Source organism: Chenopodium album, chromosome 20 (assembly GCF_948465745.1).
Source record: "Chenopodium album chromosome 20, dcCheAlbu1.1, whole genome shotgun sequence".
NCBI classification, from domain to species: domain Eukaryota; kingdom Viridiplantae; phylum Streptophyta; class Magnoliopsida; order Caryophyllales; family Amaranthaceae; genus Chenopodium; species Chenopodium album.
In genome coordinates this window covers 25,145,598-25,217,686 of record NC_137853.1, presented here as the reverse complement: position 1 = coordinate 25,217,686, position 72,089 = coordinate 25,145,598, and the positions used below count along the sequence as shown (strand labels likewise).

At 35.0% G+C, this 72,089-nt stretch overlaps 4 protein-coding genes across 5 annotated transcripts in view; 1 reads left to right on the top strand and 3 right to left on the bottom strand.

The window, feature by feature from the left end:
- LOC145599333 (cyanidin 3-O-galactoside 2''-O-xylosyltransferase FGGT1-like) overlaps positions 1-6,780 on the top strand; it is an 11,589-nt gene extending 4,809 nt beyond the window's left edge. The window contains exon 2 of the mRNA XM_081655731.1: positions 6,089-6,780. Within this exon, the coding sequence (XP_081511857.1) occupies positions 6,089-6,582 (494 nt within the window). The 3' untranslated portion in view covers positions 6,583-6,780. The remainder of the gene's footprint in view (positions 1-6,088) is intronic.
- Positions 6,781-7,142: 362 nt separating this feature from the next.
- Positions 7,143-16,320, bottom strand: LOC145597679 (uncharacterized). The gene is made up of 14 exons (XM_081653904.1): positions 15,894-16,320; positions 15,298-15,417; positions 13,724-13,789; positions 13,545-13,646; positions 13,058-13,141; positions 12,850-12,968; positions 12,647-12,748; positions 11,989-12,105; positions 10,183-10,248; positions 9,962-10,028; positions 9,331-9,384; positions 9,128-9,217; positions 7,880-7,918; positions 7,143-7,589 (listed from the first exon to the last, which is right to left on the bottom strand). Exons 1-14 carry the CDS (start codon positions 15,936-15,938, stop codon positions 7,470-7,472), a joined length of 1,191 nt encoding a protein of 396 aa, XP_081510030.1. The 5' UTR covers positions 15,939-16,320; the 3' UTR covers positions 7,143-7,469.
- Positions 16,321-33,324: 17,004 nt separating this feature from the next.
- On the bottom strand, positions 33,325-35,906 carry LOC145598235 (uncharacterized). The gene is made up of 4 exons (XM_081654567.1): positions 35,796-35,906; positions 34,736-35,696; positions 33,583-34,432; positions 33,325-33,456 (listed from the first exon to the last, which is right to left on the bottom strand). Exons 2-3 carry the CDS (start codon positions 35,645-35,647, stop codon positions 34,121-34,123), a joined length of 1,224 nt encoding a protein of 407 aa, XP_081510693.1. The 5' UTR covers positions 35,648-35,696; positions 35,796-35,906; the 3' UTR covers positions 33,325-33,456; positions 33,583-34,120.
- A 19,662-nt stretch (positions 35,907-55,568) lies between these two features.
- On the bottom strand, positions 55,569-66,274 carry LOC145598833 (uncharacterized). 2 transcript variants are annotated; one of them, XM_081655228.1, is made up of 5 exons: positions 65,416-66,274; positions 65,231-65,325; positions 62,637-62,745; positions 60,655-60,790; positions 55,569-56,094 (listed from the first exon to the last, which is right to left on the bottom strand). In XM_081655228.1, the coding sequence occupies exons 1-5, from the start codon at positions 66,169-66,171 to the stop codon at positions 55,973-55,975; spliced, it is 1,218 nt and encodes a 405-aa protein (XP_081511354.1). In that variant the 5' UTR covers positions 66,172-66,274; the 3' UTR covers positions 55,569-55,972. The 2 variants fall into 2 exon arrangements, with proteins under 2 accessions (XP_081511354.1, XP_081511353.1); XM_081655227.1 differs by having other exon boundaries at positions 65,231-66,274.
- Between the last annotated feature and the right edge of the window lie 5,815 nt (positions 66,275-72,089).

Below are 72,089 nucleotides of genomic sequence, written 5' to 3'. Positions count from 1 at the left end.
TCTCCAATGGTTCAATTATAAGGACTTGTTTGCAATTTAAATAAAGTTCCTAGCTACTTGCTTACCATTGGAGAATAAAAAATTAAGCAACATGCTAGCAATTGTAGCCCAACCAAGCTACATGCTTGATTGAAAAAGAGACAAATAATCTCCATTCATATTGGAACATGTGTATAATTATCTATTATTTTTTTAAAACTTTATTTTTTTGCAAACTACAATATGTTGTGGCTTACCATTGAAACAAGTTGTTGCTTAAAAAGTGTTGTAGCTTAGAAATTTATGTGGAAAAGCAAGCTACAAAGCATTGTAGCTTGCCATTGAAGATGCTCTAATCCACTACTACCTTTCTACTCTTTCATTTTTCTAAGGGGTTGTTTGGTTGGATCATTTGGAAGAGAGTTAGAATCTGTTCCATCTAGGTTTTTTTTTTTTTTTTTTTTTTTGAGGTTTTTAGTAATGAAATCTAATACACAAGGTAATTTCCCCCTCCCCTATACCCACCCCTCCTCCTAAGATTCACAATCCACTCTAGCTATTAATGAAAGATATAATCCATTCCAACTACAAACCCAAACAACTTTGGATTAGTTATGGATTTTAGAATCAATACCTCTCGAGTATGAGATTCTATACTAATCTATTCCAGTTTAATAAACAACCAAACACCCCCTAAATATACTCACTTTTCGTTTTCATTCATTATTCTACGGTCTACCCACTTTCATTTTATATATTCCTTTGATAACACTTTTATTCATTTTTATCATTTGGTATGCGTATTCACAATAATTGAATCGAAAAACAGAGGGAATTTTTTGGCGAGTGTGCCAAAATTTGTTACTCCCTCTGTTGTTCACCTCATGTATCATACAGCCAGTTGTGTCCAATAAGGTATCACTAGTTGTAAATTTTTGCTCATTTGACCGAAATGAGTATGTAGAACTTGTACTAGGACTCTAGGAAGAGTTAGTGACAAAATTTTGAATTTACTGTTTGTTTGGAATTGAAAATTTGAAAGTATAATGTTCATGTTCTGTGTTTGGATTAAAGTGTAAATAAAAGAAGAGAGTTTGGGAAAAAAAAAACCCATAAATTTCACAAAAAAGGATTATAACACCATATAATCTCAAATTTTTATTATAATACCAACAAAAAAAAAAAAATGATTTCACTACCATCTAACGGAATTTTAGATGAAATTCGTAAGTGGGGCTTATTATGGACATGTGTCACTCAGCGATTTGTTAAAAGAAATAATTTAATTAAAATTAAAATTAAAAAAAAAAACCATCCGAACCCAACCCAACCCCACCACCGGAACAACCTGCCCAAGCCACCAACAACCTAAACCCAACCGTTGGAAACCCATGACATCCCGCCAGAACTCCCAGACCCCACCAAAATTGCCGAATCCACCAATTCCCCCTTCCTTCTTCCCAAAAACCACCCCAACACCCTAACCATCTCAAGCACTGCCGAAACCACCCCATAAACCACCTAGAAGTTGAAACCCAACAACCCCAGAAACCGAAATCCCTTGCTGGCGACGCGAAACCACAACCTTAAACCAACAATCTTTCCTTTTTGTCGGAGATGGTTCATGGCTTGTGTGGTTTCGACGGACATGGAAAAGGAGGTGGTGGTGGCAACCTTTCGTTTTCGCCGGTGTAGGGATCGTGGTTTCGACGGTGAATGAGGGGCTGTGGTTGGTGGGGTGATGGCCGATGATTTCGCTGGTAAAGGAAAAGGACTCCAGCGGCAGTGGGGGTCTCTAGTGCTGGAGTCACGCCGTCGATGGTGGGTTGGTGGATGGGTTAGGGTTTATGGGTTTTTTCTTTTTATTTTAACTTTTCTTTATTCATTTATTTTTTAAACCAATGACTAAATGACAAGTGTCCATCGCGAGTCCCACTAACTAATTACATCCAAAAATCCGTTAGATGGTGGTAAAATCCAATTTTTTGATTTTTTTGTGGTGTTATAATGAAAGTTTGAAAATTTGTACTCCCCCCGTCCCTAAATTACATTCCTCTTTGGAAATTTACACGGGAATTAAGGAGGGAAGAATAAGACAAATAACAATAATTAGATAATGCAATGGGAAATACAAAGATAGATTAGTTATTACTCATGACAAGCCAACAATCCATTGCAAAAAAAAGGACCAATCACATGCTCCTAATTTAAAAATTTTAACCAATCATATTCATTGTAATTTGGCACAAGGATTATGTGTGAGATTAGGTAAGGATGAGTGAGAAAGCATTAAATATAAAACAGAAAAAGAGAGTTGATTTACTAAAAAAAATTTACCAAAAATAGAAAGGAGGAATGTAATTTTGTAATATCAAAAAAGAAAGGAGGAATGTAATTTAGGGACGGAGTAGTGTTATATAATCCAATTTTTGAGAAATTTGTGGTGTTATTTCCTAATTTCCTTGGAGAAATTTACTCATTATTGTATGAAATATAACATGTGCTCATCTTCGACAAACTAGGCAAATGTAATGCCTCATTTAACAAATTACGCACAACTACAAATGGAAAAAGGAAAAAAAAAATCAAAAATTTGTGCTTGCAATATTGCTCATTGAGATATTGAATTGAATTACAATAGTGTAGATTACTAACAACAATGAAAAAGAAGAAAAGCTTAAACGATAAAGAAATGCATAAAATTAGATCAAAGTCAAACCTATATTGGAGAATTCTTATTATGCAAAAATATGGTGAATGAAGTTAAAAAGTGAGAAGGGTAAGGAAAAAAAAAAATGATTCTTCTCTTTTGTAGTTTAGAGAGTGACACAAAAGAGTCTTATGAATTTAGAAAGAATATATATATCTCTACCAGCCCTATATATATGCATGCGATGCGTGTGTCGATGTATAAAAGATTTTATATTATTTTATTTTTTGTTCTACCCGATTCACCCTTTGGGCTAATTCGGATTTTGGGATCAGTTTTGGGTGGTTAGGTTCCAGTCCCCTTCCAATTATTGTTGTGGGGGATTGAACACGGATCCTTTCAACGTACGAAGTGCAGTCCCAATCACCACTGCACCAACACTCAATTGGTGTCAATATACATAAAGGATGCTTTTATTACATCTCTGTTAGAGCAATTATAATGGCAAGTTAATTGTCAAATTAGCTTGTCATGGCACATAACTTTTAAGCTAATCATCTTTTTAGCTAGTTTTAGTCTCAATGGTAAGCTATTAATTAACTTACTATTTAAATTATTAATTCATTATAATTACTAATTTACTTTTAGCATGTTCTTTTAGCAAGTTTTATTTTTAACAAGAAAATTAGCTTGGCCAAGCTAATTGTATATTCTAGCTCCAATAGTCAAGTTAGTAGCTAGGGATTAATTAAAATTGCAAGCAAATTTCCGGCTACAGCCATGGGAGTTGCTCTTATGGTTCCGATTTTTCACACAATTATTATTACACTTTTGATGTCTTCCTTTTCATATGTGTTTTAGAGTTTTGTGCCCTCTCAATTATTTTCGATTCAAAATTTTGAGGCCATGTATGTTATTTAAAAAAACATCTTCTTAATTTCATATTTAATGAAACATAAATTATATTAGTAGTTTTTTTATTTGAGTTTATTCTCATGAACAAAAAAATTTATTTTAGGAATGATGAAAATATGGTTACTTATGTTATTATATTTAAATTTTAATATTTTGAGGTTCCCTTTATAGTTTTTTTTTAACAAATAGTTGAGAGATTTTAATTTATCCTAAAAAAAAACCTATGCTATAATAACTACTCACAAAAATAAACTATTATATTAAAAAAATTGTCCTATCATAACTACCCACAAAAAATAAAAAAATTTAATCATCCATCATCTATTTGTCCACAAATTAGATAATGTTCAAATTTGTTAACTATAAGAGTGAGAGATAGTTCAATTGGTTAGAGTTTTCCTCGATTCCAGAAAATCTTGAGACCGATTCTCATCATCCGCCCTTGTGGCTCTCTAAACACCAAAAAAAAAAAAAATGCTAATTATATATACATATGTAACAAAAAAATATTTAATATCCACAATATACATACCACGTTCTACTCTGTTTAAAAAAAATAATAAGAACTACACATCTAGCAATTTTTTTTTATGAAATAAAAAAAATCTAATACCCAAAATGTACCACGTTCTTCTCTTTAAAAAAAAAAAGAAAAGCTATACATCTACCAAAAACACTGTACATCTATCTACTTATGTATCTTGAGTAGGTGTTTACTCCATATTTTAATTAAATTTGTGCAAAAAAATTCAATTACCATATTTTAAAGGTTAGAAGAACAAGGTGTCTACTCCATATGCCCTGTTTAATTTATTCACATCCATATACTCGAAAGTGGAATGTAAACGCTTGCTCTATCCAAAATATTTCTACAACTAGTATCCGATCCATGTATGGTGTAAATTCCTTGAAAAGAATTTAATAGTTATTTTATTGTACTTATATTCATCCGATCAGGCGATCCTATTGGGCTTGTTTGATATCGTTTGTTACAAAAAACCAAAAACAGGATATAAGAAAAAAGGTGTTTTCAATTTTTTGTTGTTTGTTTTTAAAATAATCATGATTTTAATAAATTTGATAAATTTTTAATCCATTATATGACATATATCATATGATTATGAAAAAAAAAAAACCAAAAAAATAGAAAATCACGGCAATGCCAAAGAGAGAAAATAAGTACTAATAATATTTTATGTAAATATTGATTTTTGAAAAAGATATATAGTAGTATATTATGAGTAAAATAATAAATTTCTTTTTATCGTACACGTGTAGCACTATAGCGTGTGACTCTTAGCTTGTATAGCTAAGGAGCCTAAGGTAACTTAAACGTTGGAATATTTTTCACTATTCAATTATGAACACGAAATAAAAACGAATATATTTGTCATATATATCCCTACCTTATAAAAAGTGGGAGATTGTTCTTATGAATAGTGCATGGACTATTATACCCCTCAAAATGTTTTTTTTACCTTCTTACTCCCAAGTGTAATTTTGTAATTTTTCTTAACACCCATCAAATAATTAGAAATTAAATGAAGAATGGAATAATAAATTTTAAACTATTCTATATTTATTTTAATGGGGGTCATGATTTTATTACATGACAACATTAGTCACTAGACATCGAAAGGTTGTTGCCTTTGTGGGAGTTTTTTTTTTTTTTTTTTTTTTCTGTATATTGTGAAGGTCAAAATTAACGACTTATACATAATTGTGTTTAAAGAACATTGAAACTGATGAAATTAATCTGTGATTATGCCAAAGTAGATGTACTAGAAAGAAAGGAAACCAAACTGTCTACGGTGAAAAGGGGAAGAAAGCAAAACGGGATTCAAGGGAATTATGGGTTGCATAGGGTTAATTTATTGCAAAACCAAATTGTTAGAAGCATTTTGTCCGAGTTCATTTTCTGATTATCTGTTAACTTTTGTGCATTGTGAAATCATGTGTATCTTAATACTATTATGTATTAATGCCACTACTATATATGTATTGTGATGTACCATGTATTGCTATATTTTGTACCTTTTTGTTTCCAATTAGGTCAATGAGCACAAAAGATATATTAATATCATAAATTCCTATAAAAAGTGTTAGCACATTGTGTTTTTTTAGTAATTACATAAGGGTGTAGCATGTTGTATCACATTTCCGAGAATATTTTACGACATCAAAGACGAGAGCCTTTGGCAGCAGACGATAAACTCCATGTGAAGTGCAAACACAAGCCAAGAAAATTAAGGCTAAGCAATAGAGAGAAATTCCTTTATCCGTCCATTAACTCCTTGTCAAGTGCAAACATAAGCCAAAAAAAATTAAACCAAAAGGGCTGGCCACTTTGCGCGCAACGCGCGCTTTGGCTGCCCTAGTTATATAAAAGATTTGGAATGATATTATTATAGTTGTATTAAATATTTAGTATTAAGTTATTAATTGATAATTATGGATGATTAGTTCCTCGTTTAGTACAATGTGGCTACACAAACAAGATTTACTACTTGAAATATAATTGTGGTATAAATCAATATCCTGCAGGCAGGCCATTTCTAGCGGCCTTGAAACCTCCTAAGGGTTTCGAGACAGTAGAGTCAGCTTTTCCGACAGGATTTGAAGACAGAATAAGAGGAAGGGGAATTATACATGGTGGTTGGGTGCAACAACAATTGATCTTGCAGCATCCTTCCGTGGGATGTTTCATAACTCACTGTGGGATCGGGTCTCTATCCGAAGCAATGGGAAGCCAATGTCAAGTTGTGTTGATGCCTCAAGCTGTCGACCAGTTTATAAATGCGAGACAAATGAGTTTAGAGTTGAAGATAGGAGTCGAGGTCGAGCCAAGAGAGGATGATGGTTTTTTTACTAAGGAAGCTGTCCAAAAGGCGGTATCTATGGTGATGGATGAAGGAAGTGAAGTTGCTGCAGAAGTGAAGGCCAACCATGCTAAATGGAGAGAATTCATTTTAAAGGATGGTTTAGAGGACTCTTACATTAGTAGCTTCATTCAGAGTTTACAACAAATGCTTGAATGAACTTGGTACACATAGTATATTCTATTGTTTTAAGAATGTACCACGTATTACCATGTACTTTGTTTCGAGAACCTCGGTTATGGCAAACAAAAAAGAAAAACTAGTATTACATCAACTGTATTTTCCCTTACAGATAAGTTTTCCATAAAATGTTTTCCGTTAATAAAAACTGAGCTTATGTTTGAGAAATGCTGGTGATATGCTTAATAGATGAGGCTTTCTAGATCTTTGCTAGGACTCTTGGAAGTTTTGCTACTAAGTAATACGAAGTATGGTGTACCAAAGCAACCAGGTTTAATTCAATTATTCTAGCTAGTACTTATAGGAAAGGAACATTGTAAAGGTCATTGACATTATGGCGCAGGAGAGGTGTATCACTCTCAAGATCGGATGGTCATGACAAAAGCAAACGGCCCGGGAAGAGCTGGCCTTAGATGGACAGTATGTTCACCAATGCAACCAGGTGAAGAGATTATATAGTCATTGCATCGGTTATTTAGAGCTGGCCTTGGATATGAGCTGGCCCGACTTTCTCGCGCAGGTGGGAAACACGTCTGAAGTTACAGGAAAAAATCTCTCTTTCATACATGGAAAATATGATTTACATCTTTAAAATCAATAAAGAATCATAAATAAGCTTGGCTTACAAAAGGATTCCTAGATGCCCAGTGCCTAACGCCCTGTAGACCATTTAGATTCTAATATACATGGCCGATTATATGTAAGTAAGCACCGCATGACCTGAGGGAGGATGACACAATACACATATGTATAATCTTGCAATGGTAAAGGTCATGAAATTCTTGATTGTTCTGCACAACTATGCATGTACATTTGTAGATTTGTATGGCTGTCATTAGATGACCAGTATGTAACTCAAAATTGACTCATCGGTTGTTTTGTTGATCAGTTTGTTTGTAAATGTCAATCCAACACTTGGAATTCTTCACTGCATCGTTCCATCTTTGACTGAACACCTGCATTTCGATGAATGATTGTTTCCTCACCTACAATTTATGAACAATCTCTATATTACGATAGACATCAGAGAGCAATATGGGGATATTCTTTTTCTAGTTACTGTAGGAATCTGATTTAGAAAATTTTATCAAAGGAGGAGTTTTACTTTTAACAGGTTAAACAGCAAAGAATTCTAATTCAAGAAATGAAAACTACAACGACTGTTATGTTATAAGAAGATCAAAATGATGCTCGGATATAATTAGCAAATGATTTAATAGAATCCATTAAATGTACTTGACAGAATGAGATGATGAAAATACAAGACAAAACTTACAGCAGGTCTATTATCAATTCTTAGGGTCTTAGATGATTCCTGCAAATCAAAAAGAAGAATCAATTGTGAGAAGGGTGGATTTGATCAGCAAAACGAGAGCAATAACATGAAGATGCACTAGCCACTAAATATAAATAGTCGTTGCATAAAATCATGTGCTCGTCAAAGTGGTGCTAATAATCCAAAATAAAGAGAGTATTTAAATAAATTAAGGAGAACAATGCCTTAGCTATCTCTCACTTGATTTTTGAGCATGCAGTCATTGCAATGTTAATCAATTCAAGCAGAGATTTATCAGAGTATGAGTCAAGAATGTCTATGTTATCCAAAACTACAACTGGGCAAGAAAATAGGCATGCGAATGCATTTAAACTTATATAAGGAATACATACTTATTTCAATAAAATCTTGAAAAGATCTTTAAACAGTGGAGCAGTTTTGGGTTTCTTACACATGCAATCTTATATTTTTAGTGATAGGTTTCGTTGGCCTAACAATAAAAAAATAAAATGATTCATACAATCATTGAAGTAGTTCTACAAATACAGAAATGTAGAGGCACAAATTAATGTAACATAAAAGTGACTTTGGTTGAACAATTCATGGTAAATTTGAATCAGGTGCATTTGGTCAATGCAAGATGAAGAGAAAGATCCATGACAAAGTGACCAATGTTATGCCATTTACTTTAGTAACTGAAAAAAGTAAAGCATAAACATACCATAGTAATCTCATTACTCAAAAATGAAGACAAACTGCATTTTTGAAGCAGCAAAATAGTCTACTGTTGCTTCATATATGTAATAAATTTGAGCATCTTTCAATAATAATACTCCCTCCGTCCCCTTTTGATAGTCCCTTATGGGCAAATTTTAGTCCCAAAATGTTCACCCCATTTGCTTTTTCCAACAACCATTAATATTATTTTTTTACCAAAATTCCCTCCAATTTGCAACAATATTTGTGCAAATTTAACTTTCCCATGTATATTTTGTTTTTTCATGTACTTTTATTACTTTCTCTCTCTACTTTTTTGCATACCCAATGTCAATTTACTTTTTCAATGTACTTTTACTATTCTTATTTGTGTTTATTAATTCCCGTAATTAATGCCCATAAGGGACTATCTAAAGGGGACGGAGATAATAGTAGTAGTAGTAGTAGTAGTAGAAGATAACAAAATAAAATAAAATAATAATACTAACAAATAGAGCATTAACTGCAAACAACAATACTCAGGGTACGCACCTTGGTTTGGTCCAAGATACCAAGTGTGGGAAGTCCAAGATGAACAATGTACTCGGAATCCACAACACCAACTTTCTTGGTTCTATCACCCTGAAATTTGTACCCAATATAAACAGCAAGCAAGCGACAGTGAAGATTAAGCAAAACTTTAAAGAAAACTGCCTAATGGGAGGAGGTATGGGTTGATGGAGAAAATCGGTTACCTGTGCACAATAACCAAGCTGTCTATCCAAGCCCCAAGCATGTATCAGATCATTCTGCATGGTATAAAAGTTACATTTTAGTGCCTACTAAAGATTTAATCACCTCATTTTTATGTTGTAAATCACGAATTTAGTTGTTACATATGAAACAATATTCTGTTTAAAAGTAAAATTAGAAAATCTCCAACGATAAGCTACAAGCTATTGATTATTGAAACTTGGGTTGATGATCATTTTCAAGCTACAACAATTAGAAACTAGCAAAATTAAAATATATTAAGAAAAAAATTAAACATTGTAGTGCATGTGTTAAATTTCAAATGAAGCTTGTAATTAATATTATTTCAATCATGTCGGCAGCTTATTTAAGATAAAACAGTTTGCAAACTACTAGCCTGTTTAGCTCTCCAATGGCAAACTAGTACCTATATAAATATTTTATTATGATGCAAGAAAGTGCTATCACAATTCATCTAAAAGCACTCATGATATAATATCTTTTACCATCTTGATCTAGATGTCCTCATTAAACATTTTGTTAAATAACTATAATCTTAATTTGTATATTAAATTAAGCATACATTTGCTAATTCCCCCAAAAAGAAATTTGCTATACCAGCAGAAAGCCTACCTGGACCATATACCATACACATTGCCAAGCTGCTCTTGAGAAGGCTGGTGCCATCATTTCCACCCAGCTGCATCAGCAATTTTAAACATAATAAACTTAATAAAAAATTCTCGGCACTTCCTCATCAATGTGCAACAGCAATGCTTTTTCCATATAACACTACAAATTAATACCAATAGTTTCATTCATACTAGCCAAATTGCATGATCCAGTATACTTACCCTGTGCATGGCGGAGCTGTGCTGTTATCGTCACACCTTCCACCTCCTTTTGATTTGTAATATCTCCTGCTCACAAAGGAAACAATTTAGACTCAATGGCTTGAAATTCATATGCGCCCACAAAGAAAGGGTGGAGGATGTCCAATCTAAGCATGATGTACATCATCCTCAATTTACACTTGACCTATGAGGCAAACTGGTATAAACATTAGCACCCATTTGCTACATGGGTGTAAAAGTTGGCAACATGTTAAACAATTACAACCCAAAAAAAAAAAAAAAAAAAAAAAAAAAGCTACTTTTTCGCCTCACTTTTACCTCCCTTCTATTATTTTGCCAACAATTTTTATTTTTTTTGTTTTTTTGGTGTTGCATAGCTTACTATTTCTACTTATTTCTATCACATTTGCTGCAGAATGCAAACTTCATTATGCTATACAATTCCCACTAATATTAACTGTATAGATGTTGGGTCCGGGGGATGTTACAGAAGTGAAGGCAGAGAGGATTGGTATGGGTGATTGAGATGGTAGTGTTGTAGCGCAGAGAAAGCTTGTTCCATCCCATCGATAAACCAAACTTTCAGGAATTGTTGTGAGTCTTGTGACTTTAAAGAAACACAAATGCAGTACGACTACTCTTATAAATCAAACCGGTACTTTATACACTTTCTAATCAAAGGGAAATGGCATTCATTTCACAATATTCTTCAACAAAACAAATGGTATCTATTCTAATGTGGACTATCCCAAAAGGCCAAAACATCAGTATGAACCCAGTTACAAGAAGGCAAATCTGTGAAAGTTGAAATCGATTTGGAGATGCCAAAAGGAAACAAGATGAAACCATCTATGAAATGAAGAGATAATTGAAATGCACCATGATACAACTGATAGGCCCCTGCAGTGGAAGAAACCCATTTCTCACATACTTTTTTTAATGGAAGAGAAATTTCATTTTAGGCCTTTGGATGATGAGAGATCACCTTAGAAATGGTAAGCATAGCCCGTAGATAACATATCCAACTACCTCGCCACAAAGTCTATTACAGGTCTCCTTTATTGTGGAGCTCAACCTCTAGAAATTAATTTCGACAAATTGAAAAAGGTTTTTTCAGCTTAGGTAATTGTATTAACTATTACAGGTCTCCTTTATTGTGGAGCTCAAACTTTGTAGATTTGAAAGGTATTACACTTGTTGCAAATACTCTAAAAATGATAGCACTACTCAAAATAGAGGCTTAATTTTTGAAAATTATAGGGAATTTAATAGTCATTTTGGGACTAAGGCTTTGTTGTTGTTGTTGTTATTGTTGTTGTATAAGAAACATAATATACGCTTTGTATGTGGGATAGGAGGGAAACAAGAGCTTTTGGATATATATATGGCATAAAAGCAAATGAAATAGGTCGAAATTAGATCAAAACAGCAATGAATAGCATGTGCATACAGTCCAGTAAAAATATAGGTTCTAGTGTTGCAATTTATAATTATTTACTGAGCTGTTGACAAGAATGATAACATTTACACTGAAGTGGCAAATGGATCCTCACTTTAATACCAATGTGGCTCATTGGCCTCTTACAATTTGAACTAAACTTGCACACACAAGCTAAGATACAATCCAAAGCTTACAGCTTTATGACTATACAGATGTAAATTGTTTAACAAGATGTGTTGATCTAAAAATGCAGAGACTTTAATAAAAAATATTAGAATATTCATGACAGTAGTAATGATTAAAGCTTTTGACGGATCAGATTAATGAGAATGAGAACTTTTCTATAAACATGCTACATAACCTACCTGTGCAACCTTTCATTCTTCCTGCGAGCAGTGATAGATTGATGAACCACTGATTTAACAGGATCAAGTGCTGGTTGTGATATCTCCAGTCCTTCACTTTTTATAATGTTGATGTACCTGCAATAAATTTGCAAACATTATTTACCTAATTAAACTTGGTCCAACATCTCAGTAACTAGAATTAAGATCAGCCATTTGTCAGAAAAAGATCAAACTGCAATAGGTATACAGCAGCTACTCGCTGATAAAACTCTCTTTTCTGCTGCTGCAATCCCCCCCAGTACCCCTCCCCACCTCCTCCCTCTCTTGTCAAGCTCCCCAAACATTTGGAAGAATGAAGGGAAATTTTGATCGAAATTTCATCTCATAGATGTCTCACCGCCTTATGGTGGCTATGCTCAGCTTCGTGTGAGAACTGGCTAAAACAACTTCACAATTTCTACTATCACTTTCTTGCGTATATAGCCTGCTTGGTCGCTTGGATCCTACATAAATATTCTAATAAAAAAGACTACTATGTCCTACACGCTTTCTTTCAGAAAAAAGATACCAACCAACAAAACTTAAATGGAGTATGATTTAGAGATATCAGTTCAAAAGGAAATCATATGTTCTGCAATAGAACAAAAGCAGGATACATAAAAAGGTATAAGATTACCTTTGTGGATTGAAATTAGCTACATCAAGGTCCTCATCCCAAAGAAAAATATAGTCATACTCTGCCACAATATCTGGATGCAAAAAACGCTTGGCAAACCACCTACAGCACAACAATACATGCATATAGAGGCCCGTCTCAAACTTTCTGAACATAGCATACACCAGCGAAACAAAATTTATATACCAATTACCAAAAGTTACCATTTTGTTTGGTTCTTAGCAGAAACATGTATCACTTGATTATTCCACTTAAAATCACTCCATTGATCCACAATGCCATCATAATGAAAGAGCATTATGACAAAGCCGCTGGAAAGAAACTGGACGAGTATAATAAGCATTAAAGAGGAGCACGACAAACTGCAAGTAGCAGAGAGCATAGACTTAGGCCAGAGGCATAAGCATTTACCTTCTCAACTATTTTATTTACTATCTCCTTTTGCTTTGCTCCCACTGCAATTGCCAACAAGTTCAAAGAAGGCTTCATCTTCTCCTGAAATAAAGGTATCATTCAGTTTAGCACACTAACTTGAAACATCAAATAGTATACGATGATAGCTTTTAGTTCAATAAGATATTGTCTTAAGGTCAGTTCAAACACTTTGACAGTATGCCAGTATGGGACTCAAGTTAGCAAATAATAACTAAGGGCCTGTTCTGATTAACTTAACATAACTGAGAGCTCAGCGCAACTGAATTGAATTGTTTATGAGAGAAGGAAATTAGTAACTGAACTGAATTGAAATGAAATTAAGCTGAAGAGAACATGCCCTAAATGACCATGTCTGTCTTTCTTAGGTCAAACTGATAGTTATTAGACCTAGATTAAAATAAATCAGAGGAAACTATACAAGCACCATATTTAGAGCCCAAGACACGTAACTGAAACTGCATACCTTGACTAAGTTGGAATCCCATAACGGTCGCAATTCCAAGTTGGATGTTTGGACAACAATTCCCTCAGGTAATGCCTCACTTCCCGAAGGCCTACATCGATTCTAAGAAAACGAACTACGTCAATAACATTAACTTTAAATATTCAACTAGCTAAAAGTTAAATTATCAATCATCTAACCCTGCAGAAACTAGATTTTGGACTATGTGCAGTGCCCATCACTTCCATTGGCCATTTTGATATTCTCTGCAATGAGTGATTTAACCATTACAAGTTTAAACACATAGGCTATAAGTAAATATAAAAATATGCACCTTCAATCTATAGCATTTAACAATTCAATCAATAACTAAAGCTGATATACATCAATTATAAAAGGCTAATCATGGACTACAAGTCTAGAACCATTAACATAAATTTCATATTTGGTAGTTGTTAAAATATTATAGAGTACTGGAGTAGTATATTTCATTGACTAGGTAAATTTTTGTAAGAAGGATCACGAATTCACGATACAGGGTCGTCTACTTGTCTAATAACATTTGCCACAAAAATATACTCCGACTCAAGTAAGATAACGACCTGTCTTCCACTCTAAGGACGATAATTGTGACTATTAGTGTTAAATTTCGAAACAATGTGAAATGGGCCTGGGCAACCCGAACAAGGAGGAGGAGAGTTTAGCCCACAAACAAGGCTTTGGAGCTTCCATACTAAAACCAATTGGTAATAGTAGGAGGTACTCCTCTACCTTATAAAGTGAAACCTTCTCTCCTCTTTCTCCAATGTGGGACACTCATAAGTGGGCTACAATGGGATTCAACACTCCCCCTCACTTATGAGTGTCCTTAGAACTTCAGAGCTAACTGGATAAGGCCAGATCAATAATCCTCTTAGGGGCTGGACATCCTGTCGAGGTAAATCCTTATCCAGTAGCGATTAAATACCCAGTTTAGAAGAGACCCGCAACCCGAGCTCTGATACCATGTTAAATTTCAAAACAATGTGAAATGGGCCTGGGCAACCCGAACAAGGAGGAGGAGAGTTTAGCCCACAAACAAGGCTTTGGAGCTTCCAAGAGGAGAGTTTGGGCCACAAACAAGGCTTTGGAGCTTCCATACTAAAACCAATTGGCAATAGTAGGAAGTACTCCTCTACCTTATAAAGTGAAACCTTCTCTCCTCTTTCTCCAATGTGGGACACTCATAAGTGAGCTATAATGGGATTCAACAATTAGTATATTCACTTGCTGCCAATACTAATCAAAAAAAATGAAATGAGATATTCTAATCAGAAGCTTAATGATTAAAGTTTCACAACATTTGTCTTTGAGCATAGTCATTGTATCAAACAATTAACCATAAGTCCATAAGTCCATAAGTCCATTTCAATTAATCATACAACTAAACAACTACAGTACCTTTTAAAACAGTTTTCACACTAATATTTCAAACAACTCGCAAGTCCCAAGTCCCAAATCCAAAGTCCAAGCATAATTGGTCTAGCCTAGGAGTCATGATCATCAAAATTCCGGTTTTCAATCCGGTCCGGTGTACACTACACCGGGATCGTACAACTTATGAAACCATCATAGACTTTATGGTATATACTTAACTTCAACAAGTATACAAAATTACACATTTCCTTAAAGTAAAAAAAGTTAATAACTTTGATCACTTCATGACAAATTGCTAATTGCTAATACATTGAATGCAAATATGAAATCAACTATTCGTGGTAAAGAAGATACTTACTTCTCTGTAATCCTCTGCAATTAAAGCACTTCCAGTGAAGTAAGTTAAACATATCAGAGACAATCCTATGATGACTTTGTACAAATATAATCTGTTCTTTGTGTCTGAGAATGCAGAAATCTGAAATTAAAAATAAAAAATTATTACATTAACAACCATTAAATGATTTAAACAATAATTTTATTGGAAATACGAGCTGAATTTTTTTTTTTTTTTGAAGGAAATACGAGATGAATTTCATTGTGCTACAAACAAAATTCTGAAAAAAAAAAAAAAAAAAAAAACTTTAAAATGATAAATTATAGTAATGGTACAATAATTAAAAAAAATAGTTAAAACAAAAAAATTCTTGTTAAAAAACAAGAAATAGTGAGCAGAATAATCAAAAATTGAGGAATTTTTTTGTTAAGAAATTCTGAGCTCACTTATGCAATTTAAAAAAAAAAAGCAGCGGTTTAACTTGGAACATACAGTTATTTTAGAAATCGCCAACAAGTTAAAAAATAATAAAGCAAAAAAAACTAAAATTCAGTTAAAAAAAAGTAGAGAAAGCAAGAATTAGAATATTCAGAGAGAGAGAGAGAAGAGAAACTTACAGAAAAGGGGGAATTCATGGTAGAAGAAGATAAGAACATGTACATGAAAGTCCCTTTTTATGGCACACTTTATTGGATTACAATTTTAGTTAAGGGAATTGAATAGAGAAAGGCAGGCCAGAAAAGTAAAGTAAAGAATATTCAAAAGTAGTAGGATAATTCAATTGAATTGAATTGATTTGGATAACTAATTATGCTTCTTTTTCTTGTTTGTCTGTACGAATAAGCAAAAACAAGGAATAATTTGGTGCTAAATTATTCTTGTAATTTCATTTCTGTGAGCAGCGGTGGCTTGAAGGTGGTGCTGGTTGATGTTTGAATGATTGATTATGATATGATGATGGTTGAGGTGGGATTGCGTCGTGGGTATGAACACAGAGAAAATGGGAGTTATGTTGTGTTAATGGGAGTTATTATGAGTATGACTGTTTTCAACTTACTGTTCTAAATTGGATTGTTTGTGACTTGTTATTTATGGTAAAATTATATTTTGTGAGTTTCACGAGAGATAATGTTTTGACTCTTTGGATTTTTAGTGATTTATTAGCTTTGAATAAAATTAATGTGGCGGTTTGAAAAAAAAATTATTCAAAATGTGGTAATTTATGACATTTTTACCCTTTTTTTCTTCTTTCTACAATATAATCAGCTTGTATAACGAGAAAATACAAATATCTCAACATGAGATACATATCATATATCTCATTGTTTGAAGCGTGTCTACCTAACCATGTTGTGAATATGGTTGACAATCATTAAAAGTGAGAATTGATATTATACGATTAGGGACAAGAAAAGTAGGGAGCCGCTAACAAGTTTTAAGGAACTTGTATACCGTTCACGAATCATTTAAGGCAACCACCCGTGAAGGCTACAGTGCTACATTTCATTTATAATCCATGTTATTACTAACTTCATATGGTTCGGAACCACGAAATGAGAATCGAGGACGATGGTACGAAGTAAGTCATGGAGTCACATTCGCCCGTATTGGCCTCTACTCGATAATGTATGTGAAAAATAACTCCTGTGATCTCAAAGGTATACAAACAAAGATTCAATTTGCTTCAAACTAATATTAGGCTAAATTGGTTGAATGTTAATGCACACATAATTCTAAAATATTTGTGATCACTTCAATTAAACAACAAGATTAAAAAGGAACCTAAACCAGTCGTCCAAATTATCTTCTTAGGCGTAATGTTCAATTACATAATCCCTTTAAACATGCAATATGGTGATCACAATAAACAATAGAATAAACATAAATATTGGAAGCAATTTAACCATAATTAATAACGATTAGTATATGCAAAACATAACAAAACCGTTAGAAATATAACGAGAACAAAAGGAACAGTACATGACTCTTTAATTTGATTGTGTTTTCTTACAACTGTAAAACAATAAAACGCGTTATTAACTTCAAGGGAAATAATAAACAACAATGAAAATTAAATTAACTTAAAGTAGAGTTGATTTGGGGCCAAACCCTCAAACAATTCTACCTTTCACACCTTGGTTTAACTGTGGAACTTCGGGTAAAGTACAGACTCCGGAGAGTGCTTAAGGGGCATATGATTAATAATAGGGAAGGCTAGTGATTAGGCTACAACATAAGAGAGAGAGAGAGAGAGAGAGAGAGAGAGAGAGAGAGAGAGAGAGAGAGAGAGTTATTTAGTGCCCCGAAACTGAGAAATAAGCCTTTTATTTATAGAGGAAATGAACATGGTGATGCACAAAAACTAGAAATGAGACGTGCCACAGATAAACCCTTAAAAATTGCCACGTCACGACAGAAATTGTTGTGACACGGTAGAGATTGTCGTGCCAAGACTTTACTCTTTTCCAGAATTCCGTCCACATTCATTTTTATCTTTTTGTTAAGCATTAATTAAGCACGTGATAAATTAGGGGTCGTTTCAATGTTACGGACTAATTTTAGGCTTAAGGTTTTTAATATTTAATAATTGGACTTAATTAATAAACATAACGAAATGGATTAAAAAGGTTTGGGCTAAAATGATGGTTGGACTATGCATGCTTTGGCTAAACAATTGGACTGATCTGTGGACTGAATATATTTGAATTAATATGGATTTTATGCACTCCTGACATTAAATACTCGACCCAACCAATAATGGCGGTGAAAGGTTGTTCATCATTGAGTTTGGTTTTGGGAAGACAGATTTAGATATCTACATGTATATTTGTCATTTTAGCTAGTAAGATGTGGTTAAAATTGTAAAGTTGTCTAAGATATCATTGTATTCAAGCAAAATCAGAACAACACTAATGGAGGAACGGAAAATCAAAACAACATCAATGGAGGAACAAAGAGCTTCAATGGTGAAATGGAACTCTACAATCGGCTTCAATGGAGGAAATTAACATTCATACCCTTTGGGTTAACCATGCGCTTAATTTCTCTATTTTTCTTAGGGTTTTCGTTTAATTTGGCGGCGAAATTGCTGGAATTGTGACGGTAAACGTTTGTGGTTTACGAAATGAAGCAAGATTATTGGGAAGTGTAGGGAATATTTAAAGCATCCCAAACTTGAGCCCCACTATGATCATACACTTAAGCATGGTGGCGTCCAAAAGCTAGAGTAAAGAGTCGCCAACAAGTTTTAGGAACTTGTAAACCATTCACAGGGTGAAGGTGTAAGACTTTAGATACTCTAAGCGGAATTTCATGAATCATATTAATAAGCATCTAATAACCAAGATCATTGCATAACACATAAAGAACAAGTAATTATAGGGGAGTGCTAAACGCAACCCCACTTTACTTAGCGCAACCTTTTTTCCCTTCATTTTCTTATAAAAAAAATCATAATAATATGCATTGTACTTGTTTCTCTTTTCCTTACCTTCTATAAAAGTAATTACTCCGTAACAAATTTAGAGAAAAGTATTGTTTTTGTGATAAGTGTATTATAATCAAACTAAGGGCTTCCCGTATATGATGATTCTGACTTCGAACACTATGTAAGTTTGTCATTTTTTTCCCCGGATTTATCCCATGTAATATGTATGAAACATATACTTTTATTTCCCACAAATCAAATACAATAGTATAAACCATTTCACGCAAATTGAACAAAATATGTAAAGCTATTTCATACATATTGAACAAATTACTTTAAATTACTTCACAAAAATTGAACAAAGTAATTCAAACTTCAAACTATTTCGAACCAGCGACAAAAAATGAAAGGAAGAACCATCATTTGTCAACTGCTCCTAAATAAGAGGCCCAACCAAAAGCTATCAAATACGGAGTAACAATTAGAAATACTGGATATAGTTGTTGGTTATTGAAAGCTAGAATGATAGACGAACGAGTGTTTAATTTCAATGGCAAAGCTACATGTTTTTTTTTCATTATTTTAGAACTTGAGAAATCTCAATTAATAATTCAACATGTTTTAATTGTTGAAGAAATCTCAAGTTCTAAATAAAATATCAATTCATTCACCTCGGCACTAGTAATATACACCATAGCAAACACGCACTATATACCCCACTTTTAAGAAATTAGTAATTCTTATAATCTATAAGTTTTGATTGTGTATATAAAATTATAAATATTGCTCTAATTCTTCGAATATCCATCCATTTTACAGATTTAAATTTCGCAACAATTGAATAGGGAACAGTACAGAAGCAAAGGGGAGAACAGAAAATAAGCATGAATGGGAAATGAAATAGGAAGGGGTAATTTGGGTATTCCGGGGGGGTATGTTAAGTAAGTAAGGGTTACGTTTAGCAACCATGTAATTATACCTTTGAAGCGTGATTACACGTGCGATCGAGCAAGAACAATGGGAGATAAAGAACCCCAAGCGTGATTCCTCTACTTGGTCCACAGGCACAAGTTAAACCTCTACTAATGCTAGTTAGTCGTGATTGACACTGCAATCAACCTTCAACGAAGAAGAGAGAGACAAATTAACCATGAACCACCTAGACAAACACCACGAGGGGGAGCCGAACATACGGACGTGAGGGGAGAGGGAGGGTCGTGTTTAGGGTTTTGGGACTTGGTTGCTTGTTTCACAATCTACTGTATACATGTTGATTGTTATATTCAACCTTAGGCATGTATCTTATTTATAGATCACATCTCTAAATAAGAGTCCATGTCAAGCCCAAACACCTTATCCTAAACAAACTACTCTAGCCCAACACTCTACATGGTATGTCATAATCTCATGAGGCCCATTAATGGGCCTCTTACTTGTTTAACCCAATACCTTTGTTGTGTGACCTCATAGGATCCATTCTGTTGGGCTTTAGACTATTTAACTAGCCCAAAGATCATTTGTCATATCTAGCACCAAACAAATGACGACGTAACATAACAAACTTATTATCTCCATAATAGTGATCCTTGATATCTAGTAATTGCACTTATCGAAGACATAATTCCTTCAATCTCTCACTTGTCTGAGACAAGTGCACAATATTCAAATTCCTTAAGTCAATGTAGGTCGATTTGATAATATGATTGCATCTCATGTCGTGATCATATTAATCTTTACAAATCTTTTCTTGAAATTTGAGTTAGAATTACAAGACAAATGATTACTATGTAATCTATTTGAGCACGGCCATGCATTTTCTGAATTTTTCCTCTTCAAGGGGCCAAGACACATTCCTAATTAAATAGGTAGACTCAATCCAATCTTGTGGCAACCAAAACTCCCACTCAAATCCTGAAATGGCCGAGAAACATCCTTTGTAATCTCCAGTTACGGGAAGACGTTTGAATGTACCACAACCAAATCATTTATTGAATGGAAATGGTATTCCACTCATGTCAAAGAAATCCACTAATATATTCGAAAGCTCTATACTTGAACTTCAAAGTAGGTCTATAGTTCGATCATGCATCATTCATGCATATCCATGTGATTAACCGAGCATCACTACGCTCCTATAGCCCATAAAACCGCGCTATCCAATCAATCTTAACATGCTAGTCCATTAATTGAAATCATTTATGTTCACTTTAATGATTTCGAACTAGGAACTCAAATAATATATGAATTTGGTTCACCCGGGGGATTTCATTCACCAGGTCATCAACCTAATGAGCCCATCAATTCATAATTATTTTGGACATTTTATTCACTAGTAGAAAATACTAAATGGCAAGCGGTTCAAACCCCCTAATGGCAAGCGATTTTGAACCGCATGCTCTTAGGGGGCTTGTCATTAGCCTTTTAAATGGCAAGCAGTTCAGAACCGCTTTCCATTTGTAGAGAAAGGGAAGCGGTTTTGGCGCCAAACCGCTTCCTATTATGCCATAAAAAAAAAAATTATTGTTTTTTTTACTTAAATTGATACGGATACATCAAACATATGTATAATTGTAAATATTTTCATTAATCAACTGTTGTAATATTACATTTCCATAAAAAAAATTAACATTAATAATAAAATCAGTACTTCGTAAAACTAGCTTGCGCTACTTCCATGCGTTCCACCACCATCCTCCACCCACGCGCACCACTAGCTACATGCATGCATCCACCAAATACCAACACTCACCACCAATTAAACAACCTGCGCAAACCATTCAAATTAGATCTAAATTAAGTTTAAAAAAACAAAAAAAATCTGAAATTTAACATTTGCCAACACGCACAAATTTAAGAAAATAAATTAAAGGAAAATTTGTCAGGGACAACCTTTTATAAAACGTTTTTTGTCTGGGACAACCTTATAAAATTTTTTTGGCAAAGTCAGACCACTTTAAAAAAAAAAAATTTGTAAAGGGAGACCAACCCCCTCTTTTAGGTCATTGACCACCGGATTCCGGCGTTGACTCCCACGTGACTTGCACGTGCTACCATATTCTTCTAATTACACCCCTTTTCCCTCCAATTTTCGCACATAAAGCCCCTTTTCCCATGAGAGAGAGAATGAATGGGGTTTTATGTGCGAAAATTGGAGGGAAAAGGGGTGTAATTAGAAGAATATGGGAGCACGTGCAAGTCACGTGGGAGTCAACGCCGGAATCCGATGGTCAATGGCTTGAAAGTGGGGTTTGGTCTCCCTTTACAAATTTTTTTTTTAAAGTGGTTTGACTTTGCCAAAAAAATTTTATAAGGTTGTCCTAGACAAAAAACGTTTTATAAAAGGTTGTCCCTGACAAATTTTCCTAAATTAAAAGTAACTAAAATCTGAAATTCGAAAAATAAAAAAAACTAGAACTAAAATTCTTACCTTAATTAAAATTAGATCTCGGTGGTTGTGGGTATTATTGTTGGTGTTGTGATGTTGGTGTTGGTGCTGCGTTGTGGTCGGTGTTGGTGTTGCGATGTTGCTGTTGGTGTTGCGTTGTGGTCGTTGTTGGTGTTGCGATGTTGTTGGTGTTGCTCGGTGTGTTGTTGTGGGTGAATTAAAATCGGTGGTTGTTGTGGGTGTTGCCCTCGGTGGTGGTGGTTTTTGTAGGTGTTGCTCTCGGTGGTTGTTGTGGGTGTTGCTCCCGGTGGTGATGGTTGTGGCCAGTGATAATATGAGAAAGGTGAGAAATGGAGTTAGATGGGTGCGTGAGAAATGGAGAAGGAAAGAGGAGAGAGAGAAAAGAGGAGTTAGATGGGTGAGAAATAATGGAGAGAGGAGAGAGATGGAGTGATAAGGGCTTCAGATTGAAAATGAAGAGGAGAGAGAAGGGGAGAAAAGAGGCGTGAGAATCATGAGGGGTGTAGGGTTTCTTTTTTTCCTTTTAAGAATGGCAAGCGATTTAATGTTTTAACCGCTTCCCATTTACATTTTTGGGAGTGGTTCAACCCAAACTGCTTGCCATTACATTTGAGTTTTTTTTTTCCTTCTGGGTTTTTCGAAGCGGATTTTAAAAATCGCTTGCCATTTGGGGCTTGCCATTAAGCTTTTTCTAATAGTGATTTAATTTCAAAAACCACAATTAAATAAATTGAAACTTTGTTTCAATTGATAAACATAATTCTGCAAGTTAATGTATTACTTATGTAATATGTTTTCTCAAAACATACACAACTTAAATTACATAACTTGCTTCAATCAAAGAACCTTAGTATGACTCTCATACCTTGGTCATGGAAGGGGTTTAGTAAGTAGAGTTCATGAGACATTCTCATAAACATGAATTTTGCAACTTCTAAATTTTATAATCATATTCATCTCCATACACTAAGAATTTTTTCTTCTTCCTTTCACAGGAAATTTTCTAATTTGTATTCCAACGTTACATTAGATTGCGATTGAAATCTATCATCACTTGTTATTAAAACACGTGAATCAAATGGACGAGTATAGTCCATGACATGCATGATGCATCCTTTGCAAACTGCATAGGGAGCATCACTCAAAACATTAATTTCATCAACCTTTCTCAAAGCATTGAATCTTTAAGCTATGTGCCATGTTATATGAAATTGAAACTCCTTTCAATATAATGTTGAACCTTATAAGAATCTTATCAATATAAGGTTCTTAACTAAGCTCAAACATACTTCAAAACCTATCTCTATAGATCTTGAATCCAAACTGTACTCATCTTCCTCTTCTAAGTTTTTCATACAAAATGCATTGACCATCACTTGACCCTTCAAACAATGAATAATTTGCTCTTTATACTAGACCAAGAAGACTTTATAGCTCCCACTAAACATCTTGTACACATAAGACCTTTTCTTCATTTTACGAGAACATCAAACGATTTGATTTACTCACAAAATTAAGAACACTAACTTCATGATGCTATGCATCCCTAGGATTATTGGATCTTTAAACTTTTGATTGTTTCATATACAAATCTTTTTTCCATAAACAATTTCAAGTAGCATTTTGAAATCCATCTACCAAATCTTATAAGGTAGAAATCACTAAAATATCTTTAATAGATCTTTGCAACATGACTAATGTAAAGGTTTCATCGTAATCATAGTCATACTATGAATTAGTTGAATCCTTTTACAAGTCTTTGCTTTAGTTAGAAATTTTTTTTCTTTCTTGTTTGTTTTGCTTATAATGGGTCTCACCAATTAGGCAAATTATTCAAGTGTCATACACTTGTTTACAGACTTAGAATCTATTTCAGATTTTTTGGTTTTAAACCACTTGGAGTCATAACTTGTCAAATCATTTTTATTATTTGCATAATCATCATGTTCCAAAATGAATATTTTAGAACTCTTAGTCAATATGAAATCATATTTCTTTGTCTAAGTTTTACGTATGTCAGTCTTCATTGTGGGTTTTTATGCAACAATTGAAACTCATACAACAACTTTGTTTTGTTTTCAATGAGAAACGACAATAGAGGAATTGCACTTGGAATGTACTACCTTCGACACATGGTTATTATTCCCATTACACTTAACGAGACCACGCGTTGCCATTTGTAACATGAGGATCATGCTCATATTGTTGCTTTTGTTTTGTGTGTTTTTTTCCCTCGGAAGAGTTACAGCTCGAAGACTGGTCCGACTGGATCTGTACCTGCAAATATAACGGAGACTCCGGATGGGTGGAGCTCCGCCTCCAACGATCAAGTTAGTAACTTGAAGAAAGGTAAAAAGTGCGGAAATTTAGGTGGGGATCTGCTTGGATTCCAAGCTCGGATTTTCTCTGATGTGAGAGAAATGGGGTGTAATAAATGAATGTGAATGTCCCCAAAATGGGGGCATATCTCCCTATTTATAGGGTCATTGGGAAAAGTGCCCTCCCCTATGTCATTCGGACCTAGGACAGGTGGGCTGCGTCACAAAAGAGCGGATTTGGGGAATTGGGCCCTTGAAGGCCGCAATTCGGAAAAGGTATCTGACATTGCCACGTGTCAGTTGGGGGATTGGTCAGAGGTGACTTGCCAACCTCTAACACGTGGCATGCCCTCATTGGTCCAAGTATCAGGGGTAAAAATACCCCAAACAGCTTTTATTCGATTATTTCTCAAATTACTTCAAGATTTTCGAATTCACTTTTCTTGAACTTTTCAAGGTTCTCAAACTCTTCAAGATTCTTATACTCCCACTTGCCTTTTGAGGAGGTACATTAGCATAGGGTGAACCAACCATGGATTGAACCATGTTTGTTTGTTGCTTTTCTCGAACTCTTTTGAGATTTATACTACTCCCACTTGACCTTTTGGAACACTTTATCATAAGGGCACCTACTTGAGCAATTAACATTTTGTGCTAAGTATGGTTTGTGTAGTAGTACCCAGTGCTTTATATAGGAATCTAACGTGCATTAAATGATTTAATACATCTTTTATTCCTTAGTTTGTAGAAAGACTTTATAAGAACTTTTCTTATCCATATCACATATGAAGCCTTTGCTGCATTTCATTTCACGTATGTAGTTTTGTTTAGTTTTGTAGTTTATCTTAAAATTATATCCCTTGAACAATGGTTGGAAGATAGGTAATTTTCATCCATTATCAAAATATATCTCATATAGATTGATAGCTCTTATAAATATTTCATAAGGTTTTCTTTCGGAGTTTGTTGTAAAACGATTTCACAACTCTTGGATGTTTATCAAGGTCTTGGCTTAAATTCTCATTATTACGATCATATCGCAATACTTTGAATGTGTTGCCAAGTACATGTTCTGACTTAAATTTTCAAAATTACAATCATATTGTAATGTTATCATTATCTTGTCAAGTTGATACGGAACTTCAAACTGAACATTTTGGACTTCTCAAAATTTTCATACTTTATTGATACTGAACTTCATACTGAACATTTTGGACTTTTCAAAATTTTCATACTTTAGCTTCAACTAAGCACAAGTAGTGATCATATCGCGAATGAAGTTTCATTGTTCGTCTCCAGCTTTTGAACTTTTGTTTTCTTACATCGATACGTATTCGGCCTCGAGTTCGCATAATCATTTCTCTAAATGGTGACTTTGTCAAAACTTTTCAAATTAGAATGATAATTACATATATCAACGGATTCATAATCCAATGATATTAAAAGTCCATCCTTTTAGATCTTCCGCATGCAATGTTCATTTTTCATTTAAATTGATTGATATCTTAGAGACAATATATATGAGGGTTTAATTATTTCTATCATATAGAACTTTAAACCTATTTAGCAATTCAAGATACATTGTGACTCAATGAAGCATAGAATAACATTTATTCCACGTTTTTGAATCTTCAATGCTCAAGCATTACTACCATTGATTAGTATTTCGATAATGGCAAGAATAAATAACATTTTTTTTAATTCTAGCCAATTACTAGGTAAGGTGAAATACAGGCTCTACTTGTAAAGTTGAAACTTTTGCTTCCAGACTTGTAGATTCTACTTGTGAAGTAGCAACATTTGCTTCTAAACTTGTAGATTTATTTCTCCTTCACTACTACAAAAATTGGCAAAGAGACCCGTTGTAATATGCTTGACAGACCGCCTCAGAACGGGTCTCTATCTCAGGGGTCTCTTTGATAAAGAGACCCGTTCATTGAAAGGGGTCTGTTTTTTAGGACAACAAGACCTGTTGTCAGTGATACGGGGTCTGTTATATGTGTTTTGAGATTAATAGTTTTGAAGGGAAAGAAACCCGTTGTTTGAGAAATGGGGTATGTTTAGTGGGTATCAAACAGACCTGTCATGTCAGTTACCGGGTCTCTTCGCTCTCAATTTTTTTAAAAAAAAATAAATTGGTTTTTTTAAATTTTGAATTTTTTCGTATTCTACGCTTTATACGAAATACGAAATGGCAGAAAATTCATTCTACTAGAAGTATATTGTAAGTTACACTTATTTTCGTTTTTTTTTGTAAGTTACACTTCAAGAACACTGGAATAATAATGGGCTAAATAAAAATTGATTTGATACAAAAATAAATTAATTAATTAAAAAAAAACAACATAAAATCCCAGCAAATTTAAAAAAAAAAAAAAAAAAAAAAAAAAAAAAAAAAAGTTACTAAATTTTTACAATTGTAATTACATCAAGGCTTGAGTATTCCATTCTCTCCCTTCGTTTGATAATTTTGTGAGATGAAATCAAGCAATCTGACAAAACAAAATAATGAACCATTATAATTTACAAAAACAAAGAAAATAGGAGATGCACTAAAAATTATTATAAAAAATCATCACTTTACAAGCAACTAGAGGCCACTGCACAATAAATCCAATTTATAAAAGCATACAATTGTTGCAACCATGAAATCAGTACTCTGCATGTATGTTCATCGCAATTAACATCCAATCAATCAAAGAAATTTGCAATAAAACATCGAAAATAACAATGAAGAACTAATTGTATACGTATTTACTCGGTACTATGACAAAGACAATGGATAAAATTTGTCTCAAAAAAAATTAGGATGAATAATTTTTCAAAGTCTTGAAGATCCCTTGAAGATCTAATAGTATAAATTATTCCATAAGAATAATACCTCACCAATTAAAAAATAGCGAAACAAAATCTTATTTACCAGAAAAAATGGAGGTATTCGCCATTGAAATGGATGAGTGCCGGTAGTATTTATATTTCTTCATATGGCTTGTTTACCACATCTTCATATAATTAACTTGGCATTTTTTTTGAAACCTGAGAAAATTGAGAGGAGAAAGAGCAAGCAGGAAGCTAAGGAAGAGAGAGTGACGGCGGAACAGGCTCAAAGAGAGGATGAGGGTTTTAGTTTAGAGTTAGGGTTTGAAGAGAGAGAATGACTTAAATAAAAAGAGGCATTATATTGCATTCAAGATTCAGGATTAAAGGTAAAAGACCCGTCAGATTTAACAACGGGTCTCTTATATCTATGGTTTTTTTTCTAATACATATAAGAGACCCATTATAATTAACAACTCCATTTGCATGTACCCGGTGTACAGTATTTTTACTGTACATCGGGTTTTTCTCACGTGCAACTTCTTTATTGTTTTTTTTTTTTTTTTTAAAATAGCTTAATTTAAAATCACGGAATTTTATCCCTAATTAAAAAAAACGCAGAACAATGGAGGAGAGAGAAAGTGAGAAAACGCAGAACAATGGAGGAGAGAGAAAGTGAGAAATCGCAAAAATTGCAAAAAACGATCATCAATCGAGGAGAAAAAAGGTTAGAAAACGCAAAAATTGCAGAAATCGATCATCAATAAAGGAGAAAAAAGGTGAGAAAACGCACAAATAGAAGAATTCGATCATCAATCGAGGAGAAAAAAGGTGAGAAAACTTACAAATTGCAGAAATCGATCATCAATGGAGAATTCGACTTTCGATACAACAAAATGCAGCAATCTCATTCACGAATTGCTACAAAAACAGAGGCAAGTTGAGACTGAATTTGAAATCGATTTAAATCGATCGATTATAGAAGAAGAAGAAACTTATTGTTTTGGAGATGAATTCGTACCAATATTCAACCATCCAGACAATGCAGAAGCAATTGATAATGCAGAAGACGCAATACACAATGCTGAAAATCAAGTGGTTCCTGATAAATCAATTGATTCAAATTCAGAACAAACAACCAAAACAAATGCAACTGAAGGTAATTTCTATAAATTTTTGAGATTGTATGCTAAAAAGAACCCTTTGAATACATAATTGTTACCCTTTTTATGCATAAACGTGACCCTATTTATGCCTAAATGTTACCCTCAGATTGAATGCAGAACTTTTGAGATTGCATGCAAAAAGTAACCCTTTGATTGCCTAAATGTTACCCTTTTCATGCTTAAAAGTGACCCTATTTATGCACAAATGTTACACTCAGATTGTATGCAAAAAGTAACCCTTTGAATGTCTAAATGTTACCCTTTTCATGCTTAAAAGTGACCCTATTTATGCACAAATGTTACACTCAAATTGTATGCTGAAAATTCAAGTTGTATGCAGAAAGTATCCCTTTGAATACCTAAATGTTACCTTTTTCATGCATAAAAGTTACCCTATTTTCACACGAATGTTACCCTTTTTTATGCTGGCTGTGGTTATTATCTGATTTGTTTGTATTAAATAACAGATACAAATCCAATTGATGCTTCTGGTTTAGATCTTAGAGGATCATTTGTTGGTGTGGTAAGAGAAACTTTTGAAGAAATTTTGGAATTGTATGAAAAACATGCTGCTATACTGGGATTTTCAATAAGAAAACATACAACTAGATTCAAACAACACACAAAAATAGTAACTGAGAAAAACTATGTGTGTTCTGCTGAGGGAAAGAGACATTCAGGTCAGAAGAAAACAAAGTTAGTTGAAATGGTTGATGAAGAGGATGTAAATGTAAAAGCAAGAAAGCCAAGACAAGTAGCCATTACAAGATCAAATTGCAAGGCATGCATAAGAGCAAAAGTGAATAAAGAAGGACAGTTTGAGGTGGTGTCTCATGTTATTCAGCATAACCACGAGCTAACAAAGCCACAGTGGCATTATTTGCATCGTTCTGAAAGAAAAATGACAAAGGAAAAAACTGAAGCAATCAAAACAATGAAATCTTCAGGTTTAACTACAATGGACACTTACTATTACATGGCTACAGAGGCTGGAGGAGAACAGAATGTAGGCCATAGTGTTGTAGATCACCTGAATTTCTGCTCAAGGTTAAGAATGGAACAAATTGAGGCTGGAGATGCTCAAACTTTAGTGAACATTTTAAGTCAAGAACAATCAGAGGATCCAAACTTCTTTTTTAGAGTGAAGTTTGACAAAGAAGGAAGAATTTGCAATATCTTTTGGAGAGATTCAATGATGCTAGAAGACTATAGGATATATGGAGATGTTCTTGTCTTTGATACAACATACAGAACCAACAGATATAATCTTATATGTGCTCCATTTGTTGGCATAAATAACCACTGGCATAATTGTATGTTTGCATGTGCTTTTATTGGGGATGAAACAACAGATTCATTTGTGTGGTTATTACAAACCTTCTTCAAAGCTATGGAGGATAGAAAACCAACTTCAATATTCACTGACCAGGACCAAGCAATGGCAAATGCAATTCTGGAGGTAAAAGATTTATATTGACATCTTACAGATTTGAGATCTGACAATAAAGTTTTTCTTTTCACATAAAAGTTACCCTTTTATCTGCATAAAGTTATCCTTTTTAGTGCATAAAGTAACCCTTTTAACAGCATAAAGTGACCCCTTTATTTTCAATGCAGGTGATTCCAAATACAAGGCATAGACTTTGTATATGGCATTTGGAGCAAAATGCCATAACCAGATTTGGAGCTCTTAAAAAAGACAAAGAATTCAAATTTGCATTCAACCAGTGCTTAAAGATGTGTGTGACAGAACAAGAATTCGAAGAAAAGTGGCAGGCAATGTTGCAGAAATATGAGTTGACAGAACACTCTTGGTACAAAAGAGTGTATGAGTTGAAAGACAAATGGTGTCCTGCCCTTAGTAGAGATTTCTTTTCAGCAGGAATCTTATCGTCACAAAGGAGTGAAAGCACTAATCATGCTATAGGATTCAGAGCAAGTAAAACAACTACTTTGACAGAATTTTATACCATATTTAAGAAGACAACCAATCGTTGGAGAAGCACAGAGAAATATGATGAGTTTACCTGTATCAAGTCAATAGCATTCACTTCATTGCCTCTCTCTGGAATGCTAAAGCATGCTGCACAGGTAAAAAGTTAACTGACAACTACATAAATTACACCTAATATATGGCAATTTAAATGAACCTACATGATTTTGATGTACAGGTTTTCACTTTATCACTCTTTAGAGATTTTGAAGAGGAGTTTGGATACTCTATGGCAACAACTGTTCAGATGTTAGGCAGTAATGAAGAATGCCTACTTTATCAAGTAACACTAGAAGACAAGCCATGGTCTGCACATCAAGTAAACTATATACATGAGAGCCAAACTGTATGGTGCACTTGCAAAAATTTTGAAGCATCTGGATGGTTATGTTATCATTGCATCAGAATTCTACATTTGCATTCAGTAACAAGAATACCAGATAAGTATGTTTCAAAAAGATGGACTAAGTTTGCAAAAACAGAGACATGGGATAGGTTGAAGAATCAGGATCCTAAACAGCGATATATTCCATGGAGGCAAACAATGATGAGGAAATACTACAATCTAATCTTAAAAAGTCAAGAAAATGAAGACACAAGAGCATTTATGGAAGAAAGCTTCAGAAACAGTCTTAAAATGGTGGAAGACTTACTTGCTATTGCTGCTCAGAAAGAAAGTGCAGAAGTTGCTTCTAACATTCCTGATGTGGCAGACAGCACTCAAAGCAATACTGACGTTTCTTCAGCATCGAGTACAAGCACAAGTGTACCACAAATACTTGATCCTAAAACGGCTGTAACAAAAGGAAGAAGCAAGAGAGCAAAAGGAGGACTTGAAAAAAGCAAGAGAAAAAGAAAACCAGCATTGCCACCTTCAAATTCAGAATTTGGATCAAAAACACCTAACTTACGACTCTTTTAAGATCTTTTTTTGAACATTTTTTTTTTCGAAATTAATATACCTTGTATTGTTAAGCTTCAGAAACAGTCTTAAAATGGTGGAAGACTTACTTGCTATTGCTGCTTAGAAAGAAAGTACAGAAGCTGCTTCTAACATTCCTGATGTGGCAGACAGCACTCAAAGCAATACTGACGTTTCTTCAGCATCGAGTACAAGCACAAGTGTACCACAAATACTTGATCCTAAAACGGCTGTAACAAAAGGAAGAAGCAAGAGAGCAAAAGGAGGACTTGAAAAAAGCAAGAGAAAAAGAAAACCAGCACTGCCACCTCCAAATTCAGAATTTGGATCAAAAACACCTAACTTACGACTCTTTTAAGATCTTTTTTTGAACATTTTTTTTTTTGAAATTAATATACCTTGTATTGTTAAACTATTTTTCTTTTGTTTTTTTACTCTATGACAAGTTTAATGAAAATGTGATTGACACTTTTATTAGCAGATATTTAATTCTTGGAAACATCAACTTATGTTAACCTTTTCATGAATTAAAGTAACCCTTTTCATGCATAAACGTTATCCTTTATATCCACTAAAAGTTACGCTTTCTGGTAATAAAAGTTACCCCTTTTGTCAATAAAAGTTACCCTTTTCACGCATAAAAGTTACCCTATCTATCCAAAAAAAGTATACCTTATCCTTTCTATCCACTAAATTAACCTTCTCTTTGTTAATAGTTACCCTTTCAAGTAATAAAAGTTACCCCTTTTGTCAATAAAAGTTACCCTTTTCATGCATAAAAGTTACCCTATCTACCCAAAAAAGTATACCTTATCAAATATAAAAAGTAACCCTTTTTATGCCACAAAGTAACCCTTTTTATGCACAAAAGTGACCCCAAAAAACATACACAAGAACCTTTCAAATTACTTAATGTATGCACATACATCAGTATTCCAAAAGAACAAAAAACTAACCACTAAGTTTAATTACATCATTTAACTTGATGTATATGCACAAACATTAAGTTTTTTCATTGTTCAAAAAATGCTCCTAGACCTAATCAACCTTTGCTTCTAACAGTCATTTCACCCTTTAGAAGGAGTGTACTTGTCTGTCTTCTTTTTTGCCCTTTTTCCTTTGGGATTCTCTTCGTCTGCCTCTGCCTTTGCTTCTACTTCAGCTGCCATTATTCTTTCTTCATTATCTTTCTTCTTCTTTGCAGCAATTGCATCCTTTCTTCTCATTTCAATTTCTTGGCAATAAGCAGGATCTTTCTTCTTCTCATTGAACTTCTCTAATTCTGACAACACATCATTCCTAGATTCATTCAAATCACACAGCACCAGTGTCGTACAAATCTCACCTCGCAGAAATTTTCTCCCAATAATCTCACAACAGAAAAAAAAAAAATACTTATCAATATGTAATTAATAAAAGCATTAGAAAGGGAAAAACTACATACAAAATAGATAAATAATTACTGTTTTGAGTTCATTTAATTTGAACGATTCGCCAACAAAATGGAGCATGTGATACATAACAAACACCCCACAGTCCAAATTGTCAACTTTTTCTTTTCTCCATTCCAACTCAACAATTTGAAACCTATAAGAAGGTAGCTGAACACTCTTTGGATGATTTCTTTTTCCGAGAAAAACACCCATTTGATCACACTGACATAAAATATAAAAGTTTAGAATAAAATAAAACAAGAAAAAAGAAAAAAAAAATTAAATGGAAACAATAAGTAAACAGAAACATAACAATGAAATCAACATAAACATACCAAGTGTGAAGACAATTCTTTGGTATATTCAAGAGCATCATCACGCCAGATGATATTGTCAAGATAATATACCACCTCTTTTGTATGATCAATAACAAACAAAATGTAGTGATTCTCAATAAGAACAGGAAAATATATCTGAAACAGAAAAAATTAAAACACTGATTTAGACAGATTAACACAAAACAGAACTTTTTTAAAGTTTTGACAGTAATTTATCATGAAATATACCAGTTCAGCATCCATAATATCACATTCAGGATTCTCATAGCTCACCCAACCTTCCCATAAACCGTGCAAATCATTAACAGCTTGTGAAACTTCACCTTTGCCAATGTTTTCACAAACATGCAAGAATGCAAACTATTAAAAGTATGAGAACTTGTTTATATAAAAAGATAATAACTTTAGTGCACATAAAGGGTAACTTTAGTGCACATAAAGGGTAACTTTAGTGCATATATAAAAAAAAAAAATCAAATTACTTACACTTTGCCTCACACCAAAGAAGAATTTTCGAGGACCAGAATCAAAACATGCCTTCTCGTTCAAATACAGACAGTAGCAATCAATGATGCACCATCTAATTCTAAGTGGAGCTACCAGGGATACCATGTCTTCTCTTGGAATTAAAAAATTCATCCCAATAGTAACCAGATTCTCACTGCAACAATAAAAAATAAGATAAGCATTAAACAAAAAAATAAAGGAAAAAAAACATATAAAATATAATTATTATAAAAAATGACATTTAACTTCCTCATCATTGAATCATCCTTCAGTAAACAATAATCAAGAATTTCCTGATGTAACTTGGGCAATTTCTTGAAAATCCGAGCATTAGACCTCAAAAACAGAGTAAGAAAAGGAACATCCACACCTACTAGCCCACAGTCGAGTGAGCAAAAAGATTTATTGCCTCTGACGATACGTCTAGAAGCATTTGCTACAGAAGGCCCAGCATCATCCTCAGACCTATTCATCAAAACACTTTTTCCTTTACCATTGACATCATCCTCAGACCTATTCAATTCAAATCTTCTGCAGATTCATTATTAGGATCATCATTGTTATGACCTTCAGGTTCATAAAAATCACGAAACATTTCATGAATAGACTTCATCTTGTTACACTCCTCAATTAAACCATCTAAAAGCTTCAGGTAATGAGGATCAGAAAGTAACTGTTGTGTTTGAGAAAATACAACAGGATCATCAGAGGATAATGATTCAGTTCTACGAGAAGCAATCATATCACTCAAGGTTTGAAAACCCTGTGACTGAACCAACAATAATACATCCATATTTCTTTTGACCAAAAGAAATGTTTCATGAACAGCCTGCAAACATATGAACCAATAAGAAACTATACAAATGTAAAAAATAAAAATAAAAAACAAATGAAAATTCATGATATATGCATAAAGTTACCCTTTTAAATGCATAAAGTTACCCTTTATTATGCATAAAGTTACCCTTTAAAATGCATAAAGTAACCCTTATAACTGAATATTTAGGGTAACTTTAGTGCACAAAAAGGGTAACTTTAGTGCACAAAAAGGGTAACTTTAGTGCACAAAAAGGGTAACTTTAGTGCATATAAAGAGATAATAATTAAATAAAAAAAAAAAAAGAGCACTTACATCAGTTGAAATTTCTTTAATTTCATCATCAGTCATCACACTTTCTGGAAGATCAAATGCAAGAATGCGGCCACTTCTACCACTTGTAGAAGCCCCTTGACCACAAGTTTGCTTAACAACAGGAGTTATAGGATCCCTAACTTCAGGCTGTGAAACAGGATATGTAAGGGTATCTAATGGTCCCTGCCCAAAATCACCAGCTTTAATCTCCAAATTGATCCGCTTCTTAATCTTCGCATCAGTCCAATGTTGAATCAAAGGAAGGGTACTACTTTCCTTTTCTCCTTGGAAATTTAATCGATGAAAATACATAATTTGCAAAGCTAGCAAACAACCACTTACATTTTGAGCATTTTCATCATTCTTATAATTCACAACAGCCTTCTTTAATTTTTTCAAAACATATGAACACCAATCAAATGTTTTGATTTCATCAACATTTTCCACAGCCTTCAGCAACTTCAATGAAACAGTCCTATTAGTAGTAGGAGCTAAGAAGCTAGACATAGCATGTAGCACAAAACATCTCTTGAATTCTTCACCACCATCATCCAAATCAACCATCCTAGACTCCACTTTTGACAAATGTAGAGGTTGCTTCTCAGTAAGACCATAATCATGTCTCCATGACTGAATGATACGTTTATCTACACTACCTTCTTCAGGATTCTTCTGAAGTTCAGGAACAGCAATCTCACTCATAGGCAAGCCAAAGACATCACATATATCATTTTTAGTAACTACAAACTCTTTACCAGCAGCAATAGTGAACATGCAGCTACCTCCATTAAAGTGTTCAACCAGCCAATGTAGCATTTGACGATTCAAAGTTTTCAATTTCAGATGTAATAAACCACCAAAACCTATTTCTTCAACAGCTTTTTGTTGATTAGGACTAAAAGTACTCATCATTAATTCCAATGTGTGTGGTCTGCACCTTGCAATCAAGGGTCTTTTTTCCCTAAATAATAATAATATAAGTAAAACAATATCAGAATCAGAATCAGAATCATGATATATATGATTAAAAAAATACAAAACAAAAAACATTTATACTTACACAACAGTATCAGAATCAGAATCAGAAACTACTTGCAATTCAGCATCTGCTTTGGCCTTCTTAGATACAATTTTAGACTTCTTAGGAGATGCTTTAACCTTCTGAGACTCTGCTTTGACCTTCTTAGGAACAGTTTTAGCCTTCACAGTTTTAGCCTTCACAATGTTAGACTTCCCAGTTTTAGACTCTGTTTTGTCCTTCTCAGGAGCTGTCTTGTTCTTTTTAGCAGGCTCTTTACCCATTCCTTTTCCCCTTGAAGGCGATTTATAACGATATCCACCTATTGAACCACCTATATCTAATTAATACAGAGGATAACCATAAATTACAAATTCACAAATTACTCAGGGGAAAATTTAGAATATATGCAAAAAAATCCTTTTAAATGCAAAAAGTGACCCTTTTAAAAGAATAAAGTGACCCTTTTTACTGCATAAAGTCACCCTTAAAATACAACAAGTAACCCTTTTAAATAAAAAAGTAACCCTTTAACAAGCATAAAGTGACCCTTTTAACTATATAAAGTGACCCTTTTCACTGCATAAAGTCACCCTTTAAACTACAACAAGTAACCCTTTTAAATACAAACGTGACCCTTTTGACAGAATAAAGTGACCCTTTTCACAGCATAAAGTGACCCTTTTCAAAGAATAAAATAACCTTTGGCATGCATATAAATAACATATGTATATATTACTCACACACAATGCACAATGCACAATGCACAATGCACATATTACTGGTACTCAAACACATATACACAAACACAATGCAGATATGCATACTTTTTTCATAATCTAACTAAAACCTAACATCAAAATTTGAAGAATAATGAATAAAACTTCTGAAAACAAACATGCAAAATTTGTTTAACATGTAACAACACCACAACACATATATATCAAATTTTGAACCAATTATCACAATGAACAATAAAATAAAGCAAAATTAAACATAATAACTTCAAAATTGAAATTCAATTATCATAATATGCATAATAAATCAACAGAAAACAATAAAAAATAACATGCACTACTAATTCGACATATATAAGCGAAAATTCAATTGAAAATTCGAAAAAATGATGAAAAATTAAATAAACACACCTTCTTCAGCATCTACAGCCTTCTTTGTAATCTTCTTCTTCACCATTGCTGAAACTAACAGTACAAAAAACGAAAACAAAATCAAAATCAAAAAACCTAAAAATCGAAGAACCAAAACAATTTAAACTAACAAAAATCTCAAAAAAATAAGTAAACTAACCACAATTAAGCGATAAACAACTTCACAAGTGAAAGAAAAGTGAGAAAAAGCTCGAAAAATCTCGAAAAGCAACAATGGAGGAGAGAGAAATCGCAGTTAACTGGTTTTTAGAGAGAGAAAAACGAGGAGAGAGAAAGCGTAAATGAGTGAATGAGAGAGAAAGTTCTTTTTCTTTAATTTTGGAAATCACGTGCCAGGACAGTTTTTTTGTCCATTAAATCCGCCATTCAATATCATTATTGAACACCCGCTTTTTTTAAAAATTTATGTGATCTTTTATACCAAACAAACCCGTTATTTGAATAACGGGTCTTTTATTAGGGGTCACTTTTTCAAGTTTTGTAGTAGTGCTTTAGCCATATTTCTTCATTTAGTTCAACCACATTCTCAATGAGAGAGAACTAAACATGACATCATATGTCCAAGAAGTAGTAATATGGTAAATCAATTTCTATAATATGCTTCTTAAGTTGGAACGTTTTCATTCTTAGCAAAATTGGAATATAGGTTTATGCATGTAAGTAGTTCTAGGTTTGAGAAGTAGCAACTTGTTTGCATTTCTTGGCCTATAACATCTTAATGCAATCCTCACATATTCCTAAACCTTTCCCTTCGAGCCATTTAGAACATTTCTCTTAGGTTCAAAATGACACTTTGCTTAGCTACTTTAAACATATTTTATGAATTTGCTAAGTCTATTCAATCATTATTCATATAAGAGTTAATCAGTTATTTAACTCTTATATAAAATGGATGAAGAATAACGTCATTGATCAACTTTTGATCATAGAGATTTCTAATCACTTTCTTATATCCAATCATATTGAAGATAAGAGTTTTTATTGGTTTCTATACTTGTCTTTTAGAGGGTTTGTACCTCCCACCTCATTATATTTCTTGAAACACTTTTCAAAATGAAGATGTGTTGGCATTTTACTCAAACATTTTGAATAAAACCAACCTTAGAAATGTGACATGGGTGTCTAAAACTTGCCTTTTAAAACCATCTTAGCAAAATTGGAATATAAGTTTATGGATTATCTTTTAACCTTTTGAGAATGTTTCTCAACTTTATTTTCAATTGGAGGAGATTATATATAGTAATAAAATCAAAACAACATGTTACTTATAAGTAAACGCAAAATTCAATTATGTTTAATATAAGTTTAAAGTGCCATAAATAGGCAACTTTAAAACATTTTATTCAATATTAATTGATCCCAATTGAATTAAATGATTCCAAGATCCTTTATTTGTGCAATAATTGACCGGATTTTGGCCCTGCCATCAACAATTACATTTTCAAGGTGAATAAACTCTTTACTGATTACAATTCTTGTAACTCTTGGCTGAATTATTAACCATCACATGTTTAGTTATTACCCTTTGCTTCAAGGTTCTAAACTCTTTAGGCCTTATTGAGTATAACCAATTAAAATTGTAAAACTTGATTTACCCCAACTCTCCCAAGATATAATATGACACCCAGCTTTGGCATGACCCATCATAAATAACAAAGGTTTATCGGGTTTTTAATTGGAAAAGCAACCTCAATATTATCGGGACCTAGATTTATTATGTTGTGATTATTTAGTGAGCTCTAGCGCATCATCACAAAACATCAATAAAATTTAACATGCATAATATACTGAATGCATAAACAAAACATAGCATGGCCCCTACTCCTAAGAAAACTAATAAAGCAAATGCTCCTACTTGAACCTTCATGAATCTCATCCACCTCGCTCCTTTGGGTCTTCACTTCATGGGCTTCTTAGATTAACTGCAACCTGTAATTTTACTCTATTCTATCTACTACTTCAATAAAAAGAAATAAAATTATGACAATACTTTATCGGTACATAGACCGTACTTAGATTACAAAAATACATCACGATGCGTTGATCGTATTTAGCAATCTAGTGGGCCATACTAGTCATTATATAGCAATAAACAACATCATATATTATAAAATTGCTACACAATAAATCACTCATCATGCTTTCCTAAACTACAACATCGAATGTTACAATTAAGGAAACATGACACCTAAATATCTCATATTTTAATTAATACAATTAGATAATATCATATATTATTCATGACTGTTTCGAGGTATTTTTCACCCCTTTTCATAGACAAATGAGAGGCCAACAAGTGGCCCAATTATAAGCCGACACGTGGCATTCTGCTCAGCTAAATAAAGGCCAATAAGAGCATGACACGTGGCCTAAAGAGAGTTATCAGAAAATGAAGGGCTCAAAGCCCATTAAGGAAACATGCCTAGCATGAAGGAAACCCTAATACACATGTCAACCACGTATAGGGCAGCCAATCTTCCTAGGTTATGAAACCCTAGGAGCATGATGTCCCACTTCCCTATAAATACTCCATCATTTCATAATGGAAGGGAACAAAACACAATTCCCAAAGGCACAATGCCCAAAATATGCTCTCACTTCTCTCTACTTTCTCTCTCTAAAATTCAGTTTTCCGGTCACTACCTTGATCGTCGGAGGCGGATCTCCGGTAAACCGGAGTTCCACTGTTTTGCAAGTGTTCATGCCGTACGAGTGTAGTGTTCCAGATGTGTCTCCCGCGGGAATCCATACCCCCCTTTCGGGTTATCCAAAAAATCCCTGAAATAATGACCATCAATAAAATATCGTATATTTTAAATTAGGCATGAGATAGAAGCAAATCTTATTTTAATCTTAAAAGATAAATCATATGTATCCTCAAAGATTATCCTAACAAAATTAGGAGATTCTATCCTAATTACTAGCCACTCACAAGATTTTAAATCAATTATATCCTAAAATAATTATAGGATAATCACATTATCTAAATCAATCTTTATTGGAATATTCTCAAAATATTCTAACAAATCCTATCCAAAATTAACAACTTTAATTTAGGATAACTATCAAAAACCAATTTTTGAAATTTGAGTTTATCCCTAAAATAAAATCAAATTTTGTTTTGAAAAAGTTTTAAAACAAAATAATTTTAATAAAACACTTTTTTTTTTTAATTGTAAGTTTGCTACATCGTCAGCCAGGAAGAACCCAGCCAACGCAACAACAGAACAAACCGCACGTCAATCAGGGAAAAACACAACCAACGTGCAAACGCATCCCGCAACAGCAGCCAACAACAAAATAGTCACGGCACACCAGCAGCCCTGACCGAAAAATTTCCAGCCTATTACTTAGTGGGCTCCAACTACCGAAGCCACCTTTTCCTTCGCCTGAATCTGTCGGCGTCATCTAAAGGTTGTCGTAGCAGCTAGGCCAAAGCCCAGCCACCTGCTGCTGTTGGTTGCAGCAGGCGACAATGGAACAGTCCCACTACGCTGCTGCCGCCTGACCACCGCCTGCGCCCTCCCTGCTGCAACCTTTTCAACCACGCACCTGGGCAGCTGCCATGGCCACCTAACGGTGGTTCGTCCACCCAGCCACGGCTGCCTCCCCAAAATTAAATATTTTCCCTTTTTTTAGAGAGATTTAATCTAATCAAACAACTTTTGCAAAATTAAATTAAATTAGGTCTTTTGAATTAAAACACAACATTTATGCCTAATTCAATTTTTGAAATCAAATTCACAATTCAATTTCAAATTTAGGGTTCTTCATAAATTAATTCAAATTTAATCTAACTCTTAAATCAAATTATTGATTATACAAAAAATCATATTTTATATATCAAATCAATCCAACTAAATTTATGAAGCATAACATATTCAAAAATAATCAAAAGTACAAAATCAAACTTTTTTGCTTTAATCTTCAATAAAATTTTCAAAAACTAAGGTTTAATTCGGATTTTGCTAGAACAATTGAGTAATTGAAATTATATTTAAACAATTCCAAAAATTAAATCTCCATTTAATATAAAGATTGAACCATAATTAAATTATTCTCCCTCCTAATTAAATTAAAATCGTGGACTATCAAAGAATTAAAATGTAATATGCGTAAATGCAATAGGCTAACTGATACCACTATAAGACTTTAGATACTCTAAGCGGAATTTCATGAATCATATTCATAAGCATCTAATAACCAGGATCATTGCATAACACATAAAGAACCATTAATTATACCTTTGAAGCGTGATTCCACGTGCGATCGAGCAAGAACAATGGGAGATAAAGAACCCCAAACGTGATTCCTCTACTTGGTCCACGGGCACAAGTTAAACCTCTACTAATGCTAGTTAGTCGTGATTGAACGCTTCAATCAACCTTCAACGGAGAAGAGAGAGACAAATTAACCATGAACCACCAAGACAAACACCATGAGCCACCACGAGGGGGCGCCGAACGTAGGGACGTGAGGGGAGAGGGGAGATGGGAAGGCCGTGAGGTGAGGAGAGTTTTAGGGTTTTGGGACTTGGTTGCTTGTTTCACAATCTACTGTATATATGTTGATTGTTATATTCAACCCTAGGCATGGATCTTATTTATTGATCACATCTCTAAATAAGAGTCCATGTCAATCCCAAACACCTTATTCTAAACAAACTACTCTAGCCCAACACTTTACATGGTATGTCATAATCTCATGAGACTTATTAATGGGCCTCTTACTTGTTTAACCCAATACCTTTGTTGTGTGACCTCATAGGATCCCATATATTGGGCTTTGGACTATTTAACTAGCCCAAAGATCATTTGTCTTATCTAGTACCAAACAAATGACCACCGAAAAGAACAAACTTATTATCTCCATAATAGTGATCCTTGATATATCTAGTAATTGCACTTATCGAAGACATAATTCCTTTAGAAGGTTATACCTTTAGAAGGTTATACCCCTTCATGATCCTAGAAATCGCTAACTCCATAGTGGTCTGGAACCATGACTAGATATTCGGGGATCGATGAAGGTACAAATCCAACCTAAAAGAGATTGTACCCGCCTTAAAATAGGCCTCCTTTTCATTCTTCTCATATTCATGTGCGCTTTCCGACCAACTTACAATCATTAAGTTAAGTCTTAAACCTGTTTAATCTATGTTGGTTGATTATTAATACACAAATAAATCATATTAGCCTAAACCAAATTATTAATTATCATTCCCTTTAAACCCGCAGAAAAAGCGTGATCAAACAATAACAATAATATATATCAAGCAACATAATAAAAATGACACAACAAATCATCATTATAATAACTTTGTTTCCTCGTATCTCTTTTTATTACAAGAATACACACGTTATTAAACTTCAATAAAATATTAAATCAAACAATCAAATTAAATAATTGAAATAGGGATCTGTAGGGAATATTTCAAGCATTATCCCAAACTTGAACCTCACCGTGATCATACACTTAAGTATGGTAGCGTCCAAAGAGAAGGAAGCAAGTGCAAAAGAGTCACTAATAAGTTTTTAGGAACTCGTAAACCGTTCACAGGGTGAAGGTTACACCCTTCACGATCCTAGAGATCGCTAACTCCATAGTGGTCTGGAACCATGACTGGATATTCGAGGATGAAGGTACGAATCCAACCTAAAAGAGATTGAACCCGCCGTAAAAATAGGCCTCTACTTAATTCTTCTCATATTTATGTGCGCTTTCTAACTAACATACAATCATTAGGTTAATCCTAAACCTATTTAATCTATGTTGATTGAATATTAATGCACAAACAAATTAAATCTATTATTGGCGATCGCTTGAATTAAAATCATATTAGCCTAAACTAAATTATTAATTATCTTATTAGGCTTGATTTCAAGTACAAATTCCTTAAGCCTGTATAAAAGGTGTGATCATATCAAGCAATAACAATAATATAATCAAGCAACATAATAATAATAATCATATCAATAGCAAGATCCTAGGCATGATACTAAAAAGATTAATTACAAACCCTAGCATGTCACTAAACAATAATGATCAAAGCTTTAAACCTAACATGGTACTAACATGATATAAGAAAGCATGGGAAGCACCCAAAACATGATACTAGAAAGCAATAAAAACATCCTAACATGATACAAGGAATTAATAAAATCTAAGCATGCTTTCTACAAGAATAGAGTAATGAAATTACTCACTTTGATACCTCATACCTCTTTCTAATAACAAAATACACGCGTTAGTAAACTTCAATAAAATATTAAATCAAACAATTAAATTAAATAATTGACAGAAGGATTTAAAAAGTTTAGACTGAATTCGGGACCAAACCTTTAGAATGTATCAACTTTCACGTCTGGGGCGAAGGCAACTTCGAACTTGGCTAGGTTAGAGTTGTCAATTCGGGTAAACGGGTCGGGTTTGAGTCGGGTTAGTGTGAGTCAGGTCATCTCGGGTCGGGACAATACGGGTTAATGTCATAACATATGCGGGTCGGGTTCGGGTTGGGTCATGCTTGAGTCGGGTCACGTCGGGTCATACATCTTATCGGGTTTGGGTAGGGTTTAGGTCAGTTAGTAAAAGGTCGGGTGAAAAATTGGTCGGGTTAAATTTGAGTCTTTACGGGTTTAAACGAGTTAGGGTCGTTCTCGGGTTAGAGTCGGTTCGGTTCAAGTAAATTATTTACGGGTTATAATCAGGTCAGGTCATTCTCGGGTTCAAGTCGGGTTCGGTTCAAGTCAATAATTTGCGGGTTATAATTAAGTTGGGCCATTTCCAAGTCGGGTCATTCTCGGGTTCAAATCAGGTTCGGTTCAAGTCAAGAATTTGCGGGTTATAATCAAGTTGGGTCATTTTTAAGTCGGGTCATTCTCGGGTTCGAGTCGGGATCGGTTCAACTCAATAATTTGCGAAAAACATGTTTCGTCCCTGAAATTCGTGCCTAAAAACATGTTGTGAAACTAACCTCTTAAAATTCAAAGTGAAATATTGAAGGAATAGAGTTAGGATTCAATTTCCGTTCCAATACCAACATAAGATAACGACCTCCACATATTGATTCAATAACAAGTCGGGTTGAATTTGGGTCAGGTCAATAACAAGTCGGGTTGATTTGGGTTGGGTTTGTAACATGTCGGGTTGAAATTCGAGTCGGGTTTGTAGCAGGTCGGGTTAGGAACAGGTCGGGTTGAATTCGGGTTGGGTTAGGAACAAGTCGGGTTGAATTCGGGTTTTGACGGGTTAAAATGGGTTTGGGTCAATTTTGGTTCAGGTCAATAATTTACGGGTTACATTCGGCTCGGGTCGTCTCTAGGTCGGTTAATATTCGGGTTCGGGTCTCAAATACTCGGGTAAACTCGGGTCTAGGATTGGTTTCAGGTCGGGTTCGGGTCACCATTTTTTCGGGTTCAGACTGGTCGGTTAATAGCTCGTATTAGGGTCGGTATTTCGGGTCGAGTCAGCTTTTGACAGCTTTAGGCTAGGTGTGTCTAGATGTCGTGAGTGCGGAATTGTGTATTTCGAGAAAGCTAGTGTAGAAAGCTAGAAGGAGAAAGAATAAGCTATTGCTTAAGAGAGAGAATTATGAAGGTTGTGGATGATTAAGCCTGTTGAAGATTAAAAAAGGGGAGATATGACCTCTATTTATAGAGAAAAAAAGAGGATCAAAGAATAAGAAAAGAATCCGAATTTGAATCGAAATAAAGCTCGATGGACAGCAGTTTTTGCGGATTTTGTATTTATCATATCTTTTGATCCAGATTTCCGAATAAAGCATATAATATGTAGTTGGAAAGCTCTTGAAGTCCACTTTTCAACCAAATTTGAATCAGATTAAAACATTTTCTAGATAAAAAAGATATGGCCGAAATAGTGGGACGGTTTAAGTTTTGGATAGAGTTTCGTATTCCTTTCATATCTTTTTCGTTGTAGCTCAGAATTAATATTATAATATATCATTGGAAAGATAATTTAAATATCTATCCAACCATATATAATTTGGATAAATATTATGAGGCACGAAAATAATATCTGACTGTCTTTGAACATCTTTAAATTCGAATAGAATTAGGACTTAAAAAAGGAAAGTTTTTATTTGATTAATTCAAATTCTATACTCTTACCTTTTCAAAAATGGATAATTAAGATCTTTTAGAAACTTATAAAAGCTTTTAATTAATCCTAATTAGTTTAGGAATAGGATTAAACCTTTGGCCGGGCCTAGTTTAGTATTTTGGCCATTATTTCCTCATTATTCATCGGAATTGCGGTTATAATATATTGTTGGAAAGGTCTTTTCAAACCCCTTCCAAATACAGTATTATTGGACCCATATCACGGACTAAACTCAATAGGACTGGGCATTTTTATAAATAGAGCAGGTTTTCGAAAATAGAAAGAAAGAATTTTAATAAAAACCATCGCAACACTAGACTTTTCACACTTTCACTTCGTTGATTATCATTCGACGTGAAAGATATTCATCACTGGGTTTGGTTTTGGGGAGACACAATTGGGTGTCTACAGGATCTGGGACCAAACCCTCAGAAAGTATCAACCTTTCATGTCTAGGGCGAAGGCAACTTCGAACTTGACCCGACCCGAATGACCCGACCCATGACCCGAAATCGACCCGAAACCAGTGACCCGAAATTGAGCCAAAACCCGAATCAACCCAACTCGGCCCATACCCAACCCGAATTGGAACTGACCCGACCTTGACCCGAAACCCGAAATGACCCGACCCGAAACAACCCGACCCGAGATGACCCGACCCGAAGTTTACCCGAGACCCGAAACGACCCAACCTAAAGTTGACCCCCGAGATCCAAATTTGACCCGATCCGTAGTTGACCCAACCTTTAACTTTAATTAATTGACCCAAATAGACTCGAAACCCAAAGTGACCCCCGGACCAAAATTATCTTACACCTGAAATGACCATAATCTATTTAAGCTAAAGACTTGACCTTAGCAAACCGAAATAGAAAAACAACCGCAATCAAATTACCTTATTACAACAGTGAAAATGATAATAAGAGTATCAAAAGTTTAAAACTAAGATCAATAAGAGAGTGAAGTATAACTCAATCAGTTAGAGCATCCCTCTCTAGTTTCAGACTTTCAGGAGATATTGAAATTGATTCTCAATCTAAACAATTACTTCCTCCGTTTTCTTTTAGATGCAACACACCCTTTAACACGGTAATTAAGAAAAGTGGGGTTTACATGATATAATAAACTATAAAATAGGATGAGTGGTTGTTAGGAGTATAATTTAGTGGGACATGTGCTTTAAATAAGGGATATAGTATAGTATTTCCCTAAAGTAACTTTCCTTTTATAGTGTGTTGCAAGTATTGTGACATTTCATTTTTAGGGAAGTGTTGCAAGTAAAAGAAAACGAAGGAAGTACTATACTCCATAAAAATAAGTAGCCTTAATAAATTTAGTGAGTTTTTCGTCAAAAAAAAAAAAATATATATATATATATATATACATATATATATATATATATATATATATATATATATATATATATATATATATATATATATATATATATATATACAGAGTTGAATATATATACAGAGTAACCTAATGCATCGACCAGAATATGACCCGACTCGAAGTTGACCCGAAAATTGACCCGACCTGAACGGACCCAACCCAAACTTGACTAGACTCGAAATCGACTCGAAGTGTTGACCCGATACGCGACCCGACCCGATTATCAATCGACCCGAAATCAACCCGAAACCCAAAACCCGAAACCCAAAATGACCCGACCCGACCCGAACTTGACCCGATAACCTTTTGACCCGAACTTGACCCGACCCGAAATGACCCGACCCATACCCGACCCGAATGACCCATTTGCCAGTTCTAGGTGTGTCTAAGACTCGTGAATACGGTATTGTGTTAAGAAAAAGGTTAGGCTAGAAAGCATGAGAGAGAAAAAATAAGCTTCGCTTAAGAGAGAGAAAGAAAAGAGTTGTTAGTAAATTGAAAACGGGGAATAACTCCCCTATTTATAGAGAAAACTGTCCGGAAACGATAGAAAAGAGTTTGAAATCGACTTGGAGTAAAACTGCTCCCATCGCGATGCGACAAAGCTACTGCGATGCGATGGCCCTATCGTGATGCGATAGGCTCCTCGCAGTGTGATGGCGCTATTATGATAAAAACTTTGTACGGATTCCTTTTCCTAATATAATTAGGCAATTAGACTCCGTAATTCTCATTAATTAAAATCAGTTTTATCAATAAAATAATTGTTTTATTCCAAATTAAATTCAGTATCTTTTCTAAATAAAATAAAAGTATAATTATTAATTCTAATTCCACTAGAACTTAAAAGAACCTTCTAGATTATTCTAGAAAATTAAGTTCAATCCTATTGACTTTAGGAATAATAATTAATGGGCACTCCACTTGATCATTAGGCCATATATAAAACTCATTTTGGGCCCAGTTTAGTATTTTGTCCATACTTTCCTCATTATTTATCGGAATTGAGCTTATAATACATCGTTGGAGAGATCTTTTCGAGCCCTATCCAAATACATCATTATTGGACCCATATCATGGACCAAACTAAGGACTGAACATTTTCATAAACACACAGCTATTGATCATTGGGTCGAGGTGCTTATCATGGATACCTTGGTATTTGTCTTGAGCCTCGACCAGGACAGCCCTTTGAATACCGTCCCGGACAGCCTTGCGTTCGGCCCCGGTCAAGGAAGACCCAGGCGCAGGAACGTCCAAATTCTTAGAAGTTTCTACAAAATGGAAAGCAAAGTTAGAATTATGAAGAAAGTTGAAAATTTTAGAAAATAACAAACAAAGCTGTACGAGTACCTTCTGAGAGATTGGCAAAACGGGGATGCCCCATAGGAAGAGGCGTCACTTGCTGCTCGTCCGCCTTTGGCTGAGACGGCAGCTCTCCTTCAGTTTGGGAACTCCGAGGTTGAGTTCCCAAATACTCAACATGCGGAGTTGAGTCTTGGTCGGCCGTGTTGTCCAGGGACGGCATTCCCTCCCCGTCCTTGCGGACGGGCTCGTTCTAGGCCACCTCGGACGAAGGTGGCTTTGAGGGCTTGGAGCCCCCACTTGGTGTCAGCTGGGGTTGTTCTCCTTTGGGTTACGCCGAAACAACCCACGACCTTGCCCTGGCCACCGTAGTCTTGCGAGACTTGGACGATCCGTCGTCCTTCGAAGCGGATGCCGATCGCTTCCTCGCAGGCTTAGGGGTAGCTGTCTGAAAAATCAAAAGAAAATCAGATTAGAAAACTCCGTTCGAGTTGCATTAAAGCAAGAAACATTGAATTGAAATTCACTCGACAAAAGATGCCAACCCCTGTCTGAGTAGTGTTATAGGAAAGAACCTATATTTCAGTCCCACTCGGTCAAGAGTAACGTCCGAGTAAAACAGAAAACTATGATGCTCAAAGTACGGCAGATCGAACACAAAAAAAAATAAATAAATGTATAAGGAAAAGTGATAAAGGAAGAAGTTGTCCGTACCCCCTTCGCCGACTCGTACTGCTCCCTCAACAGCCGGTACCTCTCCATATCAAACTCGTTCATGTCCATCTCTCCCTTTTGATATGGGTTGAGCTTAGCCGCGGCTTCCACTGAAAATAGCAAAACAATGGGAGTTAGAAAAATTCTCAAAGTTAGAAAAGAAAAACAAGGCATACAACAAAGTCAACCTGGGGACACTAGACGAAAATATGAATTGGCCACCGGTTCAAAACCCCCCTATACCACCGGTTTTGAACCAGTGGCCATTTGGGGGGTGGCAATAATCTAATTAAAAAGCCACCGGTTCAAAACCGGTGGCAAAAACAAATATTGCCACCGGTTAACCGGTGGCAATAATGCTTCCCGCAATTTTTTTTTAATCGTATTAACAAGAATTGCCACCGGTTAACCGGTGGAAATAATGCCCATAAAAAACAAAAAAAATTTTTTTTTTTTTTTTTGCATTTATTTCACTTAATTATAGCAGAAACTATACATATATATGTAAAATACACAAAAACACATATATATTCATCAGTATCTAGTAATTGTACACTTTTTAAGAGTGAAAAAACTAAATTAATAACTACAACTAAATTACTCATACAACAATTCCAATTTAAAAGAACTAAATTAATCAAATTATACAAAACTAAAATTCCAACATTAAAATCAAAAAAAAAATTACAACATTAAAATTAAAAAACAACCAATATAACACCTAAATCAATAATCCTGCATCTTTATTCTTTGATTTAAGATCTACATCTAAATCAATATACCTGCACCAAACAAAAAAAAATCGATTAATAAAAAAAAAGCTGCGAAAAAAAATAAAAACCAGAACAATATGCATGGTACCCATAAATCGATTAAATAAACCCACAAAAAACACACAAAAATATAAAAAATAACCCAGAAAACTTATACCCAGAAAAAAAAAATTAAACAAAATTCCCAGAAATGAATTAAATCGAACTAAAAAAATTGAATTGATTTTCAAAACGAGAATTAAAAACAAAATGAGAATTAAATCGAACTCAAAAAAACAAATTGATTTTCACGAATCCAAAAAAAAATATAAAATAATAAAATAATAAAAAAAAAACCAGAATTAAATCGAATATGACCCAGAAGGAGATCGACTTAGAATTGATTAAAATCAATTAAAAGTCGATGAAAACACTCAAAAATACAAAATCGACTAATTAACCCGAATTAATTGATTAAAATCGAGTAAAAAACAAATTAAAATCGATTAAGAACTCAAACAATTCCAAAAACGATTAATTAAACCCAGAAAATCAATCAATTAAACCCAAAAAAATTTGACTAATTAACCAAGAAAAATCGATTAATTAAACACAAACCTCGTGCCGCTCTTCGTGGTGCATGTCTTCGTGGTGGTCTTCGTGATGATGGAAATGAAAGAGAAGAGAAGAGGGAAAAGGAGACGAAGGAGATGAGAAGGAGGAGATCGAAACAGAAAGAAGGAGATGGAGATGAGAAGATCGAAAGGGGTGAGAAGGAGACGAAGGAGATGAGAAGGAGGAGATCGAAAGGGGTGAGAAGGAGGAGATCGAAACAGAAAGAAGGAGATGGAGATGAGAAGATCGAAAGAGAAAGAAGAGAAAGAGGAGAGGGAGAAGGAGGAGATTGAAAGAATGAAGGAGATGGAGATGAGAAGGAGAGAGAAAGAGGAGAGGGGAGAGCAGGAGAGAGAGCGGCTGATCTGAGGGGTAGCTAGGGTTTGGGGTTTACAAGGGGGGCGGTTTTTTTTTTAATTGATTATTGCCAGATTTGCCACGGGTTCAAACCGGTGGCCATTACCATTTATGCCACCGGTTCGGTTTGAACCGGTGGCAATGTGAATTAGCCTATCCCGCCCATTTTTTAAGCCACCGGTTTTTGAAAACCGGTGGCCATAAGGCGGTGCCTTTTTGTATTTTTCTACTAGTGGGAGTAATTCTTGAGTAAGCCGAAGGAGGACATAAAGATGAGGTCCCTTAGCCAGATCACTAAGGGAATCCACTTAGGAATGATCGGTACTCGGCGCCCGCCCCTGATTTCCCGCCTGACCGAGAAATAGTCAAGTTGAGCGGCATGGTCCGGGTGGATTGAAGGGGTGGGTTGGCCGATGATCCTCTCGTCCGAGTTGGAGGGGAGAGGAGTTAAATCTGTTCATCTTTTTGTTGAACCCCCTGTCCCTCGTTTCAACGAGGTAGAACCTCTACTTCCAGTCGCGCCACTTGGACGGCTTCAGCAGAGTCACCATATACTCCGGCCGGGTGCTCAGAACAAACCACCCATCCGAGTTCGACTCCATCCTGGTCATGTTGTGCATGGCACAGAAGACGGGAAAATTAGGGGTGAAACCCATCCAAAGACAGGTCACCAAGTAACCAAAAATGTTGACCCAGTTTGGCGATAGCTGAACCAAGGAGATCTGATATTCGTCCAGCAGCTCCTTGACGAATGGATAAAGAGGAAATCAGAGGCCGACCTCGAAGGTCGCCCTATATACATTGAATCCTCAGCGGATCTTCCTACGATCCTCCGAGATGGCGACCGAGCCGAAGTTCGGGGGTAGAAATTGTAAAACCTTCTCCCAGCATAAGGAATGCCTCTCATTCCTCAAACTTACTATTGAGAAACGCCAAGGCTACGTCCCCAATCATGCAGTAATCAGGGCTTCTAAAGTCATTCTCTTCCTCGGCCTCGGCCTTAGGGTTTTCATCTTCCTGTTTGGCCGGCTGAGGTTCAGTTTCCCTAACCGCACCAAAGTCGCTGGACAGCACTTTGTCCAGCTCATCTTCTTAAGCAGAGCAGCCTCCAGCCGAGCCCTGCAGTTGATCGGCCATCACTGGCTCTTCAGGCACTAAGGGGGCCTTTCCCTTTTGATCCTTACCGACCCCAAGACTGCGATTTGCAAATGGAGCGAGTCGGGGGCAGTCACTAGGTTCGGCAATCACTATTCCTATCCTAGGTCGTGCCGATCTAAGAGCTTGAGAAAAGGGGGGAGCAAGAGCATGACCTGCGAACACAGAAGGGCCAGCGGCCATGTAAGACTATGGCCGACTTTGGCCAGATTGAATAGCAACCGCAGTAGGAGACTGTAGCTGATTTTAGACAGATTGAGCTGTCCTAGCTCGAGGTGAAGGAGGGGGCAATGAAGCCGGTAGCTCGTCCATTCCAAAGACCAAGCTGGTAAAAAGGGCCCGGGTTACGTTCGGCTCCCGTCCAGAAGAGCAGCCGGACGGACTAGTATAGTGAGTGCCCTTTGGTTTTGGCGCTCCTCAAAAGAAGCGTTCACCTCGACCACTGAGCAAGCACTGCCACTCTCAATGGCCGAGGTATTAATGGTGGTGTTTGTGGTGGTGTTTGTGTTGTTTATGGTGGTGTTCTCAAGATCCGTGTTGTTTCGATCATAGGGGACTAAAGGATTCACCATATTATCATCTAGATTGCGCTCATCATGCTTCTTGTACGTTTGCCTCATACGCGCCATGTTTGCCTGTAAGGACAAAGAAGCTAGGATAGGTGGGGGTGAGATGGTACGTACTAGAAATGGAACCACTCCACAAAGACAAAGACTCGTCCCTGTCCACTCTAGACTCCTCAGTCACAAGCGAACATACACCCTCATAAGGAGAAACGGACATGACGTAGAAGGTTACCTGTGTACGAGTAGAAGGTTGAAAAGCTTCGAAGGTCTTGGATGAAGAAGGGCCGGAAAACTCTAAAACTTTGACCGGAAACCTCAAATAGACGGCGGAGCTCTTGAAGATTAAGGGCGGAAGTAACTTTCTCTCTCTAGAAGCTCTGACTTCTCTCTAGGATGGTGAAAATGCAAAGTAAAAAATGTGAAGTCAACAGCCTTCTATTTATAGGCAAAATTTTAGGGGGTTAAAACGGTATAAATCCGTTCCCGCCTAAAGAAGAAGAAACGGTGAACATTCAAAATGAATCTAACCGTAAATTCGAACGGTGTTCACCCATTCCGCCTCTTTTGACGGAATCTGCACTTATATTCAGATATTTATGACGGAAGTCGAACGGGCGTCTTAATTACCCGTTAAGCGTGAAAATTGTCTCGAAAATTGATCCATTTCCTCGAGAAATGGATAACAACTGGTGTGCAACCAATGGCCCTTCGGCCTAGGCCGCTTGGCCCAACTCGTCCGACCAATCGGGCCAAAAACCCTGAAGATGTCAGACAAAATCAGCTAAGGCACCTAGCCCAAGTTAATGATGAGTGACATTTATGGCACTCATTTGATCTCTTTTTGGATGAATTTCATTTCATTTTATACCTCTTTACTTTAGTTTTCTTTAGTTTTATTCTTAATTTCTTCATTTTGTGCTTTTCTTAGTTAGTTTCTCTATTTTGTGCATTTTCTAGTTTACTTGTTATTTTTCCCTTTTATTTGCTTTTTCTCCTTTGTTCGTAGGTTGTGATTGATTGTCCAAGAATTCCCGAGTTTCCTCTCCATGGTTTTTCATTGCTTTTCATGCCTTATGCTTGTGCAAAGAGTTTCAAGTCAAGGGGGATCCGAGGAGCAAGCTTCAAGACCTTGGTTATGCTCTTTTCATGGCTTATGTTCTTCAAGAATACCAAGGAAGTTGCTGCCTACCTTGTCCTCCATCACCATCATCTAGGACGAAGAGAAGAGAGGAGACTTACCCAGTTTGGTGCGGGCGCACACGGGGAGTGTGCGGCCGCACATATGTCGAGTGCGGCCGCACATCAGGTGCGTGCGGGCGCACCTTTCTGGGTGTTTCCCGTGCGCGCCTTTCTCTCTCTTACGTGCGACCGCACCGGCGTGGGTCTATTTTTAGGCGACATTTCCGACCTCTCCTTTGTTTATATAGCTATTTCCTTCTATTTTTGTAGTAAGAAGTTTCATAATAGAATTAGATCATATTCTTAGCTTAGTTGAGAGCTTCTCTCTCTAGATCTAGGGGTTAGTTTTAGGAGTAGATTTTAGAGAGAGAAAGTGAAGAATTTCAATGGTGATTGAGAGATTGAAGATTCAATGGTGACAATTGTATTGGAGATCTACTCTATTATCAATGAGCATTTCAAAACTCTATCTCATTTATTGTTTTGTTTAGTATTCATGTTTAGATTGTTTGATTTTGATTGGATTTTGATGATTGATGATAGATCTTTGACATTCATATTTGTTTGGTTCTATATTGATATTTGATCTTTTATTAGTGGATTTGTTCTTCTTTTATTGTTGATTGTTGATTACTTTAGTTGTTTGTTGAATTGATGATGTTGCTAGAGTAGTTGTTTGGTTAGGGATTTGGTGAAGCTTGTATTATGTAATGGATTGATGTAGATTGGGGATTTTGATGGAGTTGATGATGTGATTAAATTGGTTAATTGATTATGTGCATGTGTGTGTTTAATTTAGACTTGATCACCCTAGTTATTCACACTAGATTGCATTGTAAGTTCACATTGATACGGACCATTGATTTGTGGCTTGCATTTACACGATTGAGGTGTCTTGTGATGTTTCCTAGTTAGAGTTTATCGTAGTTGACGCTAGTTAGACCTCTAGGAGAATAGCTTGATATGCTCTTTTGGTTGCATAATTGATCTTCCCTCACATTGCTTGACTTAGTCAACTTCCTAAACCAATTTGCATTGTTCATTGCCATTATAAGTGAATCCTAATCCCTAGCATTTTACTTGTTTGGTTTCTTTGTCTTAGTAGTTGTTAGTGTCTTCTTTTACCCTTAGTCTTCGACCTAGCTTAGGCACATAATTGGAAGCATTTAGACATTACCGTTCCTTTGGGTTCGACCCTTGACTTACCTCTATATTTGTATTTAGGTTTGTTGAGTGTTTATAAATTTTGTTTGGCTTAGGAGGATTAGTCCAACGACCTAATTTTCCCACGTCAGTTAAAAGCCATTCGGCCAATTCTGTCCAAATGGCGATCCGATTAAAATCCTTAAAAAGGTATCAGGATATTCGGACGAGGCGTTAAGCCCAAATAGGCAGACAAGCGGTCTCGTCCGGCTCTGTTAGCAATATCAAAAATGTTTCAAATGAGCCCAAGGTACTCGAACGGGTAAAGATCAGAGGAGGTGGCCCAGTTGGGACGAGCCACCCCCTCTGAGGGGCAAATGTTTAGGGTAAAAATTACCCCTCATACGTGTTCCAATCCCACGAGGACACGTGGCCCAATAAATGGGTGACACGTGTCCCAATAGGATGATGACACGCATAAGCAACAAGAGAGCACCTGAAAATTAAGGAATGACATAAAAGGAAAAAGGCCTCCTAACATCAAGGAGGGCCAAACTCCTAGGAATGCCGCAAAACGGCACCCCCAGAGGACACATGTCCTCCACTGATTGCGCAGCCAATTAATGGCCCTAAAATCTAGGTCACTTACCCTGAGGGTCACAATTCCCCACCCCTATAATACCCCAATCATTGATGATGGGAGGAGTGGATTGTGACATATCCTTACAAAGAGCACTAAAAGCTCCAACTTCTCTCTACTTTCTCTCTCTAAATTTATTCCGTTTTCGATAACTAACTTGATCGTCGGAGGCGAATCTCCGCCGGAGATTCGTTGTTTTGCATGTGTCCGAGTCCCGTTGCTAGTCAGAGCGTGACCAGTATCCCGAGGGATTTCAAAAAACCCCGAAACAACAGGTATGTTCTTTTTCAAACACTAGCATGTTCTTTTTTTTTTGCCCATGTTCTTTGAAATATGTCTAATATTATTTGCGGGCGCACCATGCACCATGCGCATACCTAAATGAAATGGGTCAAGTAATAAATTAATAGGGGAAGTAGTAGTTAGCCTCCACCGATGAACTTGCATAGTTTGTTCTTCCTGATCAACTGCTTTGCTGTCTTTTGGAAAGTAATGTAAATTGGTGATATATAAATAAAGAATGAGAAATCTTCCTTGGGCTGACAGCACCAAATTATTACGCCTCCCTTTCTATTTTACTTTTGTTCTTGTTGATGAGATATTATAGAAAGCTTTAAGCTCTTCTACACATACCTTACTTTATAAAAAAAAAAATAAAAAAAAAAAAAAAAAAAAAAAAAAAAAAAAAAAAAAAGGAATCCAAATGAAATTTCAAGCAAGATAAGCTCTAGCTCTGAGTTACTTGCAACAGTGAGGATTTAATGGGATCAGCTATTTTACAAATGGCCTGGCATTTATTTCAACTGACTAATACAGTCAAAGGAATATAGAGGTAAAAATATGTTATGCACAATCCTCTTTCCTCTATATACTAATGCAGGGATGCCATTTCCAGCAGAAGGTGAAGTATCAGTGGTCCGAAGCATGTATCATGCAGAAGAGTAAACCACAGGAACATAAAAAATGCACTGCTCCATGTCCAACCTATTGGCAATTTCATCACTCAGCTCGTTTAAATTGCCAACAGCACTAATACTTGTGCATGACTTGAGAGTATACTGTTAACCAGATCCTGTTATAACCCAAGAACAGTTTTTGCATTCTTCAGTTATGCATTCACAGATCCTAATTCAACCAAAGCAACCACACGCTCAGCAATCTCAGCACCAGCATTTGGCTTTGCGGCTTGTAAAGCTCTATCAGACATTGCTGCCATGAGAACATCATTATCTGCAATGAAATTCCAGATTACAAACTTTCTTTACAACCGATAAGCAGAATTCAGGAAACACGAGAATAATGACAAGGATTTTTATTAGTATTTCCTAAATTCATAATTTTGAATATTAACAGAATAAAATTGATTTCCACCACCATCAAGATAAATGAAAGAACTCATAAAAAGCTAAAACAGAAAGCAAGAGAATTACTGAAGGAAAATTATAATATTTGAAAGGAAAAGAAACTATGACTATAATTCCAAGTAATTGATCATATAAACTTTCTTTTGAACCCATGTAATCCAACAGATTGTGTGGTATTCACATATTCGAAGCAAAGCTGAAACAATGGGCTTACTCTCACCCCTGGCTGTGGCAGAAATGCAGAACATCTTAAGAGTTATTGTTCAAGAAATCAAGACTACTGACATGATACCAAACTGTCATGAAATTCATAATCACATTGCCAGTAGAAGTTAAAATAAGTTTAATCTCAATTAAAAGAACCAATATAGTTTTTCAAATTCTACAAGGTCTTTGTTATCAAATTCTGCTGTAAAAATCAAAATTTGGGCATTTATTTAACTTGTATAGCATACCAAATTGTGTAAATAGATGACCGTCATTTAAAAGTAATCTAGCATCTTAAAATACCTAGGGTTCTTTGTTTCAGTTTTTAGTTTGTTGTTAAGCATTATGATTAACACACTGATATACTTCTGTTGTACTATGCATTTAAATGATTTAATGATTTCCAATAAAATGTTAACCTGTTTTTTTTTAAAAAAAAAAATAACAGGTCATTTTTCTCATATTGTAGACACCATGATGACAGTCTGTTCCAAAATTGCATCCTCATTATGTAAATCTTGCTCCAACAAGCACATTAAAAGCCGTACAGAAACAATCTAGCCCTGCTTTCTACCTATTTCTATCTTCTTCTTTTCTCCCTATAACCTTTCTGCCGTTCTGCTGACGTGCTGAAAAGGAGGCAGTACATCTTATGTTTTCACCGCAGAAAATTTGGTATTTGAGGTTAACTACTCACTGGGTACACTGTCAGTTTGTAACTAAATTCATGAGAAAACTATTTCAGATGATCAAGTGAGGCAGCTACAAAGAATAGTAGTCTTCAACATGGCCATGAGAATAGTAACTGAAGAATAGTAGTCTTCACCCGGGACAAGTAAAATGTCTGATATTGGTCTTACTATCCAGTACCCGTATCTTAACTAGAAAAAATGAAAAATTCTTCCCTCTACACCTGTAAATGGGTAATTACTTATCTCATGCAGTTAAACAGCATAGTTTTATTACAATTTAAAAACCACCTTGATGTTTAAAAATCATTCACATCCTTGTCCTAAGGCCGGACAACAGGATCCTAACTTGGTTTTAGGGGTGGAGGAGGCCTTCACAATAAATAAAAAAACATAGAAAGTTTAATGAGTACCCCTAAAAAAATGTTAAATCTTTGGCTTTAACTTAAAATTACTAGATGTTTTCCCATCTTTCATTCAACATAGAAAAGTTTGACCATATGATGAAACAAAGTTGATATCATACTATTGTGGAGTGGAGTGTGCATGCGGCCTGACAACGTAGGTGACTTGGGCCCAACAGTAGTCAATACAATCTCAAGTGCATGATTAAAATGCACCTGCTTGCTGCTTGGAGGAGGCATTTGCAATAAATGGTTGTACTGATGCTGGGATATATACAACCAAAAAACACACAGCCACATTTTCTAAACACCTAGCCTTACAGACCTCACAGTTGCACAAGATGGTGGCTCCTAAAGTCCATCTCTGTCGGATTAAGAGAAAAATTGGCTAATTTTTGTACTTCCTGTTTGTCAAGATAATTTGTGTCTTGTTCAAAAATTTGCAATATTAATGCAGGCCATAACTAAGATGCAGAGGTTCTAGGTGATATTCATTGGATGCATTGAATCATAAATATAGAACAGATCTTATTCTCTAACTTTTGTTTTCTCAATGCTGTAATGCTTATCTCAAGGGTTACCTGTGAAAATCAAGCCTCCTTGAGAATGCAAGCTATTGTTGGCAAGCTTGAATTATGCAAAAATCCTGAAGCTGATACTAAAAAAAAAAGTTTAAAAAAAAGGTAAAAATGCTTTTCCAGACACTCTTTTGATACAACAGTAGACTATTGATTCTTAATTCCTCACTTTCATTATCTGGTAGAAGATCCAAAATATCTCCCAGAATTTATCTCTGAACAAGTTGAAAGGTGCTATGTAGGAAAAACATAGGTAGAATAATAGGATGAAACAACTCACGAACTATTCGAGCTAAACTAGGTCAAATTTAGACCAAAGATTGTTGTTATTTAGTCAAGGGGTGATAATGAGAGAGTACTAGACACAAACTACCAGAGTTCAACTTGATCAAAACTCAAGTAGTGATATTATAACAAGTTGAGTTGAGCAACTCATAGCTAGAATAAATCACATAAGATTCAAAATTTCAAATGAATAGCGTGTTTAACTTACTATTGAAGGAGCTTATTCACTATAAACTACTTCCTCCGCTTTTTAAATTGTACCATTTGTCATTTCACGCTTAACAATGCAGTACTTTGGTCACTAATGTCTTTAATTATAATTAGGAAAATTTGTCAGTAAAGAACATTTCAAGCAACTTTATTGTCAGGACAAACCTTACAAATTTTTTTTGGCAACTTAAAACTTGATTGTAAAATTATTTTGTTGAAGACAACTTAGACCTCTAATTCACTCAATTAACCTCTAATTTCCCATATTTCCTCTAATTACTCATAATTCTCACTTAACTAATTAACAAATAAATTAATTTATAAATTAAGAAAAGAAAAAAAACCATCACCCCCACCACCAGCCAGCCACCCCTCCTTTTCCCCCACCCGTGGCAGCAGCCCCCCTCCCCCATCCGAGCCACTGCCTAGAACCCCCCCATCCCCAGCGACCCACCTCCACCGCCGAGCCTACCCCCTCCCTTTCCCATATATACTCTTGTATACTCATCAATATAATTACGCTTTCTCAAAACTTTATCAATAACCAATTTGGTTTATAAGTTAACAGCCCTTTTGGTTTAAAAATATAACAATTGTGAATTTGTGACATATAAGAGTATTATGTGCCAAGTGAGTGGAAAAATTAGCTTTGTTAGACATTTAACCCTTATTTCTTATTAGAGGGGGCACATAAAGTAGATTTTAATTGTTATTTTACCTCTATTATTTGTCGCCTCACTATTATAATACTATAACAAGTGTTTAGGCCCGGGCGATGCCCCGAGTAGTTTCATAGGATTAATTATTAATATACGTTTTGAATTATGACTCAATTTTTTTGTAATTAAAGTTTTAGTTCATATTATCATTCGCTATATTAATATTTTGTAATATAAAGATAACATCAAAGTATTGTATAGCTTGGTGGTAAGACATAAGGTTGCGGGAGTATAAGGTTGCGTGTTCGAATATTGGTTAGAACATTTTTTTAATTATAAGTGTATGGTTGTGGCAAGTGGGCAATGTGGCATAATGAGAATGTGATTAGCTGACATGGCGCTGATGTGGCATATTGAGAATTTGATTGGATGACGTGGCGTAATAAAGGGGACAACGTGGCACATAAACTTTCTTAGGAACGCTTTTTAATATATAAAGTATAGATTTTACTTAATTTCTTTTAATATTCACTTAATTAATAATGATAATTAAAAATAAATGGAGTATAATGAAAATTTATTTTCTTGACAAATGAAGTTACAACTACTTAAGCAATTGGGTGCTAGGAATTAGCATGGTTTACAGCACTAAAAATGGCAGAAATTAAGAAGGATGATGATGATTATAGTATTAAGATGAGAATTACACTAGTTTGAATGATAATTCCAAGAGGTGGATTCTCTCTCAACCCTCAAGTATGAGCTTTTGAGAGGCTCACTCTCTCCCAATAAGAAACCTCACAATATTCAACATATCCTTATTCCTCCTAATGAGGCCTATTTATAGAAAATCTCTTCTAACAAACCTCTAACTTATTGCCAAAGTCACTATTAGAAGACTATGATAAACATGCCCACCCCTTAATATTGATTCCTTGCATTGCGATTAATTTCACCTCAAGATTTTTAGTAATTGTTTATGTTTAAGAAAAAGTTAAGTGATATATGAGCAATTATTGTTTGTACATAAAGTAATCAATGTTTGAGAAAGAACAAAGGAAAGGAAATAGAACAAGAGAGGTGGAAGAATTTTCCCTATTTAGGTAACTGATTAAATTTCTTAAGTTTACAAACTTAACTACTTTACTCTTGGAAATAAATCATCTATATTGGTCAAAACAGGAGAAAAAACATGAGTGCACAACAAACAATTGTATACCTATAACGAGTGCACAACAAACAATGTATTTTTCCTCCTGCATAAATGGTATACCTATAATGTCCTATAACACCAAACAGAATATCAATTCTTTCTAGGATGCAGTAATTAATTACGAAGTGCGTATCTTACTGTTTCTTGAATATTTACGAAGCTTAAAGAAAATGTGGTATACCTATAATGTCCTTGATCGCATTTCGTAGAGTTGTTGAATCAAGTTCATCTTCGGTTAAAATTCTTGAACCAGCTAAATCTGCCATTAAAGATGCATTTTGGAATTGATGTCCTTCTGCATCATTTGGAGAAGGAATCTGCAGATCGTTTGATAAGAGTACTTCAAGATAGACTTATACAAAGATTGATGACAATAATGGTAGCCAAAACACTAAAATTAAAACAAGACACTCAAATGCAAACAGCAAATTGGCAATGAATGACATTCATCTTCACATAAGTAAGCATGCACCGAGGAACATTTTTTAATTTTTCACAATTTCACCAGGATAAGGATGCAAGATTCTAAAGATACCTGCAGGATAACAGAATATTGTAAAATAAAAGAAACTATAGTTTAAGCTATTCAACCAATTGGAGTGGTAGATTGGATCTAAAATGATACATTTCCTTCCAACTATTTATAAGACATAGCTGAAAAAGGCAAGTGAACAATCTGAGCAGTCTCTTTTGTAAACATTGACTTGAGAGTTGAGACTGTTTCCTACTTTATAATTTTCGTGCAAGTCAGCAGCAATAAGCAATCGAAGTTGATGCCTATTATGATTAAAAATGTGTCTATTGCTTTGCTTAGTTTTAAGGCATGATTATAGTTCATTAAGTACAGCATGAACTACATAAAGAAAGTTAAAGGGCGTTTACTAAAGAATATGATGTTTGGGAAGATGGTAAAATTTAATAATTTATTTATCCAGGAGCTGATTATTTCTGCTTTTAAGAAGATAAACCCCCCATGGTAATCTCAGCTCATTTCCCAGTTTCTCAGCTTCACATACCAAGGCACACTCATGTCACTTTTATTATCTGGGATGTCCAATTCGGGTACATTGTTCGATCTACTTTAACATTGTGTCATGGTGGTTCCTTTCAAGGTTAATTACACCAAGTGCAGGACAGGGTACCAATCTTCTCCATCACAAAGAACTGACAAGTTCAGGTATGATGATTTTGCAAGAGTGGGCTTCTAAAGGTCAGTCTAATACTGTTGTAATTAAGCCTTAAGCCACCGCCAGTAGCTGGCCCATCTAGAGCATGAACGTCATGTAAGTTTTAGTCCATTATTTATGCATCCACAATCACTCATACAACTATAATAAAATCTGCAATGCAAAAGGCCGAAATCACTTCCTTACATGAACCAAGCCTATTCGGTGCTTTGAACTCACCTACGCCCAAACATAGTGTTTTTCTTGTATGGGAAGCACATGTAAGCCTTATAACTACACTATAACACGAAGAAGATAGGGAAGATATGAAGGATAAAAAACCTTTAATTAATGAATCCCATGCCATCCTATGCTTTCACTCCATCACATCAATTAGTTAACATTTCAGACTATCCAGTACTGCAATCCAACACTAAACACACATGTTATACTTCTCTTCTCTTTTCCCTACTTAAACATTCAAAGACTAGATTATGAACCTCATTCTGCCCTCCGGTTCCATTCTTTATCCAAGTTACTAATATGAAGTGTGGAGTTTTGCTATTACTCCCAACATTTTAACTTCTTAAATGTACTACCTTTACATTTGCTGGTGCATGACCTTAGTCATTAAAATCTCTATTTTGTTTTAGTAACTAAAATAAAAAGTTGATGATTTGAATAAACACATTTAGACTTATCCAATTATATTTTACATGATAACATTCACTATTATGTATTAGTAGAAAAATATGGTCAAAGTTTATGTGACGGTGAAAAAGTCATTATGTAATATTGAAATATCAAAAAAGTGGAAGGAGTATTTCTATCTTGCGACAAGTTGCAGCATTAATCTAGATTTGTCATACCAGATGTCATTACAACAAAATTTGATCAAATTTCTTGTAAAAAATGATCAAAACCAAATACAAACCACCTGACATGATCATAACAATTTAAAGGATCAAAAAACCTAAAACGAAACTAAGATTGTTACCAGGATGGCAGGTTTCCCTGTAACCAGTAGTTCAGTACAAGTCAGCGCTCCAGCCCTAGAAACAACAAGATTTGCTGCTGTATATGCCATGTCCATAGAACGCAAAAACCTTATACAGAAAAATAATAAAATTTATGTTCAGATCATGTACAAAAACAAGAGGGGGGCGGTGGATGGGCAATTAGATGGACTCATGGACTCAAAAGATGCAAATTAAAGCTTTACACAAGTACAAAATACGAACAAAATAGGTCTATGAATAATATTCTGGGACTAACACAAACAAAAAAGCCTAGATTCAAAATTGACAACGGATGCAGTTCTGTAAACCGGAAAAAGGATACAGATCAGCAATGTTGACTTCCAGGCCAGCAATAGAACTGAGTACTGAAGAGAATATTAAACATATATAAACCCTATGTTCATCAAATGCTTTAACCAAACATAACAAGGCCATATCATATACGGTGAAAATAGGATGATTCTGTTATAATATTGTCAAAACATTTTATCTGGGGAATCAAAATCTGATGCAGCTGGCATACAAACTTGTCATGTAACTGTTGACCTTAAGATTTCGATGATGACACAACTTAACTTATCCACAAACTAATAGATTGTTTAAGTGTGTGATCAGTTGCAATTACTAGGAGAATTGAGTGTCTTGCGAAGATTCCACGAGGAACAACATAGCCAGGAAGAAATCAATCCAAAAAGAGAAGAGTTCCCTCATAGGAACTAGTGCTTCAGAAATGAAGACTTGAAAAGCAAAAGTTCCCTTCAAGGAACAGAAGCTTCATAGTATGAAGCTTCACCAAAGAAGAGAAGTTCCTTCCAAAGAACATCGGATTATAAGCTTCATCTGAGAGACATGAAGACTAATATATTTTTATATTTAAAGATTTATGTAAGTATAAGGATAATATTACACTTGAATTAGCTATGTGGAATTGGTTTTAAATGATTTAGTTGTTCCCGTCAAAGGAAAAAAAAATTGAATTGTGCATGCTTAATCTTAGGAAAACGGTTGGCTTTAAAATATTATCTCCTTATTTTTATAAAAAAGGATTTTATTTATTATTTTTTTCGAAAATCAGTTAAACAATCTGTTTTGTTTTCCAAAACTTGCGGCCTACTCCTTATGATTTTTCTCAAGTCATGGTCTTGCACATTAAGGAGTTCGTGTCCTTAATTTTAGGGCATGTTCTTCTTAGTGGGTAGAGTAGTGGCGACATGGATATGCAGCACAAAGAAGTTTTTCCACAGTGATTTTGGTCTATGAATAGTCAGCTGATTTCACTTGGTAAAACTCACCCTTGCTCAAATAGATTTCATCTTTTGTTTTCCTTAATTGAGTCAAGAGTCTAATTCTACATTAGTGAAATAAAGTGTTTTTATGTTGTTATACTAGAGTTGATTCTTTCGAGTTGTATTTTGGGGAATTGGGATGTTTGATTGAACTTCTGTTTAGAAGAAAGAGAAGTAACAAAGAGAAAGAGAAAGAGAAGAGAAGAGTAACAAGTTAGGTGACTTTTTGCTTGGGGCTTTGATTTCGGTGAGAAACTCGAAGTTAGCGTCTTTAGTTTGTAAAAGTCTTTTGCCCTATTCTAGTGAAAATTCTTTTCCTAAAATCCCAAGTGGTCGTGGTTTTTCTCCTTGTTTAGGACCAAGGAGGTTTCCACATAAAATCTCTCTTGCACTTTCAGTTCTTTAGGTTACTTGTTTTTATTTCTGCAAAATGTTTTTACAAATCTGTCATACTACAATTCAACCCACCCCCTTCTTGTAGTATTCATTGAAATATCAATAACTTTACCATAGAAGTTCTCAAAGTCAAAGAAGATAAAGAAGAGAATTGATGACAAAAAAATTCCTTGCCATTTTTTTCATTTATTTATATAGTGACAAAAAATGTTTTGCATGTTAAGTATAGGATATCACTAGAAATAAATCTGATCATATTTTCTTCTTATAATTAAAGAACCTATTGCACAAAACACAGTTCTTTAGGCATATAATCATATAAAGTCCTACACTTGTAGAACAAAATTTGGAAAAAAGGAACTCTTCCTGTAAATAGACATTAGGCAAGAGATTCTCCTTGAAGTAGCATGTGAAAAGGTAATGCTGCATGACAAGGGATCATAAATTTGCCCCCGGATTTATATTGACTTGTTGCATCAACCATTTAATTACTTATTGAAACATAGAATTGACCACAAGGCACATGGTCTGCTACTAAAGAAATCAAAACTAGCTTAAACTACTTGCAGAGTCACATGCCTAATAATGAAGCCATTAGAAGATTTAATGACATTGAATAAGACTAATTCTAATGCCAAAACATTCAAATGTTTTTTTTAGACTTGTTGAAATTATAACAAAACAAGTGAATTAGCAAAAGTATTTTTCATGGATTAATCATAAGTAATGGACTGAAAACATTTGCTAGTAAGAATTAAGTGAAATCATCATTCCTAATAACAGTAAATGAAAATGGAATCGAATGCAATCTTAAAGATAATAACATCCCAAACAACTAACGGCACAGCATAGAAGTGAAATTAAACATGAAATCGGGAGAATATACTCACGGTGCCAAAACTAATCGAGGATGATTTCGAACTAGACTCTCCATCTCATCAAATGATTCCACACCCGTCTCCCAGATAATATGCAAATTCGGCCGCTGCTCCAACATTTGAAAGTAGATATTAAATAAAGCAATGTTCATAGAATTAGCCCCAAAGGAGCCCCCAAGCACAAGCAGCAGCACCACCTCCGAATCCGAAACATTAGCCAACCTAGGGAAAAAATACGACCGTGCCACGGCTTTTGACACATTCTTCTTTAACAACAACCTCACAGGATTCCCACTCACAACAACCTTCTTCTTGTCAGTTGGAAACCGATCAATAGACGAATTATAAGCCACAAAGACAGAATCAGCAACAAGAGAAAGAAACCAATTCGCTAACCCAGGAACTGAACTTTGTTCTTGAATAACCATTTTTAATCCCTTAAGAGCAGCAATTAGGCAAATAGGAAAAGAGACATAACCACCAGTTCCAACTACAATTTGGGGTTTAAATTCCTTCATTATATTCCAACTTGCAATCATTGACTTTGCCCATTTTAAAGGAATGCTCAAATTTTTCAAGGACAAAATAGGGCGGAGTAATGGGGTTGCTGGTATAGCAGAGAAATCGTACCCGGAAGACGGCACGACCGTGCATTCCATCCCTGAATCAGTACCAATAAACAGAATTTTGGCATCTGGGTTTATGATTCTGACCTCATCAGCTATTGCTACTGCCGGAAATATTTGACCCGCGGCACCGCCCGCGGCGAATACTATTCTCAATTCCTTCTGCTTACCATCTGTTTTTCCTGCATTAGAGGAGTCAAGAGCAGGAGGGTCGATTGATACGCAGCAGAGAGTTTGAAACCTGAGTTTTGGTGGGTAAATATTGGAGAATTTGGTATATTTTGGTGGGATTTTAAGGGGGAAATGAGAGATTGTTGAAACCACCATTGTTGCTATTGTTAGAAGCTACTAAAAGTTGCAGAAGATTTTTTAAGGAGTATTAAATGCAACTGAGGTTTTGAAAATGAGTGACATTGGTACTTTGGGAAGATGTTGGATTTTACTAGAATTATTAATTCAGTGGAAGATATTCTAGTGTTGTATTGTAGCTGAACTTTAGACTTTAGAAACAGACAAGTTACTTGACTTTTCGTTGTCGGAGTTGGGTATTTGGAAAATGGTCCAAGATCGGAGGAATTGGAGTGTTTGGCCGAGAATCCTACGGAATACTAGACTACTAGTGCCTCGCGCTAAACGTGATGAAAAATGAGGCATTTAATAAAGGAAAATTTGTTAAAAATAATCTTTTAAATGTCTCATTTTGTAAGAAAAAACTTTTTAAAAACTTTACCATGATTACTTTTATTTTTAATAAAACCTGGACCCTCTTTTCCGACATTGACTTCAACTTTCAAGCGCTGACTCATTACTTTTCCTACTTACACCCAATTATTTTTATATTTGCACTCTTTCTTACTTTTCCCCTCTCCAAACTATTTCCCCCAGTAATATTCTCCTTCTCATTTTCACCAAAAAATTAAAATATTCTCTCTCTCATTCTTCCATCAATGTTCTTCATCAAATTAATTTGGGTTTTTCTCTCTCTCTCCTCTGCTGCTCTTAATTAATTCCTCGACCATAAAGTAAGGTAAGTTTATAATAATCAATTTATTACTGGAATTAGTATTAAAAATTGGGGGTTTTCTAAGAGGAAAGCAAAACTCACGTATTTATTGTTGTCAACGACTAAAAGAGGAAGAAAAGGGTTGTTTGGACGCAAATCAAGGTTTCCTAATCACAAAGTCAAGTACAAACCTAGGTAAGTTCTTCAATTTCGTAGTGAATTGCATGAAATAATGCGTAAAATTAGTAAGGATTTAACAAATTAATTCGACAAAAAAAAAAAAAAAAAAAAAAAAAAAAAAAAAAAAAACCTAATTTACCTTATTGTTTCATGTTGTTGATTTTGAAGTGTGATGCTTAAATAACACCCAAAAACTTTGATAAATTCTTGAATTTGTTGAGTAGAGTTGTTGAATTGTTGCCTTATGCCGTTGAATATGTTCGATTTTTTTTTTTGGTTGGTGTGTTTGTCAGGTTTAATGGTAGAGTGAATGTTGAAGAAATTGATGAAGAACCCTAATTTACCTTTCAATTGATCTGATTTGGGTTAAGATTTGTCCTAATTTTCGTTGGAGTGATTTGGGGAGGCTTGCCCTAGAATATTTATAGAGGGTAAATAAGGGAGCCAAACACAAAACGAGAGAAAATTACCCAACTGTAGGCTGCAAGTGGAAAAAAAATGGGTTAACGCCGGAAAGTTATAGTCAATGTCGGAAAAGAGGGCTCGGGTTTTATTAAACAAAAAAAGTGGCCGTGGTGGTTTTTTTTTTTTAACAAAGATCCTTTTATTAAAGGTTTGTTGTTTAAAGGGATTTTTTTTTTAAAAAATTTTCCTTTAAAAAATAAAAATTTACAATAAAAAAAAAAAGGAAAATTCTCATTGGTAATCACGAACTTTTATTTTTTTCTCAATGGTAAACCCTAAAACTTTTGATTATCAATGGTAATCATGAATTGATATTACTAAACTAATGGTAACTTAAATTAAACAATTTGTTAATTCCTTTACCATGAGTAATCGACCTACAAAAAGACATTAATACCCTTAAATATAACCACTTCTTTCTTCTTCCTTTCTCTTTCATCCTCCCCGCTGCAACTCCCTTCCAAACCACCACTGCCATTGTTAAACTACTTGTTAAGCAGTTTTGGTGGTGATGAGAGGAGAGAGAGTGTGGGTCGGGAACAAGGGAGAAGGTGCTCGTTCTAGGATTGGGGTGTCGATGGTGGGTCTCCGGCGGGGGATGGGGTTGAGTCACCGTTAGCCAGGCGAGCTGAGCGTCGGGGAGGGGGGTTGCTGGTTGCCTGGTAACTAGGGAGGGGTTTGGATTTTTTTTTGTTTTTTTGTTGTTTTTTAAATAATTTGAAGAGTATTAATGTAAATTTATTGCTACTAAACCCAATATTAACCCTAGTTAATCTTTTAATAATATTAAAATATCATTAATGTTACCATTAGCTTAGTAATATTAATTCGTGATTACCATTGATAATCAAATGTTTCAGGCTTTACCACTGAGAAAAAATGAAAGTTGGTGGTTACCAGAGAGAATTTCCCAAAAAAAATAAAAAAATAAAAAGAGGCATTGTGTAATATAGTAATACGGAGTACATCATTTGCTGGTACATAATAATGAATATAAAACGAATGTTAAATATTACTCGCATTATCCTCATGTTCATGCTCGAACTTTAATTTAGTGCAAAATTCTCCCTTTAGGACCAATGTCGATCCTGAGAACGCACCGAGGAGCCGCTCGCAGCGAGAAGCCAGGGATGTCGTGAACGGCTTAGATTGCAAACTATTTTGGCAAGAACTCTGTTCAAAAATGTAAAAACGGATGGTACATATTACTCGCAACAAATTTATTTCTTTACTTTTATAGTAAAATTTTTTAAATAAAATTACAAAAACACCCTTACATAAAACTTTATAACCTCAATTAGGTTGTGTTTGGAAACATGATATTCATTTCAAATGTCAGAATTATATTGAATTTCATAATTTAAAATTTGATATTCAACTTCATTAGTGGGTGTTTAGGTCAAAATTTCAATTCTAAAATTTCAAATACTATCCTATGTTTGGAGATGAGTGAAATGTTGAATTAAGCAAATGAAATTACACTTTTAACTCACACAAATTTCCTTTCTCTCTCCTCCTCAATCTTAAATTCCCGAATTATCATCTCAGATTATCAATTTTTTTTCTTCAATAAAAAGTAAAATTAAACCCAAATTTCAGTAAATTACTACTAAAGAAGTTCAAAAATACCCCTAAATATTTTTAAAATCCTCTATTAAATCCAAATTCCTCTGAATTTAGGAAACCCACCCCACCAGCCACCAACTGCAATAACCACCGAGCCGCACTACACCACCATCTTGCGCACCTTCCTTCTGCCAAACCGCGCAACGCCAGCCTACAACAACAACAATAACTCTCGCAACAACAACTAGCCGCACCACCTCTCCCGCAACATCACCATCCACAACTCCTGCAACATTATCACAATACCTAACACCGCAGCGCCAGCTTTGCCCACCAATAACACCATAACTTACACCAATTCGCTGCTTCAATGGAGAATCGAGATTACACTTCAATGGTGAGCTGTTTCAATGGTGAGCATACACTTCATGGTTGATCGAGAAGGATAATGAGAGTACACTCTAATGGTCGAGCAAGAAATTCAAAGATCGCTTCAATGGAGGAGGGGCGAGAGAACTTGTGTACGCTTCAATGGTGAAGAACCCTAGGAGAGAGAGAAAATTGGGGAAGACATAGGAGAGAGAGAGAGAGATAGAGTTGGGATTTTTGTAATGAATATTAGAATTTGAAATGACAGGTTTAAGATTGGAATTTCAATATAATAAAATATACTCATGTCTTCATAATCTTGGATTTGGGCTAATTTTAATTCCCAAATTTTAATCATATCCAAACAATATAATTAGGCCAAATCCAGAATTTCAAATGAAATTCTGGTTACCAAACAGGCCATTACATACTTTAAAACATAATTAAGTAAAACTAATCTAATCTAATTAAACTCAACTAATCAAATTAATCCGCATTGATTTTTTTCATTTTCTCCATAATCTTTATCTCTATTCCTTCATCCTCAAATTTCTTCATCTTTTTTCTCATTCAAAATTTTTCTCTCTCCTCCAGCCCCATTCTCATAAATTATTGAAGAACGACATAATCTGATTTACTGAATTGAACTGAACTGATTGGGGCTGAACTGAACTGATTGGGGATGAACTAAATTAAACTGAACTGATTGGAGCTGAACTAAACTGAAATTAAGCTGAAGAGAACAAGCACGAAAACCACCCTTTAGTTATGGGTTTTCCAGATCCGATATTTTCGTGGGTTCTGGGTTCGAATTCAAGTTTTGGGTTCGTGGGTTTGGTTTAGGTGTTCATGGGTTTGATTGTTGGTTTGTGGATTTGATTGTTGGTTTGTGGGTTTGGTTTTGGTTGCAATGGCGTATCCAAGATTCATAAACCGGGTGTGCACAATTATGTTCTTAATTAAAAATAATCTTAATCTGTTTGCATAAGATAATGTTGGGGAAAAATGTTTACAATGGATTCAAACTATAGACTAAAGTGACAATTCAAGTATGCTTAAGAGACACTTGGACAACCAGCTAGCTACACTTAATTGTTTGCAATAAAGCTGCTAGAAATTTTATTTTAATGAACAGGTTGTGTATGCAAAGGCATACCCTTGGTGTTAGCTGTATCCACCACTGTTTGGTGGTACGGTGCTAGGTCCGGTGGTTGTATGATGCTGCTGGATGGTTTGATTGTGGGTTCAAATGTGGTTGGATTGTGGGTGGTTCGATTATGGGTGGTTTGAGTGCTAGGTGGTTTGATTGTGGGTGGTTCGATTGCTGGGTTGTTCGATTGTGGGTGGTTCAATTACTAGGTGGTTTAATTGTGGGTTTGATTATGGTGCTGGGTGGTGGTACGGTGTTGGGTGGTGGTGTTGGGTGGTTCATGCTGATAGGTAGTGGTGTTGGGTGGTGATATGGTGTTGGGTGGTGGTGTTGTTTCGTGGTGCTAGGGTGGTGTTTAATTTTGGTTTTTTTTTTTTTTTTTAATTTTTTTAGTTTGGATTAATACTTAAGTACATGCCCATATTTTTCAATAATTATACTGAATATCTTTTACCTAGCTTGGAGTCCGTGCATAGCTCTTTTGTTGCGAGTAATACGTAACGGAGGGTGTATAAGAGCATAGCCATCAATTGCCCTTTTGTAATGGGCACGAGGAGAGAGAAGATGAAATAATATTATAAAAAACAAAAAATAGCATTTTTGGAGAGAGAAATGTCATGACCAAGTCATGGAATGACCAAGTCATGGAACTCTAGAAAATATTGGGTAAAAGATGAGAGTGTTCCACTTGTCATGTAATAATTGGCCTATAGTGTTATTTTTAATATACTTTTTTAGTGTTTTATTTGCATAATAAAAAAAAAGAACATATTTATGAACATGGCAACCAAAGAGAGTGTATGGGCATAATTGGGTATGAGAATTGGACATTAATAAAGTGGAAGAGAAAGATATGTATTAAATATTTAATGACCACCATTGGCTTGGGCAACCAATGGCTTTGCTCTAAGTAATTTCACGTATACATGAGCAAATGCATATTTTTAATTTAGAATAGTATCATTGGATGATCAAATAATATCATTAGATATCCAGTGATACTATATATGCATTCAATTATACTAAGTAAATGTGTATATAGTACCACTCGATATCCAATGGTATTATAAAACCTTCATCTTCGCATGTAAAGCTGATTAAGCCAGTATGTAGTCTGCTCCACCTGGAATCCCATGAATACCAAATTCCACAACCTCTAGGGGCACCACCCCATTCATGTTCCACAAACTTTGCTATCTTCACCCAGCTAGGAACCTAATGCTTAATTAAATGAAACCAACATTTAAATGCAAGAATCCCAAAATTTAATGTAAATATGTTTTAACACAACAGTACAACCCAAATAAATAATACCAAAATAAATAATCTTGGCAGAATGACATAATTGTGTCATGCTATCAATAGTGATGGAGCTAGGGATAAAAGTATTTCAGATAAAACCCAAAATCCAATAATCCAAACCAAATTGAATTATAAATTCATACTTGAACCGAATTATCAATGATGCAATTGCTACGTGTATATACTATTCTTCTTTAAAACTTGCCTCTC

Bases quoted from the DNA above. Each gene is read 5' to 3' on its own strand.
- LOC145598833 (XM_081655227.1), bottom strand. From the start codon at position 66,171: ATGGTGGTTTCAACAATCTCTCATTTCCCCCTTAAAATCCCACCAAAA. The intron at 60,791-62,636 runs GTAACAATCTTA...AACGATCTGCAG, and splicing joins CAGGGAAACCTGCCATCCTG to ATTCCTTCTCCAAATGATGC. The intron at 56,095-60,654 runs GTATACCACATT...ATTTCATTGCAG, and splicing joins TGCGATCAAGGACATTATAG to ATAATGATGTTCTCATGGCA.
- LOC145597679 (XM_081653904.1), bottom strand. From the start codon at position 15,938: ATGTACATGTTCTTATCTTCTTCTACCATGAATTCCCCCTTTTCT. The intron at 12,969-13,057 runs GTAAATGCTTAT...ATACTCGTCCAG, and splicing joins TAAATAAAATAGTTGAGAAG to TTTCTTTCCAGCGGCTTTGT. The intron at 12,749-12,849 runs GTAACTTTTGGT...GTTGTGCTGTAG, and splicing joins GCTAAGAACCAAACAAAATG to GTGGTTTGCCAAGCGTTTTT.
- LOC145598235 (XM_081654567.1), bottom strand. From the start codon at position 35,647: ATGATGAGTACTTTTAGTCCTAATCAACAAAAAGCTGTTGAAGAAATA. The intron at 34,433-34,735 runs GTAAGTGCTCTT...ATATGTTTGCAG, and splicing joins TTAAAGAAATTTCAACTGAT to GCTGTTCATGAAACATTTCT.